We start from the raw sequence: 72,089 nt of genomic DNA, 5'->3' as shown, positions 1-72,089 counted from the left end.
TGCTGTATTCCTGATTTCTGGTCTTTTGAAAGCTCTCGACTTGATTTTCTAGCCTACTGGAGCGGCGCTCCACCTTTCTGAGTGGTGCTCCAGGCCTCTTTTGCTGATTCCGAGCTAAAAACTCACTAATATTCGTCCAAACTTGAATCGAACCAACCTCTTTCACTCGTTTCCATAGAAAATCATTAAAACCATCAAATATCTTCAAAATTCATCTCCTTGGTCTTAGAACTCGAACTTTCACAACACTTATTGAAATAACACCAAATCGTATCCAAAAGGACCAAAATGTGCCCGATATCGCTAAGGAAAACGGGTATGAAATATGCAATATCAAACAACCCCACACTAGAGTTTTTCTTGTCCTCAAGCAATTAAACTCGATAATAATATTCTACCATATGATAACATCTTCAAACATGTATGTAGAACCAAACCTATAACCAACAACTAGCGTGGGTACGATTTGGAGTAAATACCAACCATACCTCCCACTTGCATTCCCCCGAAATTACTTCTTAAACCTCAAGCTAATAATATGAACAAAGTAGCTAAATATAATCTCGAATAACGTACCAAATAAAATGAAGCAGAGAATCTCGAATAATAATGTAAGTCTTCAAAGGAACCGGGAATCAAGTGGGAGGCAAGCACCAAAGATAAAGCAAACGAACGCATGTGCCAAAAAAAACGCACGGGATACCCCGCAATTGGTCAAGCCAATGCCTCCCACAGTACCTAACATCATGAGATGTTGGTAAGAAAATAATGTGCTTAGGAGGGTACACATTACGTCCAGATATCATCGATAATCATGAGGTAATCATCTAATCCGTTAAGTCAATCATAGAGATTGAAGTTTATCAGGCTTAAAAGCCGATATCTTACCTTTCCGGAGGTTATCCACTGGGAATCTGATCAATCACTAACATTTTGTGTATCATGGTGCGCTTCTCATTTGGCTAGCAAATCTTCCTCATTGAGATAAGCTTTGACTGCTAGTTTCCCTGTTTGACGTTGAGGCCTGGTAGATTTCCAGTCGATTTTAGCAATGACTTTTCAAGATTTTTCGTCACCCTACAACTGGTCTGGACTACAACTTCTGAAACAAATCAGCAAGTGTGTCATTCGGGAGACTTGACTCCCTTTAGGATGGAATGGATACCTCCCGTGTGGTTAAATAAAGTGGTCGAGTGCAACATTGTCCTTGTTAGGAGAAACAATGAGGATCACCTGTTAAAGTTTTTGATCTAGCGCATGGTCCGGTTTCGACCACACGCTACTATCACCGTTCATACGGTTGACACTCGCCTTGGTGCAAGTGACCTACGTATGAATTTTAATGTTCATGTAGGATTTCACATTCAAAATAATGAACATGTTTCGAAAGTTCAAGACTTTCACCTCTAACAGTACCTCATCGTGAAATGATGGGTAATGAAATGGTACAGCTTAAGAGGTATACGTACCAAGTGAAACGGTCGGAAGACTTTACTTCCTTAATGAGTGGATCTGACTCACTCGGGAATGCCAATCTATTTCAATTGACACTCGGTTTAAATCCCAAAAACCTTTGGGTGCCATAGCTTTTGGCTATGGGTTGTGTTGTCTAAGCAAACACAAGCACGTAGCTATTGTTCCTAAAAAGGACAACACTGGTGAAGCTCTAGGCTCCTCTTCCCACAGTATCACACCATTAAATGATGTAATAATAAAATGATATAGTTTCAGAAGTCTGCTATACCAAGTAACCAAAAGTTTGTGATCTGGCACGTGATTCGGTCACAATTACGCTATGCAATCACCCCTCTCACGGTTTACACCCGTTTTGGTACAAGTGCCTACTATTGAGTTCCCCGAACTCGTAGGATTTCATGTCCAAGATAATGAACATGTTTCGAAAATTTTGGCTTCTTTGAAATCACGAAATATGCCATAAAATACCAAGCCAATTTTCATAATAAAGGTTTTGGCCGAATTTTCACTTGTTTTTCTACTTTTTTTTTTATTTTAAACTAACTTTTCTAATTTTTTTTCCCTAATGTTTTTCATTTTTTTTTACGACCAAAACCCGTGAAACGTCAAGTCTTTTTAAATCAAAACTAATATGATGATGATTCCATTAACAACCAACCAGAGAGATTTTACATCCCCCACCCCACACTTGAGATCAAGTAATGTCCCCATCACTTGAGATCAAAATTAGATAAAAATCGAAAGGGTTATGTGAGAAATAAAAACTTATCGAGCTTAACCACTGATCGCGGAATGCCAGTGACAGATGGCGCTGAACTGACTGCCAGCATAAGAACATCGTCCATCCCCGATCATCACGCAAATATCATCAATCATGCAATTTTGCTGAACTTAATGCCAGACTTGAAAAATTGTTTCACCAAAAAACCTAAGAAAAGAAAAACAAACGAACTACATAACAGGACAATGTGGCACCACCCGATGCCGAAACGCCCTGTCCCTCAAATAAGTTTCAAAGTACACAATCAGAGAATATAATTATTCAAGTACAGACTAAATGAAAAGGAAATAGTTTCAAACAAATACAACATGACATGCTCAACAATCAATCATTCCTCGGCCACAAGTCTCTGAACGGGTCCCAATCCACACCATAAGTATCCTGACAAGCTTGGTACGGGTCATATGATGGATCCGGCCTCGGAGGAGTAACGGACGTATAATCAGGAATGGTAGTCCGCGTCGGAATATAAGCTTCCGGATTCTGACGCATTTGTCTCTGAATTTGCCTCTGATGCATCTCCCACTGATTGTGAGCCCGAATCCCTCTCACATCAAACTCTACCCTGTCAACTCGCTCACCCAAACGACCCATCTTCGTTCCGAACTGTCCCAGTGCTGTGTTAATCGCACCATAACTGTTCTCATGCCCAACCCTCATATCCTCGTTATGCCTGCGCTGCTCCTCTAACATCCTCTGATTATGCTCAACCTGAGCATCATACGCTGACCGGCTGTCCCGATACTCCAGATGAATACTGTCCACACTGTTAACCAATGAATTCCAACTCTCTTCACCAAGTATCCACGTACCCTGTATGTTCGCAGCACTCGAGCTACCTACCTCATACGTGGATCGACTAACACCACGTCCACGACCACGTCCAGCCCCGTCTCCTGGTTGTTTTTGCTCATCATCCACCAAAACCCAACCTTGTGGACCTCTTCGGATAAACTCAGCTTTTGAAAAAAACAGAATATTAGTGGGCATCGCCTCAACCCCCAACATACTATACCTATTAGTCAGGACTGAAAACACCCGAGCAAATCTAGTCACCAAGTGCCCACCTAACAACGGGCGTTCTGTTCATTTATCTGTTCCAATCTCTTGTAACCATGATCCTAACATACAAGGGACGTCAATCCGCTCTCGCAATTTAATCCGTTGAAGAATCCAAAGATCTCTTCGCTGAATCTTATTCGAATTTCCTCTAGCCATAAACATGTGAGCAATCATCTTAAAAATCATCCGGTCCTCCGGAAGTCGAAGCATTGACTGAACACTCCTACTTGAACTAAAAGGACCCGCATCACCTTTCGCCACCGTTGGCCAATAATCACTTTCACTGAATGGTTCCTGCCCAAACACCTTCCCCTGTACCAAGAACTACTTTAAATCGTTGTCATTTAACTCGGGATATAAATCCAACGCCCGAGCTACCCCAATCTTACTCAAGCTGCGCTCCAACCCTCCTAACTTGAATGTCAAGAAATCTGCCTCAGTCGGAGAGGCTCGCGGTCTACAACTAATAGTGGAAAAGAACTCTATAGTTAATGGCTCAAAGATATCCTCATTAATTTCAAATAATCGTTCGTATGGCCTCAATTCTTCACCCGCATATGTTACCCACAAAAACCCGCGCAATCTCCTAACAATATTGTTACCCAAAGCTGTGAGTTGCGTCCAATCCAAATAATAAGTTCGTTCGATCGGACGGGCGCTATTAATCGTGAATCATTCTTCTAAATCCTCATCATTATAGATTTGTGACAACCATAGCTCCGGATTATTTGGTGGTTGTCTTGGTTGTTCGGTGTTGCCTCGCGATCTTTACACACATGAAACAAATAAAGAAACCAAAACACCAAACTCAAAAGTTAGTGTTTGTCAAAATAATAAGCACCAAAGTCCCAACACAACCAAAACATGTTACATGCTGAGTCAATTTAAAGACAATCACCAAGTTAACCGAGTAACACATGTAAACATGCCAAGAGCTCAAATCTATGCATATCAAATTATCTCTTAAAACATATCACACAAAAACCATACCAAAACATGTCAAACATGACTACTCATAACACTTTTAACTTTCTCAAATCCAATAAAGTTCATCATGTTTGCTAACTTTTTACCAATTCAAATAACTACTATCAAACTACTCATCTCATCACAAAACACAAGTTATGTCTCTTCTAGCATGGCATCATAAATAATTAGACCCAATATAGCACAAGTCACTCAAACCAACATGACCCGCCCATATGAACACAACCCCACACTAGTGCAAAAACATATCATCAACTCAAGAACAAGAACAATTTCAAACAAGTAACTCCTTTTTCACTTACAAATTCGGATCCTCAAACACACAAACCCTAGGTTCAACTATAACTTCTAAAAACATAAGATTAATCATGAATTCAAAGCATACAATGATAATCTAACAAAACCCATTATAATTAGAACACAAAACCCCAATTAAACAAACCCCACACTAATTCATCATGTAAATCAAAGATTAAGCAAGCAAATACACATAATTAGATGAAATTAGCAAGATAGAAAACAAATTCGGACCTTAGTAGCCATTCTTGCAAGATGAGGAAGTAATTAGTCAAGAAATTGAAGTTTAAGAATTTAGGGTTTTTAGATCTAGGTGTTTGTAGGTGAAGAAAAGATAAAGAGAGTGAAATAGAAATAGTTGTTTGGGTGTAAAAAGGCTGTAAACCCGTCTCCCCTTTGTGTGGTTGTAAATCTTGGTTTTTTTATATATATTAAAAAGCAACAGCCCCTGCCCGACAGTCAAATGGAACGGCGCTCCAGGTGTCGCGCGGCACTCAAGATATGGCGCGGCGCTCAAAAAGCTCGCCCGGCGCTCCAGTACGCTAAAAAATCATGTCGAGGGTTTTTAAACATCTGGTACATTAGGTACATACCATCTGAGCGGCGGTCAATGGTTTGGAGCGGCGCTCCAAGTGCCGATAATCCAGAATTTCGCATTTTTAAGCCATTTTAACCCATTTACTCAACCTAAAAACCAACAAACAACCCAAACAAAAAGCCGAGCACGATCATATTCCACATATATCAAACAAGCACAAAAACATACAAACTCTACAACAATGTGAAGTTTATTACCGAGTCATTCACAAGACTCGTCCCCAACTTCAAGTGGCATTAGGATCGGGTTCAACGTGAACCCCGTCATCAATCTCCAACGGACCATCGAAATATTTCTTCACTCGATGTTCGTTAACCTTAAAGGTAGTACCACTCATATTTTTCAACTCAATCGCACCGTATGGGTACACCTTAACAACCTCAAATGGTCCCGTCCACCGGGACTTAAGTTTTCCCGGTAAAAGCTTCAATCTAGAGTTGAACAAAAGCACTCGATCACCCTCATTAAACTCTTTCGGACCCTTTAACCTTCTATCATGCCATTGCTTGGTTTTCTATTTATAAATTAACGAATTTTCATACGCATCAAGGCGTAATTCACCAAGCTCATTCAATTGCCCCACCCTTAGGCGTCCGGCTTCCTTCAAATCTAAATTGCACTTTTTAAGTGCCCACATCGCCTTATGCTCAATCTCCAATGGAAGATGGCACGCTTTCCCATAAATCAACTGATAAGGAGTGGTACCAATTGGCGTTTTGTAGGCAGTTCGAAACGCCCACAAAGCTTCATCGAGCTTATTTGCCCACTCCTGCGGATTCGACCCCACAGTTTTCTCAAGAATTCCTTTAAGAGCTCGATTGGTATTCTCAACTTGTCCGCTCGTTTGGGGATGGTACGAAGTAGAAACTTTATGGAGAACTCCTTATCGCTTCAACACCTTCTCCATTTGGGCGTTACAAAAATGAGTACCCCTATCGCTAATCAAAGCTTTAGGAGTTCTAAATCGATAGAATAAACACTGAAGGAAAGAAATAACAACTCATGAATCGTTTGTAGCCAAAGCTTGCGCTTTGGCCCATTTAGACACGTAGTCAATGGCAACGAGTATGTAACTATAATTCTGAGATTTCGGAAATGGTCCCATAAAGTCAATCCCCCAAACGTCAAATACTTCTCAAACTTGGATGCGTTGTTGAGGCATCTTGTCCCGTTTGGTGACTTTACCGGCCCTTTGACAAGAATCGCACGATTTGCAAATCCGGTGGGCATCCTTGAAAATTGTCGGCCAAAAGAAACCGGCATCATAGACTTTACGCCCCGTGATTTGGGATCCAAAATACCCACTGGTAGGCCCACTATAGCACTAGTTCAAAATACGCATACACACTTCACCGGAAACACACCGGCGGATAACCTCATCGGGACAACAACGAAAAAGATAGGGTCCTCCCAGAAATAGTACTTAAGGTCACTGAAGAATTTCTTCCTCTTTTGATGTGACCACCCTTTTTCCAAGAATCCTCCAACAAGATAATTAGCAATGTCCACATACCATAGCTCGTCCACCTTGTCCATCGCCATGAGATATTCATCGAAAAATCATCATGGATACTCGACTCGTAAAGGACTTCGAGATTTGGATTCTCGAGTCTAGACAAGTGGTCAGCCGCTAGATTTTCAGCACCCTTCTTATCCCAGATCTCGATATCGAATTCTTACAAAGGCAAGATCCATCTAAGCAGTCGAGGTTTTGCATCCGGTTTCGAAAATAGGTACTTAAGAGCAGAATGGTCCGTAAAAACAATAGTCTTAGACAAGACTAAGTAGGACCGGAACTTATCAAACGAAAAAACCACCACCAGGAGCTCCTTTTCAGTGGTAGTATAATTCAATTGTGCTCCTTGAAAGGTCTTGCTTGCATAGTAAATGGGTCGGAAATGTTTCTCGACCCTTTGGCCCAAAACAGAGGCAACAGCAAAATCAGACGCATCGCACTTAAGCTCGAATGGAAGAGACCAATTCGGAGCAATTATGATGGGTGCATTGATGAGTTTCTCCTTAAGAAGATCGAATGCCTTTTGGCACTCGTCGGAGAAATTCCAAGGTGTGTCCTTTTCGAGGAGTTTGTTCATCGGGTTAACAATTTTAGAAAAATCCTTAATGAACCGCCGGTAAAAACCGGCGTGCCCGAGAAATCTCCGAACACCCTTAACATCGGTAGGAGGTGGAAGGTTCTTGATAGCTGTTACCTTCGCGAGATCCACCTCAATTCCGTTTTTAGAAATCTTGTGCACGAGAACTATGCCCCCTTGAACCATTAAATGGCACTTTTCCCAATTGAGCACAAGACTAGACTTCTCACACCTTTCCAACATCCGTTCTAAATTAAGAAGGCATGAATCAAAAGTGTCACCGAAGACCGAAAAGTCATCCATGAACACCTCCATGCAATCCTCTATCATATCATGGAATATGGCCATCATGCACCTTTGAAAAGTGGTCGGAGCATTGCAAAGGCCAAAGGGCATGCGTCGGTAGGAGAATGTGCCATACGTGCACGTGAAAGTAGTTTTCTCCTGGTCCTCGGGCGAGATAGGAATTTGGAAATAGCCCGAAAAACCATCAAGAAAACAATAAAAGTTGTTTCCCGCTAACCTCTCTAGCATTTGATCCATGAAAGGTAACGGGAAGTGGTCTTTGCGTGTGGCGTCATTCAATTTACGATAGTCTATACAAACACGCCACCCCGTGACAGTCCGAGTGGAAATTAACTCATTTTTATCATTAGTGGTAACAGTCATACTACCGTTCTTAGGTACACAATGTACCGGGCTAATCCACGGACTGTCAGAAATTCGGTAAATCAGACCTGCATCGAGGAGCTTAATGATCTCTTTCTTCACGACATCTTGCATGTGCGGGTTCAACCTCCTTTGTCGTTGCACCACATGTTTGGAGTTATCCTCCATTAAGATTTTGTGGGTGCAATAGGAGGGACTAATACCCTTAATGTCGTGAATTTTCCATGCAATGGCCGGTTTATGGGCCTGCAGCATGGTTACAAGCTCAGTTTTCTGACCTGTAGTAAAAGAAGAAGAAATAATTAACGGGAGCTTAGATTCCTCCTGCAAATAAGCGTATTCCAAATGATTTGGAAGTGGCTTTAATTCTAACTCAGGAGGTTCTTCAATCGAAGACTTGCTCCGGTAATCCACATCACGTTCGAGTTCTTTGAACTCCTCCTCAGTCGGCTCATAGCCATTTTCCATCAAGGTGGTCAAAATATCCACCTCCTCAACCTGCAACTCTTCATCAATTTCAACCAATGAACATTCTCCTGAACCCTGTAACTCTGGGAATTCCTGCAAAAACTCAGACTGGACAATCATAGTGTTAAGAAAATAACATGTATCATCAGTGTAGGCAGGGTATTTTAAAGCATGGTCGATTGAGAAAGTTGCATGCAAATCATCTATCCTAAGGGTTAACAGTTGGCCAAAAACATCAATGATACATCTAGCCGTATTTAAAAATGGCCGCCCCAAAATTAGTGGAATCCTCTCATCCACTTCCATATCCAACACCACGAAATCGGCCGGGAAAACCAACGACCCGGTCTTAACTAGCATATTATCTATAATTCCACGAGGGAATTTAATGGAGCGGTCAGCTAGCAGAATAGCCATACGCGTGGGTTTCAAATCCCCGGGGTCTAGCTTTAAGTAAATAGAATATGGCATTAAATTTATGCTAGCCCCCAAATCTGCCAACGTCCTCATACAATCCAAATTACCCAGTAAACAAGGGATGGTGAAACTCCCAGGATCCTCAAGCTTCTCGGGAAGCTTGTTTGCTACTACCGCTGAGCATGCGGCATTCAACCTGACTGAAGACACGTTCTCCATCTTTTTCCTGTTAGTTAGCAAGTCCTTAAGAAACCTTGCATACTTGGGCATACCTGCAATCACATCAATAAAAGGAAAATATATATTAACTTTTTTAATCAAATCCATGAACTTGGACTTTTCTGCCTCCAACTTCTCCAATCTCTACTTCCTTGGGAATGGGAGCGGTGGTTGATACTCTTTAACTACCGGTTTAGCAGCAACAGTTTCCGGTACCCTCACAACTTTCTCAATCACCTGTTTTGGCTCCTTTTCCCCCTCCGGTTCACTAACAACAATCGGCTCACTATCCTTAACCAACGACACTCGCCAATCATACTCATCGGGCTTCCTCGGTGGATCATATGCTAAACTACTGCGGGTGGTGATAACATTAACGTACCCATTCTTCGGGTTATTATCTGTGTTACTCGGTAACTCTCCCGGTTTCCTCTCATTATTCTGATTAGCAAGTGGACCAATTTGTTTCTCCAAATTCTGAATAGCTGCTTGTTAATTTCGAAACATTTGATCATTCTTTTCATTGTTTTGGATAACAGTTGTAATAAGCTGAGTTTGAGACATCACAAGCTTTTCGATCATAGCTTCAAGGTTGGACTTTTTCTCTTCGGCTTGGGGCTTTTGAAAATACCCGGGAGCTTGCTGTTGATATCCTCCACCAGATCCTGGCTGGAACCTCGAACCTTGATTACCTTGAGGATTATAGGGATTCTTGAAATTCCTATTAAACTGTGCACGTCCCTGAAACTAATTGTTGTTCTGTTGACTAATATAAGTGATCTCTTCTTTCTGGTTCATAGTCAAACCCGCATCACAATCTTTTCCTAAGTGTAATCCCCCGCAAAATTCACAACCAACCTTAATACCATGCATGTCCTTCTCCAACTTCTCCAAGTGTCTACCAAATTTGTCTAACTTAGCATTAATAAACCGATAATCATCATACGCACCAGTGGTTTCGGTTCTCTTAACTGACGTTGAAAGAGTTGACTCATGATCTTGATGCCATTCGTGAGTGTAAGCAGCTTGCTTTTCAATAATCTCTAGTGCCTCTTCTTCGGTCTTATACATTAAAGTTCCACCTGCTGCTTGATCTATACTCTGACGAGTTGGTATGCACACCTCTTATAGAAGATCTGGATCTTTTGTAAATCATTCAACCCATGTTGCGGACACGAGCGTAACATATTAGAATAATGGTCCCAAGCATCAAACAACATCTCACTGCTCTTTTGTCTGAATTGCGAAATATCTGCTTGAAGTCTAGCAGCTCGAGACGCAGGGAAAAACTTTGCTAAAAACTTATCCACCAAAACTTCCCAAGAGGTAATCGCTCCCTCTGGCTGCTTATCTAACCATTTCTTAGCTTCTCCCTTAAGAGTCCAGGGAAAAAGCCTTGTCTTGATCGAAGTATCGGCAACCTCATGCAGCTTGAACAAGTTGCAAACATCATTGAAAATACGAAGATGCTCGTTAGCATCCTCACTATCCTTGCCATGAAATTGGCAGTCAGAAGAAATCAAACTCATAATCATACCTGTAATTTGAAAAGGCTGAGTGATGTTCGGTTGAGGAATCGATTTGCCTTGGTCAGCTCGGGTGGCCTTCAACTTTTCTGCCATAGTCTAAGGACGATTTGGTTGTTCTGGTTGTTCAGCCATCTCTTCAGTCTCGAAAAGATCAAATGAAATGTAAGATTCTTCTTCTTCTCTGATTTCAGGTGGTGTATCGGGCACCACAGTCTCAGAACTACTACCCAAATTAATTATATTAGCACTCGAAGAAAAAGATGAATCCACTGTAGACTGTTGCTCTTGACTTAACGCTCTGAATAACTCTCTTTCGGGTTCGTCAAACGGTTGAAGAATTGGAGAATTAGAAGAACGCGTATGTGGCATGCACTACCTGTTATTTGCGAAATCACAATTAACAACTGATTAAACGCACTGATTCAACTGAGAATAAACGAAAAGAAATAATAAATTATAACTAAAACTAAACTAAGAACAATTAGATAACAATCTTAATTTTCGAAACAACTGTCCTCGGCAGCGGCGCCAAAAACTTGATGTGTGAAATCTATTATATAATTTATCTTGGAAAATGCCCGTTTAAAGATTACTACCCTCTAACGGGCAGTGTACCCGATCGTGCAGTAGTATAAATTTGGTAATTCCGAAATCGTTCCAAGGACAGTTTAAACGTGAGAATTAAGATTGCAACTAATAAAATAAACTAAGTTAATCTATGAAAATCGAAAGTACGAGATAATTTGTTTTGTGGCTATTTAACGATTAGCAAAATCAAGAATTGATTTAAAAGTAAAAGACAATATTTTTGTGTTTTAAAGTTTATAGAAAATAAATGCAGACTCAACTAAAAGTAAAGATATTTGAATTCAATAGATAAAAGAATGTTCGCCTAGATCTCCTATTCGCAGTGTTGGATGATTTGTTATTAAGCTCTAGTTCAATTTATCAATACATGCAACTACAGAGTCGGTTTACCTAGAGTTCTCTTTTAGCAAACACGTCATACTTGGATTTATTGGCTTAGGGTTCCCTTTCACCAAAGACCTCTTTCATTTGTGACTTAGTAATTAACTAATTATAAGATTAAGATTCAATTGGTTACGCGTTCGCTCCACACAATTCACCCCTATTTTGTTCAATCTATGTTACCCGGTTTACCCTTGGTCCAGTAAGTACCCAATTGGTTAAGATAAATCAATTGAAAACTAGTGTACTAAATTGAAACAGGGTTCTCTTTGTTTAAACAAGATCACTAATCAACCTAGTAACAATAATCAACACCTATAAGAATGGTTCTTAATCAAAACTCATAATTATCATGCATTAATCAAATCAAACATTAAAGTATCATCCAAACACATACTAATATTCAATCTAGACAAACATTTAAGTGCTTAGCCAACCATGGCTAAAACCAAAATCACAAATAGACAATTAAGAGTATTCATAATGATGATAAGAATTAAACCTAATGAAAATTGTGTTCTTGAATGATGAACGGATTGAGACGAGTTTCTTGAATGATTGATGTGTTAGAATGATCTTGGGGTTCCCCAAAAATCACCCTTTTTCATCAAAAAGCTGCTGGAATTCGTTTGGATGCAATAATGAATAATTAGGGTAAAAATTCGGGCTTTAAATAGGTAAAATCTGACCCCGGCTGAAGGTGGAGCGGCGCTCCACATATGGAGCGGCGCTCCATATGCTGTATTCTTGATTTCTGGTCTTTTGAAAGCTCTCGACTTGATTTTCCAGCCTACTGGAGCGGCGCTCCACCTTTCTGAGCGGCTCTCCAGGCTTCTTTTGCTGATTTCGAGCTAAAAACTCACTAATATTCGTCCAAACTTGAATCGAACCAACCTCTTTCACTCGTTTCCATAGAAAATCATTAAAACCATCAAATATCTTCAAAATTCATCACCTTGGTCTTAGAACTCGAACTTTCACAACACTTATCGAAATAACACCAAATCGTATCCTAAAGGACCAAAATGTGCCCGATATCGCTAAGGAAAACGCGTATGAAATATGCGATATCATATAGAGACAAAAATCATTCATATGGATTGAACACCTGGTAACTGACATTAACAAGATGCATATAAGAATATCCCCTATCATTCCGAGACATCCATCAGACATGATAAAACAACATCGAAGTACTAAAGCATCCGCTACAACGGATGGGGTTTGTTAGGCCCAATAGATCTATCTTTAGGATTCGCGTCAATTAGTAGATCGGTTTACTAATTCTTAGGCTACCAAGCAAAAGGGGCATATTCGGCTTCGATCATTCAACCATAGAATGTAGTTTCGATTACTTGTGTCCATTTCGTCAAACATTTATAAAAGCGCATGTATTCTCAGTCCCAAAAATATATATTGCAAAAGCATTTAAAAAGGGAGTAATGAAACTCATAATACTGTATTTTGTAGTAAAAATACATATGACGACATTGAACAATTGAACAATGCAGGGTTGGCCTTGGATTCACGAACCTATATCATTCATATATATATATATATATATATATATATATATATATATATATATATATATATATATATATATATATATATATATATATATATATATATATATATATATATGTATATATATATATGTATATATATATATATATATACACTAAAATATATACTTGTAATCGGATAAATATATATATTTTATTATTAGTGATGTAATTTATATCTTTACTAATTCATAAGTTCCATTATTTATTTATATATTTTCATTATATATATATATATATATATATATATATATATATATATATATATATATATATATATATATATATATATATATATATATATATATGTTAATATAGTTAAGTTGTGTACTAAGTATATTTATATTTAAAATCTTTATTTTTACACTTATGACCTTAATAACGTCATTAGAACTTTTATTTTAGTAGTCATAATTATTTTAATAATAATGATATAGATAATACTGATAGTAATAATAATGATAGTAAAATAATAATTTTAATAAAAATGATAGATTTAAAAGTAATGATACTTTTAGTAATAATAACAATAATACTATTTATTTTTATAACAATGATACTAATAATTATGTTTATGAAAAATAATAACATAATGTATTGTTTCATAATGATAATAATATTAATAATCCTAATCATAATATTTATAACAATAATATTAACGATAATAATAATACTTATAATAATAATATTAATAACAGTGGTTTTTAATAAAAATGAAAAGTTTACTAATTAATGTAATGAAAATAATACTTCTGATAATAATACTTAATACTTAATAATAACGGTCTTATCACTAATGATAATATTAATAACAATACTACTTACTAATACTACTAATGGTAATAATATTATTATTAATAATAATAATAATCACAATAATGGAAATTATAATTATGTATGCTAACTAATACTTATATTAACAATAATAATAATAACTAGTAATCCATAGCTAATAATAATAATAACTATAATAATACAAATAATAGTCATGATAATTACAATACTTGTAATAACCCTAATTAATAATAATAATAACATCATTAATAATAATAGTAACAATAATAATAATGATAATAATAATAATGATAATAATAATAATAATAATAATAAAAGTAAAAGTTATTGTGTATACCCATGAAGCCTTGTCTAAAAAGAATCGCCCGATACCGGGCTCGAACCCGAGACCTCTTGCTAACCCAAACCGTAACCAAACCGTTGCACCATTCTTCTTTTTCTGATTTAGATTGAATATTAATTATATTAAACCCAGATTATTTATTTCATCTCCTTCTTCCTTCTCACTAACCAATCGACTGGAAACAACTCAGATCATAACCGCGATTTACTATTTTCATTAAGACTAGAAATTGATTTATGAATAATCTGTGTTGATGAACCGAATTAATTAGAAAATAAAGAAACATGTTTACATCAGTAGCTGTGAAAAAATAAAAAAATAAAATAACGAAGAACACACAAATCAGTTTTTGAGATTGGGTTATTTTAAGACCTCGATTCCTTCATGAAACATTTCCCAAATCACTCCTAGAAACCTTATATATCATCAATTTAACATGAAACATAAAAATGGATTCCAATTTTACCAAAAATAAACCGGTTGACTTTTATTTTTTTTTAACTTTGACTTCGAAATTCGACATCAATTCGAGAAATTGGATTATGAAACTTTCCATATAGTTTTAGTAAAAGATTTCTAACAACACTACAATAATATATTTTGAAATTGGTTAATAAATCGATCTGTTTGAAAAATCAAAGCAAGAACAGGGTAATACCTGTGTTCTTCCCTTTTTCTGATTTAATTCGACTGAATAAAGGATGTAATGGTTCTTAATTGATAATGATGATATATAAACGAATGACTTTATCAGTTTTAGTGTGAAGTTCATTTGGGTATAGCTAGAAGATAGTTGACAAGAATTTTAATCGTACATAATGAATCAATAAAAAAAATAAAGTTTGAGGTGGACTCTAAACAGAATTTGTTATTATACTGATGGAATTCGAGTTAGTAATCAGATTAGAGGCAGAAGTACCAATAAAATACAGTTGGAAAGGATCTGCAAGTGATTCACTCTTTTAATTCGTGTTTAAATAAATAAATATTAATAATAACAATTCCATTAATATTAATAATAAATAATAATAATAAATAATAATAATAATAATAATAATAATTAATAATGATAATGTTAATAATTAATAATGATATTAATAATAGTAATAATAATATTTATAAAGCTAAAAATATTATGCTAATAATAATAGGGATAATGATATTAATAAAAATGATGATAATAAAATTTCATATTTATATCATTATATTATTAATTCGGATATATATTGTAATAATAAAGAAAGTAATAATATTATTGTAACAACTATACTTAATATATTAGTATTACAGATTATCAATTATGTAATATAACTATATAATATTTTATATAATAATGAGTATTAAACAATATCTAATAATAACGAAGGTATAACAAGTTAAATGTTTACATAATTGGGTTAATAATACTGATGTTGATATTAGTAATAATAAAAGTAATAACAATAATACTATACCAAATATATTTTTAACTTGTAATTACATTCAATTATTAATACTATATATTATATGATAATATATGTTGAATATTTATTATTTATACAATTTATCTATATTACCATATAATCATAATTATTAATAAGAATCATATATATACTTATTCATTTTATTAATACTTAATTATTCTATTTATTATTTTACATTTTATATTCTAATTAATTAAGGTATACTTTATTGAATCAAAATATTTTACATTCAAAATACTTTATATATATATATATATTATATACATATATATATATATATATATATATATATATATATATATATATATATATATATATATATATATATATATATATATATATATATATATATATATATACACATTTTTATTTATACACGGTTGTTCGTGAATCGTTGGGAATAGTCAAAGGTCAATTGAATATATGAAACAGTTCAAAATTTTTGAGACTAAACATTACAGACATTGCTTATCGTGTCGAAATCATATAAAGATTAAGTTTAAATTTGGTCAGAAATCTCTGGGTCATCACAGTACCTACCCGTTAAAGAAATTTTGTCCCGAAATTTAATTGAGGTCGTCATGGCTAACAATAAAAATGTTTTCATGACGAAAATGAGTTGATAACTAGAGTTTTATCATCATTGAGTAATATGGATAAACAATTCGATTACACGAAGAGTATAAGTGAAGCTATCACAAAAGAGTGAAATGAATAAATGCAGATTCGTCTTAACCCGTGACGTAGTCATGGTTAAATTCCAAAATTCAAGGAATTTAGAGGAAATATATATATATATATATACATATATATATGTATGTATATATATATATATATATATATATATATGTATATATATATATATATATATATATATATATATATATATATATATATATATATATATTACATTTTTATTTATAAAGGGTTGTTCGTGAATCGTCGGGAATAGTCAAAGGTCAATTGAATATATGAAACAGTTCAAAATTTTTGAGACTCAACATTACAGACATTGCTTATCGTGTCGAAATCATATAAAGATTAAGTTTAAATTTGGTCAGAAATCTCTGGGTTATCACAGTACCTACCCGTTAAAGAAATTTAGTCCCGAAATTTGATTGAGGTCGTCATGGCTAACAATAAAAATGTTTTCATGACAAAAATGAGTTGATAACTAGAGTTTTATCATCATTGAGTAATATGGATAAACAATTCGATTACACTAAGAATATAAGTGAAGCTATCACAAAAGAGTGAAATGAATAAATATGCAGATTCATCTTAACCTGTGACGTAGTCATGGTTAAATTCCAGAATTCAAGGAATTTAGAGGAAATCTTTGAAATCTAAAAGATTTGATTCTTCGGCGAATACGGAAATTAAGATCTCTATAATTAAATACGGTGATCTGCCTTGATTACTCTGTCTGATATTTTCATTATAAATTAAACTCTTCCGTTCCATTATTCTCACCATTCCTATACTTTCTTTCTTAGTTCATACATCCTAAAGATTGTGAAAATGTTTAATCCAGTTCTAATCTGTGAAGACCCGTCCTAATCCATTCGGACGAAGTCCATAACGATTATAAACGATCCACAACAGTTGATTACATCGCGAGGTATTTGACCTCTATATGATACATTTTACAAACATTGCATTCAATTTTAAAAGACAATCTTTCTTTACAATGAAAATTGACGGCATGCATACCATTTCAGAATATATCCAACTATAATTGACTTAATAATAATCTTGATAAACTCGACGACTCGAATGCAACGTCTTTTGAAATGTACCATGAATGACTCCAAGTAATGTTTCTAAAATGAGCAAATGCACAGCGGAAGATTTCTTTCGTACCTGAGAATAAACATGCTTTCAAGTGTCAACCAAAAGGTTGGTGAGTTCATTAGTTTAACATAAATAATCATTTCATAATTTTAATAGACCACAAGATTTCGTATTCCCATTTCTACTAAACATACGTCCCATGCATAGAGACAAAAATATCATTCATATGGATTGAACACCTGGTAACCGACATTCACAATATGTATATAAGAATATCCCCATCATTCCGGGATCCTCCTTCGGACATGATATAAATTTCGAAGTACTAAAGCATCCGGTACTTTGGATGGGGCTTGTTGGGCCCGATAGATCTATCTTTAGAGTTCGCGTCAATTAGGGTGTCTGTTCCCTAATTCTTAGATTACCAGACTATATAGGGGCATATTCGGTTTAATAATCCAGCCATAGAATGTAGTTTTAAGTACTTGTGTCTATTTCGTAAAACAGTTATAAAAGCAGCGCATGTATTCTCAGTCCCAAAATATATATTGCGAAAGCATTTAAAAAGGGATTAATGAACTCACCTAATGTATTTTGTAGTAAAAATACATACGACTATATTGAACAACGCAGGGTTGGCCTCGGATTCACGAACCTATATCATTTGTGTATAAATTAAAATATATAATCGTAATCGAGCAAGTTTATATATTATATTATAAATTATATATTATACTTACTTAGTTTGTGTATATCTTCAAAATGTTTAATGTATATATCTATATATTTAGTTATATTAATATATCTATATATTTATATATATGGTTAGTATTATATAAAAGATATCATTAGTTGGTTATATATAAATGTTTATATAGATAATGTTATTATGTAGGTATATAACCTATTAGTATAATTACAATATGTGTATTAAGTATATTTTAGTTATAAAACATTTACATGTATCAAAATGATAGTTTCGATAATAATAATTTATTAATAATAATAACTATCTTAATATTGATGATACTAATAATAATAATGATATTGTTAAAATTTGATACTTATGTTAATAATAATCATAATAAAACTAATAATTACAAAAATGAGATTAATACTAATATTAGTGAAAATAATAATAACTTGTATTGGTTTTTATAATAACAATAATAATAAACTTAATCATAATAATACTATTAATCCTAATTGGAGTACTACTAGAAATTCCTATATTAATAATACTAATAAATTCTAAAATTTTAAATAAAAATACTTTTATTGATTTTTAATATAAATAATAATATTAATCATAACGATATCAATGAATGTATACTAATAACAATATTAATAATTGTAACACTAGTAATGTTAATAACATTACTAATGATTAGCATAATATTAATAATTAATATTAATCAACAAATAACAATAATAATGTTAATTAGTAAGAAAAAGAATGTATACCCTCTTTAAGGAATTTCTATAAAAAGAAATGCACTAAACAAGAATCGAACTCGAGACCACCCAGTTAAACACAAACTCCCAACACCACTCATCTATTTCAATCTTTCTGAAATTAATCCCTCCAAAAAAAAATATAACTCGTTTTCCAGCAGTCATCTTCTTCATCCTATACAAATCGATCCTCATAATCAACCCTTTTCTAAAACGATTCTTGGACTGAGTATGTTACACAGAAAAAAAAAAACAAACAATCGTGATTAATTAAATTGAAAAAGAAAAGAAGAAAGAAAAAAAATAAAAAAAATGTGCAGGCTGCTCGTCGCAAAAAAAAAATAATATAGAGATTTCGATTAAAAGTGTGTATTAGCCAAAAGTTAAAATACGAAATATATTCCAAATCGATTATATAAACTTTATCAATCATTTAATTCAACAGAAACATCCTAAAAAGTTTTAATTTGATCGAAGAATACAGGGTTGACTTTTTGTGATTAAACTTTGACTCGAAAATTCGAATTGAATACTAGGAATTGAAAGCCAAGATTTTGAAGAAAGATTAGATAACGGATTCCTAACACTTTGGCATTTTTACATTTTGAAATTTGATCCGAAAATTGGTTATGGATTAAATGGGTTTACGATTAAAGAAAGAAAAAAAAATATAAACTGTGGTTTTCAATTTGATTCCACCAACAACAGAAGCTGTATGACGTTCAATTAAATGTTTCATATTACAATATCAATTGGTGAAAGGTTGTTTGTAGTGATGATTGAGTCTACAATAGCTCACAAGCAGTGAGAAGAAAAAAGTAGGAAATAAGAAGAAGAAAAAAATAGCAATAATAGATGCAGATACCACTCGTGATTATAAAGCAGATACTGATTCAATAATTAACGCGTGTAAATATATTAGTTATATATATATCTGTATGATATATTATATATTTAATATATATTAATAATTAATATAACAATAATACAATTAATAAAAATAATAATAATAAAATGATAATTTGATAATATGATAATTTTATCAAATACAATAATGATAAATATGATAATACTAATAATAAAATAGCATATTACATGTCTCAAATCAGTTATTAATAATAATAATGAAAGTATTAATAATTTTAATATATTAATTATATTCAACTTGTAATCTAATATAATACCATTTATTATTTATGTAAGATTATGTTATATGATGACATTTACTGAACAGTTAAAATTTATATATTCTATATATGTATTTAATAGAAATCATATTTAGTTTCATAATAATGTATACAGAATATTTAATATTTACATAATCCTATAATAGTATGCAATTATGTTTGCATATTAGTTACATGTAGATATGAATACATTAATGATATTTTATATACATAACCATTATATATCCATTTACTATATTATATTATTTCGTAATATAAATATATATTAAAAGTTTCAACACATAATATTCATATTTCTTATATATATGTATATTACAATATATATATATATATATATATATATATATATATATATATATATATATATATATATAATGATAGTTATGTATAGAAATCATATAGGTATATATATATATATATATATATATATATATATATATATATATATATATATATATATATATATATATATATATATATATATATATAACTCATTTTAAATTACACTTAGTTATTTTGTATCTTATTTTATATATTTAAATCAAATGTTTAAATTCCATTTTATAATTTCAAATTATTAAATATATATATATATATATATATACATATTTATTTGCAAACTATGGTTCGTGAATCGTCGGACACAGTCAAAGGGTAATTGCATATATGAATATAGATTTCAAAACTTTCGAGACTCAACATTACAGAATTTGCTTATCATATTGAATCATATAAAGATTAAGTTTAAATTTGGTCGAAAATTCCCGGGTCATCACAGTACCTACCCGTTAAAGAAATTTCGTCCCGAAATTTGAGTGAGGTGGTCATGGTTAACAATAAAAATGTTTCCATGATGAATATGAGTTGATAAAGAGAGTTTTATCACTATTGAATAATATAGATAAAACAATTTGATTACTCGAAGCGTACGAATGAAGCTATCACAAAAGATTGAAATAGGAAAAGTAAAGATTCGTCTTAACTTTCGACAGAGTCGGGGTTGAATTTAGAAAATAGGATGAGTCTTATCTTTTGACGTTGTCTTGATTGAATTCCGGAATTTAAGGGATTTAAAAGAAAATCTTGAAGATCTATAAGATCTGATTCTTCGGGATTTATGGAAATTAAGATCTCTTTAATTAAATACGGTGATCTGTCCCGATTACTACGTCAGATATTTCCTTTATAAATTTACCTTTTCCGTTCCATTTGTTTTTACCACTTCTATACTCAATTCCCAAATTCGAAAGATTTATGAAAATGCTTAACCATGTTCTGATTCTTGTTCTTATTCTAACTATCGCAATGATCGTTCTTCTTTTCCAACTCCCACCTGAAGAATCTGTTTTCTTTTACTTCGCCCCTTGGGGTTATAGTGTTCTTAATTCTCCCGTGTCTTTATGTTGCGATAAACATTGATATATCTGGTTTGTAATTTATGTGTTGTTATCGGGCTTTATATCTTCCCTTATTTTTCAATTTCCCCATTTCTGTTTCCTATGATCATTGTCATCCACAGTCAATACTCCCTCATATTTGCTGCAATTTATACTCTAATTTCTATTTCAGAGCTTTGTCCCTTCGTTTCTTCTTCTGGCGATTTGGCATCTCTTGTAATGGTCCAGAATTCGCAGATATAAGTTTCAGAATGAACATTGTTAATGTTCTAAATAAGAAGGAACGTAATAGCACGATTTGATTTGTTAAATTACCAGATTCACTGAGAATAGAACTATCAAGAATATATTTTTCTTGGTATGTTCAGAAGTTAAGCAGAATGACAGAGTTATGTAACATGGCACATGATGACGTTATGATCTGTGAACCATCACATTCCATTTAGAAACTCAGCATGGCTTACTGTAATATAATCACGTTGATCAAGTGTCATTATATTATACTAACTCATGCATCAGTTCCCAACACTACTTCAAAACATTCGTATTTTAAACTCGAAAGTTTACAGAATATAGAAACTAACAGTTTCTATTGATGTAACACTGATTGCACGAAGAGATTAATGATTTCAGATATGATTAGTTATGAAAATATCTTTAGAAATATGGAGGATATTTATAATGAAAGATACGATGATATCTTGGAATTTCTAATATCGATGGATGATGAAGAAGATTTATCCGTAAGGGTTTAGATTTGGAAGCAAGGTATTCGCTAAAGATTTCATCAGAAACAGAATCATTTGGATTCTTTGAAGTCAAACTTATTCTTTGTGATTTGTCCATGGCTTTCTTCATAGTTTCGCATAATCTGCTTTTTGGTACTAAATTTTCTATTGAATGTTTCTAATATAATGATACACAGGAAGCACGAAGAGGTATATAATTTCGGACGAGAATATTTATGAAAATATCCTCAGAAATATCGAAGATATTGATGATGTTATTTTGGAATTTCTAAGTTCGATGGTTGATGGAGAAAGATTTGCCGCAAGATTTTAACATGACTTCGGAGCAAGATATTCTCTAAAGATTTCAACGGATCCAGAATTTTCTGGATTCTTTGAATATAGGGTATGGTCCTTGTATTTGTCCTTGGTCTCCTTCATGGTTAGCTCAATCCGTTTTTCAGTTCCAACTTTTCTGAGCTTTTCTAACATACTATTCTTTATCATTAAACTTCCGACGATTAAGGTCGTTTACGGTTGTCTACAGTTTCTGCTGCTTCATTCAGCTTTTTTTAACATTCAGAGTATTAATTCGCAGACTGGGTGTTTTTCAGAATTTTAGAATGAAAGATCATAGTTCTAATAGATAAATGTTATATGTATACATATAACTGTTGATGTAGAAACGTTGCGAGATTTAAAATACTGATTTTCTGATTCCCGGTAAGGCAATTATTGTTACAAAACGAGGATGAGTATATGATAGGGTATTTATGAATAAATATAGTGATTTATCGAAGTGACTTACGCCAAAGAGTAGTGAAGTTGCTGGTACGTTTACTGTTAATGTGGTGGGATATAAACAGTTTCCCGGTAACAAAGGCGAAAAGACAACGTATGTATCAAGGTTATAATAAAGTTGTTTCAAACGAAAAGTCGAAGTTGACTTGCTGGAGCTGTGACAAAATTGGCTATTTTGAAGAAGAACTGCAAAGTTATTTTTGGGTAATAATAACACTAAAGAAATTAGCACAGTTATGTTATAAACGTTTACTCAGTTTCCGAGAGTTTTTCAAGTGCATTAATATATGCATCAATCTTTTCTCCCGTAGATGAAGTGCGGTTGGTTCATCCTATCGATCGAGGCATTTTCAAGAATCATGAAAGGTTTGAACGCAGAATGTAATCGTTAAGATACAAATAATGTTTAAGACGAAATCAAGTGGCAACTTGGAGAATTTTTTTTTTTAGTTTCATATGTTACAAATAATATTTTAATTCATTTTTAATTGTCCAATCTTATTAGTCCACAGTCGATAGTCCACAATTAACAGTACAATAATTCATATATTGTTTAATATATACTATTCAAATTAATTAATACGTATTGTGACCCGTATTCGTCTCAGACTCGATCACAACTCAAAGTATATATATTATTATAGAATTAACCTCAACCCTATATAGAGAACTCGATCATTACTGCATATAGAGTGCCTATGGTGATTCCAAATAATATATACAGATGCGTCGATATGATATGTCAAAACCTTGTATACGTGTCCCGATATTTAAAGTGCATAAAATAAATAACAGAAATTAAATGACGATAAAGAAAATTGCAAGAATATAAATTGCGATAAATAAACTGCGATAAATAAATTGCGATAATTAAATTGCGATAAATAAATTGCGATAAAATAAAAGGTAGTACAGAATAAACAGTTAGCTAGGAACAGTTAGCTAGGATCTTTTTAGCGTGGATTCTTAATAAAATTTCATATTGTTAATTAGTCTGTTTCTAATCAATTTTTATTGTGTCCATTATTTCTTCATTATGCCACTTGTTGGATTCCGATAGGTCAAAATCTAAATATGAAATTGAATGAAAATGGTTGTTCTGTGGTGAATCAGATTCGTATATCTGTGGATATAAGTAGGATGGTAATTCACCGTTGAATCAGGTTCGAAGAATGTACAGTGTAACTTATTAATGTGAAATCTAAATATTCCTCGGGTATTACCTACCCGTTAAAATATTTTCATCATTAACAGTTTGTACAAAAGAATTTTTAGTTACAATCTTTATGAAAATATATATACGTATATATTTTCTTAAGATATAATCATGGATTTAATTAGTTAATATGATATTAAACCCATTTGGTTTACCATTAGAACTAGAATACATAATCTCTAAAACATTTAGAGATTACTTAATCGTCATGAAGAACGAAGATAATCGATGTAGAACGATACGTAGAACGATGATTATACTCGAGGTACATAATGAGATGTTGAGGCATGGATTGTTGATGGTACTGGTGCTGTTACTGATGGTACTGTTGGTGCCAGTGATGTTGCTGAAGCTGGTACTTTTGTACCATATTCTCCAGATTGATTACTCGAGCGCGAAGTTCGTTGACTTCTCCTATTATTCCAAGATGATTATCGGTCGGAACGAGCAGATGAATAAGGTTTAGAATTTTAGATAGAATATAATCGTGAAGAGCTACCCTGGAAATGAGGCTGAAAATGGTGTTTCGGATAGGTCCGCCGATAAATGCTTCAGGTTCATTGTCAAGAGGTGAATTCGGTTGGTGTAAGGGATCGCCTTCTTCGCGTCTCCATTGATTAAGTCGACTACGAATGCATCAGATGAATTGGGAATGGCTGATTGATTGATTCATTCTGATGACATCGCTTCCGGAGCTTAGGTGAATATCCATGTCGGAATAACTGTCGGAATAACTATCGGAATAGCTATCGAAATCTGAGGGACTCGAACTGGTTGGGGGATTCATCCCGTACAATCAGATGAAGGATTTTCGATAAGAAATAGATTATAGGATGTAGATTAGTATCCTACAATACATAATTTACATATGCATATATAATACTAAAATCCCATAAGTTACGGAGGAATCTACAGAAAATGTCAGGCAAAGTTTACAATAACAGATACGCTAAGATATGAATTAGCAGATATGCTAAGATATGAATTTTGTCCATACACTAATCATGCAATCAATGCAGTAAAACGTGTCTAGACTAAGAATGATAAGCAAGTGATTTTTGACACGAAGTGATAAGCAAAACTTTTGACATGCAGACACGGTCAAAGTCCAGACTCACTAATGCATCCTAATAACTTATCAGTTAGACACACTATTGCAGACCTGGTTCGCTAAGACCATCGCTCTGATACCAACTGTGAAGACCCGTCCTAATCCATCCGGATGAAGTCCATAACGATTATAAACGATTCACAACAGTTGATTACATCGCGAGGTATTTGACCTCTATATGATACATTTTACAAACATTGCATTCAATTTTAAAAGACAATCTTTCTTTACAATGAAAATTGACGGCATGCATACCATTTCAGAATATATCCAACTATAATTGACTTAATAATAATCTTGATAAACTCGATGACTCGAATGCAACGTCTTTTGAAATGTACCATGAATGACTCCAAGTAATGTTTCTAAAATGAGCAAATGCACAGCGGAAGATTTCTTTCGTACCTGAGAATAAACATGCTTTCAAGTGTCAACCAAAAGGTTGGTGAGTTCATTAGTTTAACATAAATAATCATTTCATAATTTTAATAGACCACAAGATTTCGTATTCCCATTTCTACTAAACATACGTCCCATGCATAGAGACAAAAATATCATTCATATGGATTGAACACCTGGTAACCGACATTCACAATATGTATATAAGAATATCCCCATCATTCCGGGATCCTCCTTCGGACATGATATAAATTTCGAAGTACTAAAGCATCCGGTACTTTGGATGGGGCTTGTTGGACCCGATAGATCTATCTTTAGAGTTCGCGTCAATTAGGGTGTCTGTTCCCTAATTCTTAGATTACCAGACTAAATAGGGGCATATTCGGTTTAATAATCCAGTCATAGAATGTAGTTTTAAGTACTTGTGTCTATTTCGTAAAACAGTTATAAATGCAGCGCATGTATTCTCAGTCCCAAAATGTATATTGCGAAAGCATTTAAAAAGGGATTAATGAACTCACCTAATGTATTTTGTAGTAAAAATACATACGACTATATTGAACAACGCAGGGTTGGCCTCGGATTCACGAACCTATATCATTTGTGTATAAATTAAAATATATAATCGTAATCGAGCAAGTTTATATATTATATTATAAATTATATATTATACTTATTTAGTTTGTGTATATCTTCAAAATGTTTAATGTATATATCTATATATTTAGTTATATTAATATATCTATATATTTATATATATGGTTAGTATTATATAAAAGATATCATTAGTTGGTTATATATAAGTGTTTATATAGATAATGTTATTATGTAGGTATATAACCTATTAGTATAATTACAATATGTGTATTAAGTATATTTTAGTTATAAAACATTTACATGTATTAAAATGATAGTTTCGATAATAATACTTTACTAATAATAATAACTATCTTAATATTGATGATACTAATAATAATAATGATATTGTTAAAATTTGATACTTATGTTAATAATAATCATAATAAAACTAATAATTACAAAAATGAGATTAATACTAATATTAGTGAAAATAATAATAACTTGTATTGGTTTTTATAATAACAATAATAATAAACTTAATCATAATAATACTATTAATCCTAATTGGAGTACTACTAGAAATTCCTATATTAATAATACTAATAAATTCTAAAATTTTAAATAAAAATACTTTTATTGATTTTTAATATAAATAATAATATTAATCATAACGATATCAATGAATGTATACTAATAACAATATTAATAATTGTAACACTAGTAATGTTAATAACATTACTAATGATTAGCATAATATTAATAATTAATATTAATCAACAAATAATAATAATAATGTTAATTAGTAAGAAAAAGAATGTATACCCTCTTTAAGGAATTTCTATAAAAAGAAATGCACTAAACAAGAATCGAACTCGAGACCACACGGTTAAACACAAACTCCCAACACCACTCGTCTGTTTCAATCTTTCTGAAATTAATCCCTCAAAAAAAAATATAACTCGTTTTCCAGCAGTCATCTTCTTCATCCTATACAAATCGATCCTCATAATCAACCCTTTTCTAAAACGATTCTTGGACTGAGTATGTTACACAGAAAAAAAAAACAAACAATCGTGATTAATTAAATTGAAAAAGAAAAGAAGAAAGAAAAAAAAAATAAAAAAAAATGTGCAGGCTGCTAGTCGCAAAAAAAAAAATAATATAGAAATTTCGATTAAAAGTGTGTATTAGCCAAAAGTTAAAATACGAAATATATTCCAAATCGATTATATAAACTTTATCAATCATTTAATTCAACAGAAACGTCCTAAAAAGCTTTAATTTGATCGAAGAATACAGGGTTGACTTTTTGTGATTAAACTTTGACTCGAAAATTCGAATTGAATACTAGGAATTGAAAGCCAAGATTTTGAAGAAAGATTAGATAACGGATTCTTAACACTTTGGCATTTTTACATTTTGAAATTTGATCCGAAAATTGGTTATGGATTAAATGGGTTTACGATTAAAGAAAGAAAAAAAATATAAACTGTGGTTTTCAATTTGATTCCACCAACAACAGAAGCTGTATGACGTTCAATTAAATGTTTCATATTACAATATCAATTGGTGAAAGGTTGTTTGTAGTGATGATTGAGTCTACAATAGCTCACAAGCAGTGAGAAGAAAAAAGTAGGAAATAAGAAGAAGAAAAAAAATAGCAATAATAGATGCAGATAACACTCGTGATTATAAAGCAGATACTGATTCAATAATTAACACGTGTAGATATATTAGTTATATATATCTGTATAATATATTATATATTTAATATATATTAATAATTAATATAACAATAATACAATTAATAAAAATAATAATAATAAAATGATAATTTGATAATATGATAATTTTATCAAATACAATAATGATAAATATGATAATACTAATAATAAAATAGCATATTACATGTCTCAAATCAGTTATTAATAATAATAATGAAAGTATTAATAATTTTAATATATTAATTATATTCAACTTGTAATCTAATATAATACCATTTATTATTTGTGTAAGATTATGTTATATGATGACATTTACTAAACAGTTAAAATTTATATATTCTATATATGTATTTAATAGAAATCATATTTAGTTTCATAATAACGTATACAGAATATTTAATATTTACATAATCCTATAATAGTATGCAATTATGTTTGCATATTAGTTACATGTAGATATGAATACATTAATAATGTTTTATATACATAACCATTATATATCCATTTACTATATTATATTATTTCGTAATATAAATATATATTAAAAGTTTCAACACATAATATTCATATTTCTTATATATATGTATATTACAATATATATATATATATATATATATATATATATATATAATGATAGTTATGTATAGAAATCATATAGGTATATATATATATATATATATATATATATATATATATATATATATATATATATATATATATATAAACTCATTTTAAATTACACTTAGTTATTTTGTATCTTATTTTATATATTTAAATCAAATGTTTAAATTCCATTTTATAATTTCAAATTATTAAATATATATATATATATATATATATATATATATATATATATGTGTGTGTGTGTATATATATATATATATATATATATATATATATATATATATACATATTTATTTGCAAACTATGGTTCGTGAATCGTCGGACACAGTCAAAGGGTAATTGCATATATGAATATAGATTTCAAAACTTTCGAGACTCAACATTACAGAATTTGCTTATCATATCGAATCATATAAAGATTAAGTTTAAATTTGGTCGAAAATTCCCGGGTCATCACATAATCCTTGATATTTTCCTAATTAACATTTCTGTCATCTTTCTTTTCAATCTTCCACCAAAAAAATCTGTTTACTTCTACTATTACCTTGGGGTGATACTATTCTTAATTATACCGTGTCTTTATATTTCTATTCGTATTAATATCCACGGTTTGTAATTTATGTGTTGTTATCGGCTTTATATTCTCCCTTATATTTCGGAGTCCCTGCTTTCGTCTTTTATAATCATTGTCATTCACAGTTAATGCTCTCTCTTATTTGCTGCGATTTATACCCCCTTTCTATTTCGGAGCTCCATACTTCTGCTTTCTTTTCTCAAGTAATGGTCCAGAATTCGTAGGTATGGAGTTTCAACTCATCATAATATACAAGGTAGAAAGGAAAGGTAGTAGCACGATTTGATTTGTCAAATTACCAGAATATCCGGCAAAGACCGAATCATCAAGAAAATATTTTCTTGATATATTTTTGAGGTTAAATAGAATACAAGAGACGTGTAACATGGCACGTGATGACGTTATGATATGTGAATCATCACGTTCCACTAGAAACTCAGCATGACTTACTGTAATATAATCACGTTGATCAAGTGTCATTATATTATACTAACTCATGCTTCAGTCCCCAACACTTCTTCAAAACATTCATATTTTAAACTTGAAGGTTTACAGAATATAGAAACTAAACAGTTTCCTTTATGGTGTAATACAGATAACGTGAAAATATAACTGATTTCAGATAAGTATAATTATGAAAATATCTTCAGAAATATCGAAGATATTTATGACGATATTTTGGAATTTCTAAGATCGAAGGTTGATGAAGAAAATCCTTTCGCAAGGATTTAGAATAAACAAGGAGCAAGATATTCGCTGAAGAGTTCATCAGATACAAAATCATGTGAATTCGTTATGTACAGGTTTAGTCCTTATGATTTGTCCACAGTCTCCTTTATAGTTTGCTCAATCCATTTTTCAGTTCCAACTTTTCTGAGTTTTGCCAACATACTATCATTTATCATCAAACTTCTGACGGTTAAGGTTGTTTACAGTTGTTGCTGCTTCATTCAACTTTTCAAAATTCAGAGTATTGATTCACAGACTGGTTACTTTTCAGAATTTCTGAATGGAAGATCATGATTCTAAGAGATAAATGTTATATGTAGAAACGTCGCGAGATTCAAAATACTGATTGCTAATTCCCGGTAATTGGTATGACAATTCTCGTTACAAGGTGCGGATGAGTATATGATAGGGTTTTAATGAACAAATATAATGGTTCTTCGAAAATTCAAAGATTAATGAAGTTGTTGGAAAGTTTTCTGCTAATGTGGCGAGATATAAAAGGTTCCCCGGTAACGTTGACGAAAGGCAAACTTATATGTCAGGGTTATAATAAAGTTAATCCGGATGAAAGTTGAAGTTGATTTGCTAGAGCTGTGACAAATTTGGCTAATTTGAAAAGGAATTGTAAAGTTATTTTCGGTAATAACAACGCCAAAGGAGGTAGCACAGATACGTGTTAAATGTTTACTCAGGTTCCAAGAGTTTTTCAGGTGCATAACTATATGCATCAATCTTTTCTTCCGTTGATGAAGTGCGGTTGGTTCATCCTCTCGATTGAGGTGTTTACAAGAATTATGAAAGGTTTGAACGCAGATTGTAATCGTCAAGATACAAATGAGGTTTAAGATGAAATCAAGTGGCAAACTTGAAGAGATGTTTAGTTTCATATGTTATAATCAATATTTTAATTCATTTTAGTTGTCCAATGTTGGTAGGTCTGGTAGTCCATAGTTGGTAGTCCGCAGTTAGTAATTCAACAATTCATATATAGTTTAATATATAATATTCGAATTAATTAATACGTATTCGTGACTCATTGTATACATGTCTCAGACTCGATCATAACTCAAAGTATAGATATTATTATAAAATCAAACTCAACCCTGTATAACTAACTCAAGCATTACTGCATTTAAAGTGTCTATGGTTATTCCAAATAATATATATAGATGCGTCGATATGATATGTCAAAACTGTAGTGACCCGAACTTTTCCATGTTTATATATATTAATTGAGATTGATATTTACATGACTAAATATTTCCAACGTGTCAATCAAACTTGTAAAGACTTGATTAAATAAACATTGGGTTAACAACATTAATTGAGATCATTAACTTAAAGGTTTCAAAACAACACTTACATGTAACGACTAACGAAGACTTAACGACTCCATTAGAATGTATATACATGTTGTGTTTTGATATGTATTCTTACACTTTTAAAAGACTTCAAGACACATATCAAAGTACTTCTACTTAACAAAAATGCTTACAATTACATCCTCGTTCAGTTTCATCAACAATTCTACTCGTATGCACCCGTATTCGTACTCGTACAATACACAGCTTTTAGATGTATGTACTATTGGTATATGCACTCCAATGATCAGCTCTTAGCAGCCCATGTGAGTCACCTAACACATGTGGGAACCATCATTTGGCAACTAGCATGAAATATCTCATAAAATTACAAAAATATTAGTAATCATTCATGACTTATTTACATGAAAACAAAATTACATATCCTTTATATCTAATCCATATACCAACGACCAAAAACACCTACAAACACTTTCATTCTTCAATTTTCTTCATCTAATTAATCTCTATCAAGTTCCATCTTCAAGTTCTAAGTGTTCTTCATAAATTCCATAAGTATAGTTTCATAAAAATCAAGAATACTTTCAAGTTTGCAAGTCTACTTCCAAGCTTTCTAATCCATTCCAAGTAATCATCTAAGATCAAGGAACCTTTGTTATTTACAGTAGGTTATCTTTCTAATTCAAGGTAATATTCATATTCAAACTTTGATTCAATTTCTACAACTATAACAATCTTATTTCGAGTGAAAATCTTACTTGAACTGTTTTCGTGTCATGATTCTGCTTCAAGAACTTTCAAGCTATCCAAGGATCCTTTGAAGCTAGATCCATTTTTCTCATTTTTTGTAGTTTTATCCAGAAAACTTGAGGTAGTAATGATGTTCATAACATCATTCGATTCATACATATAAAGCTATCTTATTCGAAGGTTTAAACTTGTAATCATTAGAACATAGTTTAGTTAATTCTAAACTTGTTCGCAAATAAAAGTTAATCCTTCTAACTTGACTTTTAAAATCAACTAAACATATGTTCTATATCTATATGATATGCTAACTTAATGATTTAAAACCTGGAAACACGATGAACACCATAAAATCGGATATACGCCGTCGTAGTGAAACCGGGGGCTGTTTTGGTTTGGATAATTAAAAACTATGATAAACTTTGATTTAAAAGTTGTTCTTCTGGGAAAATGATTTTTCATATGAACATGAAACTATATCCAAAAATCTTGGTTAAACTCAAAGTGAAAGTATGTTTTTCAAAATGGTCATCAAGATGTCGTTCTTTCGACGGAAATGACTACCTCTTTAGTAATTGACATGTAACTTAAATTTCTGACTATAAACCTATACTTTTTCTGTTTGGATTCTTAAATTATAGTTCAATATGAAACCATAGCAATTTGATTCACTCAAAACGGATTTAAAATGAAGAAGTTATGGGTAAAACAAGATTGGATATTTTTGACCTTTTTAGCTACGGGAAATGTTTAACAAATCTATACAAATCATATCCTAGATAACTTATATTGTATTATACATGTATTCTAATATATTATTTAATCTTGGGATATCATAGACACGTATTCAAATGTTTTGACATATCATATCGACCCATGTATATATATTATTTAGAACAACCATAGACACTCTATATGCAGTAATGTTGGAGTTAGCTATACAGGGTTGAGGTTGATTCCAAAAAATATATATACTTTGAGTTGTGATCTAGCCTGCGATGTGTATACACTGGGTCGTGGATTGATTCAAGATAATATATATCGATTTATTTCTATTCATCTAACTCTGGACAACTAGTTGTAGGTTACTAACGAGGACATCTGACTTAATACACTCAAATCTTTAAAACATAATAAAAATAGTTGTAATTATATTTTGATCATACTTTGATATATATGTACATATTTGTATAGGTTCGTGAATCGACCAGTGGCCAAGTCTTACTTCCCGACGAAGTAAAAATCTGTGAAAGTGAGTTATAGTCCCACTTTTAAAATCTAATATTTTTGGGATGAGAATACATGCAGGTTTTATAAATGATTTACAAATTAGACACAAGTACATGAAACTACATTCTATGGTTGAATTATCGAAATCGAATATGCCCCTTTTTATTAAGTCTGGTAATCTAAGAATTAGGGAACAGACACCCTAATTGACGTGAATCCTAAAGATAGATGTATTGGGCTTAACAAACCCCATCCAAAGTACCGGATGCTTTAGTACTTCGAAATTTATATCATATCCGAAGGGTGTCCCGGAATGATGGGGATATTCTTATATATGCATCTTGATAATGTCGGTTACCAGGTGTTCACCATATGAATGATTTTTATCTCTATGTATGGGATGTGTATTGAAATATGAAATCTTGTGGTCTATTGTTACGATTTGATATATATAGGTTAAACCTATAACTCACCAACATTTTTGTTGACATTTAAAGCAAGTTTATTCTCAGGTGAATACTAAGAGCTTCCGCTGTTGCATACTAAAATAAGGACAAGATTTGGAGTCCATGTTTGTATGATATTGTGTAAAAACTGCATTCAAGAAACATATGTAGATGTAATATATTTCTATTGTAAATCATTATGTAATGGTCTTGTGTAAATAGTATATTTTAGATTATCATTATTTGATAATCTACGTAATGTTTTTAAAACCTTTATTGATAAAATAAATGTTATGGTTGTTTTAAAAATGAATGCAGTCTTTGAAAAACGTCTCATATAGAGGTCAAAACCTCGCAACGAAATCAATTAATATGGAACGTTTATAATCAATTTGAACGGGACATTTCAGTTGGTATCCGAGCGTTGGTCTTAGAGAACCAGAAAATTTGCATTAGTGTGTCTTATCGAGTTTGTTAGGATGTATTAGTGAGTCTGGACTTCGACCGTGTTTTCTTTAAAAATGATTGCTTAACATTTTTGTTGGAAACTATATATTATTAACATGTAAATATTATGTGGTATATTAATCTCTTAACATATTTGATATTGTGTGATAGATGTCTACCTCTAGCACAAATCCCATTGACTCACCTAAAAATAACGAAGAGTCAAATATATATTGGAAAGATTCACAAGTTCCCGAAGAACCGGAAGAAGAGGAAACGGAACCGAAAGAAGAGGAACCGGAAGCAGAGGAACCAGAAGAAGAGGAACCTGAAGAAGAAGAGGTTGTAGAGGGGGAAATAGTAGGAACCACAGAAAACCGGTCAAATAAAAGAAAATCCTCAACCAATGGACCAAAGTTAATAATGGTCAATGGTGTTTCCGCTAAGGAAGCAAAATATTGGGAAAATTACCAATTTTCCGATGAATCAGATCCTGATGAGGATTCCGATGATGTTATAGAAATTACCCAGACCCAATTTAATGAGGCAAAAGAAAATAATAAGGGAAAAGGCATCAAAATAGAGAAATCTGATTCCTACCCCGATGAACTTTATATGTACCGTCAACACCCGTATTTTCAATTTCGTGACAATAATCCGGGAACCTCTAAACCACCAGGTTTTTCTAAACCAATGTGGAAAATGACGGCTCGTATTAGAGGAACATCATATATCCCTAGAAAATTAGGAAAAAGAACCAAGTCCGAAGAAGAAGAAACTAGTGATTCAGATTAGAGGGGTGTGAGCATGTTGTGTAATAAATGTATTGTAGTGTGCTTGTACTTTTATGTTCTATGTAAAAATTACTTGTATTGTTTGTTATTACGAATCTAATCCTTGTCTATTTTACAGTATAAAAACAAAATGGACGTTAAGGGTAGACAACCGAATATTTTGGAAGACCTACCAGAGGATATGATTGAGGAAATCTTGTCTAGAGTCGGTCAGAATTCATCAGCACATTTAGTTATGGCGAAATTAACTTGTCAAACATTTGAAAGATTTTCCAGAAATGCCTTAGTTTATAAAAGGCTTTCCTTTGATAGGTGGGGTATATCACATTGGGGAGACTTTAAGTACGCCGTATTTTCTTTAAAGCGTTAAATGCGGGGAACCCAAATGCAATTTTATGCTACGGGTTAAGAACCTATTTTGACTCAACATATCCCAACATAGGATTTCGTGAATTAGAAAGAGCTTCTAACATGCAACATAAAGAAGCATGTTATGCTTACGGGTTAGAAATGTTCGCTTCTTACCAAAGTGAGAAAAAGAACATCGGATTGCAGCTTTTAAATAAAACTTTCCCACAAGTGACGGATTCAGTAGTTGGGGTGAGAAACAAGGTTTTTAGATTATTACGGGGCTGTTGGACATTACGAAACCCTCATCCTTTTGACGAAATTACAACACGCTGCCTAGCCAATGGTCATAACAGTTATTTTCCACAAGACCAAGGATGGGAAGTCATCTTAGTAAAACCAGAATGCATGACTTGTTTCTGGACTTATGAATTACGTGTCTTTATTTACTTTGCTGAAAAACTTGCGTATTAACTAGATTTATCTTCAAAACTGTCCTGTATCATAGTGTACTATATTTCATGTTATATGTAATATAGCGAAGTTGTAAGTTTAAAGAATATTTGTATGTGATATATTATTATAATCAGTTTTTCATATGGAATTGTAGTAGTTGAATTGTATATTAGCTACTAAGTATGAACTTAACGGGCAGGTAGTATCCGAATTTAAACTTATAAAATGCTAATATGAAGAAAAAGCTTTTATAAATGAATTCATATTATGCTACGAGATACTATTGACTACTCTTAATATTCTGTATGATTAACTTGTTTCATTTGACTATTTTGAAGGAAATGGCACCGACTACTCGACACACCTTGAATATGAGCGAAGAGGAATTTCGTGCCTTTCTTGCTTCAAACATAGCCGCAGTACAGACCGTGCTACATACTAACAATAACTCTGAATCTAGCAATACAGCTAACGGCGCAAGAAATAGTGTAGGATGCTCCTACAAGGAATTCACTGCCTGCAAACCTTCAGAATTTGATGGGACTGAAGGACCAATCGGATTGAAACGGTGGACCGAGAAAGTTGAATAGGTGTTTGCCATAAGTAAGTGTGCTGAAGGAGACAAAGTGAAGTACGCTACACATACCTTCACAAGTATTGCGTTAACATGGTGGAATACCTATCTAGAGCAAGTGGGACAAGATGCTGCTTACGCGCTACCGTGGTCAGCATTCAAGCACTTGATGAACGAGAAGTACCGTCCCAGAACCGAGGTCAATAAGCTCAAGTCAGAACTTAGAGGGTTACGAACACAGGGATTCGATATTACTTCGTACGAAAGATGATTCACAGAATTGTGCCTATTGTGTCTGAGAGAGTTCGAAGATGAGGAAGAGAAGATCGACACGTTTGTGAAAGGGTTACCAGAGAGAATCCAAGAAGATATAAGTTCACACGAGCCTGCCTCCATACAAAAGGCATGTAGAATGGCTCACAAATTAGTGAACCAGATTGAGGGAAGAATTAAAGAACAGACGGCCGAAGAGGCCAACGTGAAGCTAGTCAAAAGAAAGTAGGAGGAAAACGGTGATAAGAGTCACCAATACAACAACAACTATCCCAACAATCACAACTACAACAAACGGCACAACAACAACAACAACAACTACAACAATCATCCCAACAACAATAACAACCGCAACAACAACAACAATCAGAAGCAGCTATGCCAAAGGTGTGAAAAGTATCACTCGGGGTTCTGCACCAAATTTTGCAACAAGTGTAAAAGAAATGGTCATAGCGCGGCGAAGTGTGAGGTCTACGGACCAGGGGTTAACAGAACGAAAGGAACAAATGGTGTCGAAACGAGAAATGGCGGAGCAAGTAGTCTTGGAGCAAGTTATGCCAATGTAGTTTGTTATAAATGTGGAAAACCGGGCCACATTATTAGAAATTGCCCGAACCAGGAGAACACGAATGGACAAGGCAGCGGAAGAGTTTTCAATATTAATGCGGCAGAGGCACAGGAAGACCCGGAGCTTGTTACGGGTACGTTTCTTATTGACAATAAATCTGCTTACGTTTTATTTGATTCGGGTGCGGATAGAAGCTATATGAGTAGAGATTTTTGTGCTAAATTAAGTTGTCCATTGACGCCGTTGGATAGTAAATTTTTACTCGAATTAGCAAACGGTAAATTAATTTCAGTAGATTATATATGCCAGAATCGAAAAATTAAACTGGGTAGCGAAATATTTAAGATTGATTTGATACCAGTAGAGTTAGGGAGTTTTGATGTAATAGTTGGCATGGACTGGCTAAAGGAGATGAAAGCAGAGATCGTATGTTACAAAAATGCAATTCGAATTGTACGAGAAGAAGGAGAACCCTTAATGGTGTACGGAGAAAAGGGCAACACGAAGCTACATCTTATTAGTTATTTGAAGGCACAAAAACTAATAAGAAAATCTTGCTATGCTGTTCTAGCACACGTCGAAAAAGTACAAACTGAAGAAAAGAGCATCAATGATGTTCCCATCGCAAAAGAATTTCCTGATGTATTTCTGAAAGAATTACTAGGACTACCTCCACATGGATCTGTTGAATTTCAAATAGATCTTGTACCAGGAGCTGCACCAATAGCTCGTGCTCCTTACAGACTCGCACCCAGCGAGATGAAAGAACTACAAAGCCAATTGCAAGAACTATTAGAACGTGGTTTCATTCGACCAAGCACATCACCATGGGGAGCTCCTGTTTTGTTTGTCAAGAAGAAGGATGGTACATTTAGGTTGTGTATTGACTACAGAGAGTTGAATAAACTTACCATTAAAAACCGTTATCCACTGCCGAGAATTGACGACTTATTTGATCAACTACAAGGCTCATCGGTTTATTCGAAAATTGATTTACGTTCTGGATATCATCAAATGCGAGTAAAGGAGGATGATATTCCAAAAACTGCTTTTAGGACGCGTTATGGTCATTACGAGTTTATGGTTATGCCGTTCGGATTGACTAACGCACCAGCTGTTCATGGACCTTATGAACCGAGTGTTTGGGCCATATCTTGACAAGTTTGTCATTGTTTTCATCGATGACATACTTATTTACTCAAATAATGATCAAGAGCACGAAGAACATTTGAGAAAAGTGCTAGAAGTATTGAGGAAAGAAAAACTGTACGCTAAGTTTTCAAAGTGTGCATTTTGGTTGGAAGAAGTTCAATTCCTCAGTCACATAGTGAACAAAGTAGGTATCCAGGTGGACCCGACAAAGATCGAAACCGTTAAAAAGTGGGAAACCCCAAAAACTCCGAAGCATATACGTCAATTTTTAGGATTGGCTGGTTACTACAGAAGATTCATCCAAGATTTCTCCAAAATAGCAAAACCCTTGACTGCATTAACGCATAAAGGGAAGAAATTTGAATGGAAGGATGAACAAGAGAAGGCGTTTCAGTTATTGAAGAAAAAGCTAACTACGGCACGTATATTGTCATTGCCTGAAGGGAATGATGATTTTGTGATTTATTGTGACGCATCAAAGCAAGGTCTCGGTTGTATATTAATGCAACGAACGAAGGTGATTGCTTATGCATCTAGACAATTGAAGATTCACGAGCAAAATTATACGACTCACGATTTGGAATTGGGTGCTGTTGTTTTTGCATTAAAGACTTGGAGGCATTATTTATATGGAGTCAAAAGTATTATATATACCGACCACAAAAGTCTCCAACATATATTTAATCAGAAGCAACTGAATATGAGACAACGCATGTGGATTGAACTGTTAAATGATTATGATTTTGAGATTCGATACCACCCGGGGAAGGCGAATGTGGTAGCCGACGCTTTGAGTAGAAAGGACAGAGAACCTATACGGGTAAAAGCTATGAATATAATTATTCGTACTAACCTTACTACTCAAATAAAAGAGGCGCAACAGGGGGTTATAAAAGAAGGAAAGTTGAAGAATGAGATACCCAAAGGATCAGAGAAACATCTTAATATTCGGGAAGACGGAACCCGATATAGGGCTGATAGAATTTGGGTACCAAGATTTGGAGATGTGAGAGAAATGGTACTTAAGGAAGCACATAAAACCAGATATTCAATACATCCCGGAGCGGGGAAGATGTATAAAGATCTCAAGAAACACTTTTGGTGCCCGGGTATGAAAGCCAATATTGCTAAATATCTAGGAGAATGTTTGACGTGTTCTAAGGTCAATGCTGAACATCAGAAACCATCAGGTCTACTACAACAACCTGAAATCCCGGAATGGAAAAGGGAAAACATTACCATGGATTTCATTACTAAATTGCCAAGGACTGCAAGTGGTTATGATACTATTTGGGTAATAGTTGATCGTCTCACCAAGTCAGCACACTTCCTGTTAATGAGAGAATATGACAAAATAGAGAAGTTGGCGCGATTGTATTTGAAGGAGGTTGTCTCCAGACATGGAATACCCGTCTCTATTATCTCTCGTAGGGATGGTAGATTTGTTTCAAGGTTCTGGCAGACGTTGCAACAAGCATTGGGGACTCGTCTAGACATGAGTACTGCCTATTATCCATAAACTGATGGGCAGAGCAAAAGGATGATACAAACGCTTGAAGACATGCTACGAGCATGTGTTATTGATTTTGGAAACAGTTGGGATCGACACCTACCGTTAGCAGAATTTTCCTACAACAACAGTTATCATTCTAGTATTGAGATGGCGCCGTTTGAGGCACTTTATGGTAGAAAGTGCAGGTCTCCGATTTGTTGGAATGAAGTGGGGGATAGACAGATTACGGGTCCGGAGATAATACAAGAAACTACCGAGAAAATCATCCAAATTCAACAACGATTGAAAACCGACCAGAGTCGACAAAAGAGCTACGCGGACAGTAAAAGAAAAGATATAGATTTTGAAATTGGAGAAATGGTCATGCTTAAGGTTTCACCTTGGAAAGGTGTTGTTCGATTTGGTAAACGGGGGAAACTAAAACCAAGGTACATTGGACCATTCAAGATTATAGATCGTGTCGGACCAGTAGCTTACCAACTGGAGCTACCTCAACAACTCGCGACTGTACATAACACTTTCCACGTCTCGAATTTGAAAAAATGTTTTGCTAAAGAAGATCTCACTATTCTGTTGGACGAAATCCAAATCAATGAAAAACTTCAATTCATTGAAGAACCCGTCGAAATAATGGATCGGGAGGTTAAGAGACTTAAGCAAAACAAGAAACCGATTGTTAAGGTTCGATGGAATGCTCATAGAGGACTCGAGTTCACCTGGGAGTGTAAAGATTAGATGAAGAAGAAATACCCGCATCTATTTCCAGAAGATTCTTCAACACCTTCAACAGCATAAAATTTCGGGATAAAATTTATTTAACGGGTAGGTACTGTAGTGACCCGAACTTTTCCATGTTTATATATATTAATTGAGATTGATATTTACATGACTAAATGTTTCCAATGTGTTAAGCAATCAAACTTATTAAGACTTGATTAAATGAAATAAGTTTCATATAGACAATTGATCACCCAAGTTGACCGGCGATTCAAACGTTACAAAATTGTAAAAACTACATATTATGGTATATATAGACATATATATATGGTTGACTTGAGATTATGATGAGTAAGTATCTCACTAAGTATATTAACAATGTGTGATATACATAAGAAATGAGATTACTAAGTTAAGAAACTCGAAATGATATATATATATATATATATATATATATATATATATATATATATATATATATATATATATATATATATATATATATATATATATATATATATATATATATATATATATATATATATATATATATATAACGATTATCGTTATGATAACGTCTACTAAATATATATGTATCGTATTAAGATATTGATACACTATATTTAACATGATAAAATGATATTTAAATATATCATTAAGTGTGTTAACAATGAACTACATATGTAAAAACAAGACTATTAACTCAAGAATTAAGAAACGAGACTTATATGTAACGAATATTGTTGTAACGATATTTTAATGTATATATCATATTAAGAGATATTCATACATCATAAAATTATGATAATATAATAATTTAACATCTCATTTGATATAATAAACATTGGGTTAACAACATTAATTGAGATCGTTAACTTAAAGGTTTCAAAACAACACTTACATGTAACGACTAACGAAGACTTAACGACTCCATTAGAATGTATATACATGTTGTGTTTTGATATGTATTCTTACACTTTTGAAAGACTTCAAGACACATATCAAAGTACTTCTACTTAACAAAAATGCTTACAATTACATCCTCGTTCAGTTTCATCAACAATTCTACTCGTATGCACCCGTATTCGTACTCGTACAATACACAGCTTTTAGATGTATGTACTATTGGTATATACACTCCAATGATCAGCTCTTAGCAGCCCATGTGAGTCACCTAAAACATGTGAGAACCATCATTTGGCAACTAGCATGAAATATCTCATAAAATTACAAAAATATTAGTAATCATTCATGACTTATTTACATGAAAACAAAATTACATATCCTTTATATCTAATCCATATACCAACGACCAAAAACACCTACAAACACTTTCATTCTTCAATTTTCTTCATCTAATTGATCTCTCTCAAGTTCCATCTTCAAGTTCTAAGTGTTCTTCATAAATTCCATAAGTATAGATTCATAAAAATCAAGAATACTTCCAAGTTTGCAAGTCTACTTCTAAGCTTTCTAATCCATTCCAAGTAATCATCTAAGATTAAGGAACCTTTGTTATTTATAGTAGGTTATATTTCTAATTCAAGGTAATATTCATATTCAAACTTTGATTCAATTTCTACAACTATAACAATCTTATTTCGAGTGAAAATCTTACTTGAACTATTTTCGTGTCATAATTCTGCTTCAAGAACTTTCAAGCCATCCAAGGATCCTTTGAAGCTAGATCCATTTTTCTCATTTCCAGTAGTTTTATGAAGAAAACTTGAGGTAGTAATGATGTTCATAACATCATTCAATTCATACATATAAAGCTATCTTATTCGAAGATTTAAACTTGTAATCACTAGAACATAGTTTAGTTAATTCTAAACTTGTTCGCAAACAAAAGTTAATCCTTCTAACTTGACTTTTAAAATCAACTAAACACATGTTCTATATCTATATGATATGCTAACTTAATGATTTAAAACCTGGAAACACGATGAACACCATAAAATCGGATATACGCCGTCGTAGTGAAACCGGGGGCTGTTTTGGTTTGGATAATTAAAAACTATGATAAACTTTGATTTAAAAGTTGTTCTTCTGGGAAAATTATTTTTCATATGAACATGAAACTATATCCAAAAATCTTGGTTAAACTCAAAGTGAAAGTATGTTTTTCAAAATGGTCATCAAGATGTCGTTCTTTCGACGGAAATGAATACCTCTTTAGTAATTGACATGTAACTTAAATTTCTGATTATAAACCTATACTTTTTCTGTTTGGATTCATAAATTAGAGTTCAATATGAAACCATAGCAATTTGATTCACTCAAAACGGATTTAAAATGAAGAAGTTATGGGTAAAACAAGATCGGATATTTTTGACCTTTTTAGCTACGGGAAATGTTTAACAAATCTATACAAATCATATCCTAGATAACTTATATTATATTATACATGTATTCTAATATATTATTTAATCTTGGGATATCATATACACGTATGCAAATGTTTTTACATATCATATTGACCCATGTATATATATTATTTGGAACAACCATAGACACTCTATATGCAGTAATGTTGGAGTTAGCTATACAGGGTTGAGTTTGATTCCAAAAAATATATATACTTTGAGTTGTGATCTAGCCTGAGACGTGTATACACTGGGTCGTGGATTGATTCAAGATAATATATATCGATTTATTTCTGTACATCTAACTGTGGACAACTAGTTGTAGGTTACTAACGAGGACAGCTGACTTAGTACACTCAAATCTTTAAAACATAATAAAAATGGTTGTAATTATATTTTGATCATACTTTGATATATATGTACATATTTGTATAGGTTCGTGAATCGATTCGTGGCCAAATCTTATTTCCGAGGAAGGAAATATCTGTGAAAGTGAGTTATAGTCCCACTTTTAAAATCTAATATTTTTGGGATAAGAATACATGCAGGTTTTATAAATGATTTACAAAATAGACACAAGTATGTGAAACTACATTCTATGGTTGAATTATTGAAATCGAATATGCCCCTTTTTATTAAGTCTGGTAATCTAAGAATTAGGGAACAGACACCCTAATTGACGCGAATCCTAAAGATAGATCTATTGGGCCTAACAAACCCCATCCAAAGTACCGGATGCTTTAGTACTTCGAAATTTATATCATATCCGAAGGGAGTCCCGGAATGATGGGGATATTCTTATATATGCATCTTGTTAATGTCGGTTACCAGGTGTTCACCGTATGAATGATTTTTATCTCTATGTATGGGATGTGTATTGAAATATGAAATCTTGTGGTCTATTATTACGATTTGATATATATAGGTTAAACCTATAACTCACCAACATTTTTGTTGACATTTAAAGTATGTTTATTCTCAGGTGAATACTAAGAGCTTCCGCTGTTGCATACTAAAATAAGGACAAGATTTGGAGTCCATGTTTGTATGATATTGTGCAAAAACTGCATTCAAGAAACATATGTCGATGTAATATATTTCTATTGTAAATCATTATGTAATGGTCGTGTGTAAATAGTATATTTTAGATTATCATTATTTGATAATCTACGTAATGTTTTTAAAACCTTTATTGATAAAATAAAGGTTATGGTTGTTTTAAAAATGAATGCAGTCTTTGAAAAACGTCTCATATAGAGGTCAAAACCACGCAACGAAATCAATTAATATGGAACGTTTATAATCAATATGAACGGGACATTTCAAAAACCTTGTATACGTGTCCCGATATTTAAAATGCGTAAATAACAGTATTTAAATGACGATAAATAAAGTGCGTAAAATAAATAACAGAAATTAAATGACAATAAATAAAATTGCGAGAATTAAAATTGCGAGAAATAAATTGCGATAAATAAATGTAATAAGGATTTAACAGTTAGCTAGGAACAGTTAGCTAGGATTTTGTTAGCGTGGATTCTTAATAAAATTTCTCATAATTAATTTGTTTGTTTCTAACAAATTTTATTTTGTCAAATGTTTTCTTCATTATGCCACTTGTTGGATTCTGATAGGTCAAAATCCAAATATAAAATTGAATCAAAATGGTTATTCTGTGGTGAACCGATTCGTATCTCTGTGGATGTAAATAGGATAGTAACTGACTGTTGAATCAGGTTGGAAGATTGTACAGTATAACATGTTAATATGAAAACTAAATATTTCCTCGGGTATTACCTACCCGTTAAAATATTTTCACCATTAACGGTTTGTACAAAAGAATTTTTAATTACAATCTTTATGAAAATATACTTACATATATATTTTCTTCAGATGTAATCATGGATTTAATGAGTTAATACGATATTAATCTCATTTACTTTTTCGGTTGGAACTAGATTAAATAATCTCTTAGACTTTAGAGATTACATAATCGCTGCAGAATGTTTCTCCAATGAAGTTATGAATCAATACTTCATCGTTGATTCTTATTAGTACTCCTTGGTATCTATGGTGCGTACGACGTTGATGCTCGAGATACAGATTGTGATGTCGTGATGTGAGATACGAATGTTGTTATTGGTGAGACTGGTACTGTTGGTGTTGATAATGGTGGTACTATTGATGTCGGTGATATTGCTGATACTGGTAAATTTTGCACCATATTCTCCAAATTGATTACTCGAACGCGAAGCTCGTTGACTTCTTCCATTACTCCAGGATGATTGTCGGTTCGGAACAAGCGAATGAATAAGGTTTTGAATTTGAGATAGTATATAATCATGACGAGATATTTGGGAAATGAGGGTTAAAATGGTGTTTCGGACTGGTTCGCCGGTAAGTGCTTCAAGTTCTTCGCCAAGAGAGCAATGTGGTGGATGGAAGGGATCACCTTCTTTTTGTCTCTAATGATTAAGTTGACTACGAACCCATCAGATGAATTGGGGATGGCTGATTGGTTGATTCATTCTGGTGACGCTGCTTTTAGACTTTAGATGAAACTCCATATCGGAATAGCTGTCGGAATCCGAGAAATTCGAACTGGTTCAGGGATTCATCTCGTACGATCAGATGAAGGATTTTTTGATAAGAAATAGATTATAGGATGTAGATTAGTACCCTGCAATACATAATTTACATATGCATATATAATACTAAAATCCCATAAGTTACGGAGGAATCTACGGAAGCTGTCAGGTAAAGGTAACAATAACAGATACGCTAAGATATGAATTTATCTATACACTGTCTATGCAATAGAGGCAGTAAGACGTGTCTAGACTTTAAGGATGATAAGCAAATAATTTTTTGACACTAAATGATAAGCAAAACTTTTGACATGCAGACACGGTCGAAGTCCAGACGCACTAATGTATCTAAACAACTATCAGTTAGACACACTAATGCAAGACCTGGTTCGCTAAGACCGCCGCTCTGATACCAACTTTCATGACCCGTCCTAAACTATCTGGATAAATACATTACATTTGATTACATCGCGAGGTACTTGACCCCTATATGATACATTTTACAAACATTGCATTCGTTTTTAAAAGACAAACTTTCATTACATCGAAAGTTGACGGCATGCATACCATTTCATAATATATCCAACTATAATTGACTTAATAATAATCTTGATGAACTCAATGACTCGAATGCAACGTCTTTTGAAATATGTCATGAATGACTCCAAGTAATATCTCTAAAATGAGCAAATGCACAGCGGAAGATTTCTTTCATACCTGAGAATAAACATGCTTTAAAGTGTCAACCAAAAGGTTGGTGAGTTCATTAGTTTATCATAATCGATCATTTCTATAATTTTAATAGACCACAAGATTTTCATTTCTCATAAATATACGTCCAATGCATAGAGACAAAAATCATTCATATGGATTAAACACCTGGTAACCGACATTAACAAGATGCATATAAGAATATCCCATATCATTCCGGGACATCCATCGGACATGATAAAACAACATCGAAGTACTAAAGCATCCGCTACAACGGATGAGGTTTGTTAGGCCCAATAGATCTATCTTTAGGATTCGCGTCAATTAGTAGATCGGTTTACTAATTCTTAGGCTACCAAGCAAAAGGGCCATATTCGACTTCGATCATTCAACCATAGAATGTAGTTTCTATTACTTGTGTCTATTTCGTCAAATATTTATAAAAGCGCATGTATTCTCAGTCCCAAAAATATATATTGCAAAAACATTTAAATGGGGAGTAATGAAACTCACAATACTGTATTTTGTAGTAAAAATACATATGACGACATTGAACAACTGAACAATGCAGGGTTGGCCTTGGATTCACGAACCTATATCATTCATATATATATTAAAATATATACTTGTAATCGGATAAATATATATATTTTAGTATTAGTGATGTAATTTATATCTTTACTAATTCATAAGTTTTATTATTTATTTATATATTTTCATTTTATATATATATGTGTGTGTGTGTGTGTGTGTTAATATAGTTAAGTTGTGTACTAAGTATATTTATATTTAAAATCTTTATTTTTACACTTATGACCTTAATAACGTCATTAGAACTTTTATTTTAGTAGTCATAATTATTTTAATAATAATGATATAGATAATACTGATAGTAATAATAATGATAGTAAAATAATAATTTTAATAAAAATGATAGATTTAAAAGTAATGATACTTTTAGTAATAATAACAATAATACTATTTATTTTTATAAATGATACTAATAATTATGTTTATGAAAAATAATAACATAATGTATTGTTTCATAATGATAATAATATTAATAATCCTAATCATAATATTTATAACAATAATATTAACGATAATAATGATACTTATAATAATAATATTAATAACAGTGGTTTTTAATAAAAATGAAAAGTTTACTAATTAATGTAATGAAAATAATACTTCTGATAATAATACTTAATACTTAATAATAACGGTCTTATCACTAATGATAATATTAATAACAATACTACTTACTAATACTACTAATGGTAATAATATTATTATTAATAATAATAATAATCACAATAATGGAAATTATAATTATGTATGCTAACTAATACTTATATTAACAATAATAATAATAACTAGTAATCCATAGCTAATAATAATAATAACTATAATAATACTAATAATAGTCATGATAATTACAATACTTGTAATAATCCAAATTAATAATAATAATAACATCATTAATAATAATAGTAACAATAATAATAATAATAATAAAAGTAAAAGTGATTGTGTATACCCTTGAAGCCTTGTCTAAAAAGAATTGCCCGATACCGGGCTCGAACCCGAGACCTCTTGCTAACCCAAACCGTAACCAAACCGTTGCACCATTCTTCTTTTTCTAATTTATATTGAATATTAATTATATTAAACCCGGATTATTTATTTCATCTCCTTCTTCCTTCTCACTAACCAATCGACTGGAAACAACTCAGATCATAACCGCGATTTACTATTTGCATTAAGACTAGAAATTGATTTATGAATAATCTGTGTTGATGAACCGAATTAATTAGAAAAGAAAGAAACACGTTTACAGCAGTAGCTGTGAAAAAATAAAAAAATAAAATAACGAAGAATACACAAATCAGTTTTTGAGATTGGGTTATTTTAAGACCTCGATTCCTTCATGAAACATTTCCCAAATCACTCCTAGAAACCTTATATATCATCAATTTAACATGAAACATAAAAATGGATTCCAATTTTACCAAAAACAAACCGGTTGACTTTTAATTTTTTTAACTTTGACTTCAAAATTAAACATCAATTCAAGAAATTGGATTATGAAACTTTCCATATAGTTTTAGTAAAAGATTTCTAACAACACTGCAATAATGTATTTTGAAATTGGTTAATAAATCGATCTGTTTGAAAAATCAAAGCAAGAACAGGGTAATACCTGTGTTCTTCCCTTTTTCTGATTTAATTCGACTGAATAAAGGATGTAATGGTTCTTAATTGATAATGACGATATATAAACGAATAACTTTATCAGTTTTAGTGTGAAGTTCGTTTGGTTATAGCTAGAAGATAGTTGACAAGAATTTTAATCGTACATAATAAATCAATAAAAAAAATAAAGTTTGATGTGGACTCTAAACAGAATTTGTTATTATACTGATGGAATTCGAGTTAGTAATCAGATTAGAGGCAGAAGTACCAATAAAATACAGTTGAAAAGGATCTGCAAGTGATTCACTCTTTTAATTCGTGTTTAAATAAATAAATATTAATAATAACAATTCCATTAATATTAATAATAAATAAATAATAATAATAATAATATTAATAATTATTAATAATGATAATGTTAATAATTAATAATGATATTAATAATAGTAATAATAATACTTATAAAGCTAAAAATATTATGCTAATAATAATAGGGATAATGATATTAATAAAAATGATGATAATAAAATTTCATATTTATATCATTATATTATTAATTCGGATATATATTGTAATAATAAAGAAAGTAATAATATTATTGTAACAACTATACTTAATATATTAGTACTACATATTATCAATTATGTAATATAACTATATAATATTTTATATAATAATGAGTATTAAACAATATCTAATAATAATGAAGGTATAACAAGTTAAATGTTTACATAATTGGGTTAATAATACTGATGTTGATATTAGTAATAATAAAAGTAATAACAATAATACTATAACAAATATATTTTTAACTTGTAATTACATTCAATTATTAATACTATATATTATATGATAATATATGCTGAATATTTATTATTTATACAATTTATCTATATTACCATATAATCATAATTATTAATAAGAATCATATATATACTTATTCATTTTATTAATACTTAATTATTCTGTTTATTATTTTACATTTTATATTCTAATTAATTAAGGTATACTTTATTGAATCAAAATATTTTATATTCTTATATTTATACATATATATATATATATACATATAAATATATACATATATATATACATATATACATATATATACATATATATATATATATATACATATATATATATATACATATATATATATATATACACATATATATATATATATATATATATATATATATATATATATATATATATATATATATATATATATATATATATATATATATATATATATATATATATATATATATATATATATATATATTTACATTTTTATTTATACAGGGTTGTTCGTGAATCGTCGGGAATAGTCAAAGGTCAATTGAATATATGAAACAGTTCAAAAATTTTGAGACTCAACATTATAGACATTGCTTATCGTGTCGAAATCATATAAAGATTAAGTTTAAATTTGGCCGAAAATCTCCGGGTCATCACAAATCTCAATTTGACACATAAATATTATAAATAATACTTACAACTAATTATAACATAAAAGTAATATAAAAATTATTAGTCATTGGGAAGTCAACTAATAAACGTTAAAAGATTGACGAAAAAGTAAAATAACGGAATAATTAAGGTCCTTACAGTTCGACTTAGAAGAATGGGGGGGCACCATGACACATAAGTTGATTTATCAGATCCCAAGATGGATGATCTTCATAAAGATCAACCTACCGTGTCTGATTGCGATCAGCATGGCAATGCGATAACAAGTTGAGGAGTTCAAACTCATGAAATCTGATGATACTTGGAAGGACTAGGCATTTCCAAGAACTTAATCGGTTATTAATGTCTTAGTTAGATGATAAACTAAGAGTCAGACCAACAAACTTAGGGTTGTCTGCATTACTGCTCCTCAACGAATAATGTGTGCACCCGACATCCTTACACAACTTTCATGCAATTCATAAAAAGACTTTGCTATAACGTTCATAGTATTACATACTCGATAAATGTACTATATCAACCCATGTGGTACATTATACCATATATATAAGATCCATCTGTATAGATGAAGTTATACCGGACGAGCCACATGCAGGGAAATTTGAATGTGTGGTTCTGGCCGGGCTTTCCTGAGGTATCTATGACGATAGAAGGAAAATTCTATGAACATTTGATATACAAATTGCAAAAGTAGGTCACCCGAACAAAATCTGGTGTGAATCATGATAATGGTGGTTGCATAGCATGGTGACAAACCAGATCATCTACCAGACTAAATGCTTCAAGGATTGACTTCACTATTCTCCTAAAGAAGAATAGTATATGCGTCCGACAACTTTACCCAAGTATATGCAAGTCACTAAGACATTGCCAAAACGCTCAGAGTGAAACTCTAATAAAAAGTTACTTTGATAACTTGAGCAGAAATCGTATCATTATATAGGTCACTTCAATTTTATTCATGTGTTAACATATTTTTGTGTGTTCAAGGATACCTTACTTCAGTCCAAGATACGGGTGATAACAGGGGTGGATTTATCATAAGATGAGTGGTTGCACAGGACACCAGTGAAATACGCAATGTAGTGGAGAAAATATTAGATTTTTAACTAGTGACACCAGTGAAAACTGGTGGATCTAGCTTAGGGCAACCAGATCAGGTGCCTCTGACGTTTAAATATTTATTTTTATGAAATTTTATGGAAGAAATTGGTTAAAGATATATGAGTTTAAAGGTTTAGATGATGAAAAATGTTGCAAATTTAGTATAATTGAGGGATTTAATCTACACTTGTAAATGGGTTAGGAGGTACGGTGTGTACACCCATTAAGTGATAGATTACCCGGACCCGAAAGTGGTTTTCCATTATCACAAATTTGAGTGATTACGGAAATATTATTCCTGCACTAGGTGAAACATCTCCATCGTGGAAATAAAACAAACAACTTTATGAAAAGGATTTAATCGATTTCCTTGATTTGGTTGTTGGAAATAAAACAAACAACTTTATGAAAAGGATTTGTTTTAGATTTGAAAAGGAAATTGAATTTTATGAAAAGGATTTAATCGATTTCCTTGATTTGGTTGTTGGAAATAAAACAAACAACTTTATGAAAAGGATTTGTTTTAGATTTGAAAAGGAAATTAGTTAGTGAAACATCTCCATCGTGGAATAATACTTGTTTTTGGGTGCCTATAAATAAGGACTATCATTCATGAGAAAAAATAGATAAAAAACACCTTAATACTCTTATGCAAAAGAGTTCTTGTTTACTGCCAATAACAATAACTAATCTCTGTCTTATCCCAAAGTGATATTCGTGTAACCTAGGCAATAAGGGTCGAATAATTACTTTCGGAAAGTGATACCACGATTCAGTGATTTATCCGGCTATCGATTATTTTACCCTACACGAAATTTCAATAAAACCTCCAACAATCGAAAGTAATTATTTGTTATAATCGATGGCGGCTATGATGAAACACATGATGACGAATTTCTCTAAACTTAATAAGTTTGAGGGAATTGATTTTAGGAGATGGCAAAAGAAGATGCACTTCTTTCTGAGCAGCATGAGTGTGGTGTACGTACTCAGCACACCAATTCCTGAAGATCATGGTGATGATGCCACTATTGAACAAATTCGGAAAAGGTTCAAGTGGGAGAACGATGACTACATCGCTAGAGGTTTAATCCTCAATGGTATGGCTGATTCCCTTTTTGATATTTACCTAAATGTTGAATCTGCTAAAGAACTATGAGACTGTTTAGAAACCAAGTATATGTCTGAGGATGCTTCTAGTAAAAAGTTCTTTGTGAGTAATTTTAATAATTACAAGATGGTCGATTCTAGACCGGTCTTGGAACAATACAATGAGCTCATTCGTATACTTGGTCAATTCACACAATATAAGATGAACATGGATGAGTCTATTCAAGTCTCAAGCATAATTGATAAACTACCTCCATCTTGGAAAGAATTTAAACATTCTTTGAAATATAAGAAGGAGGAGTTAACTCTTGTTGAGTTGGGTAGTCATCTGCGTATTGAGGAATCCCTCAGGTTGCAGGATAATGACAAGCCAAAGAGCAACGAAGTTGCTGGTATGTCTGTTGTCAATATGGTGGAACATAAAAAGTTCACTAGTAATAATGACAAAAAGAGAAAATGTAAACATCAAGGTAATAACAAAGTTGATCCTAATAAGAAGTCTAAATTGACTTGTTGAAAGTGTGGTAAATCTGGACACTTGAAGAGGGATTGCAAGGTTATTTTTGGCACTAACAATGCTAAGGGATCTAGCACAAATGGTTCGGGCAATGGTTCAAATAACCAAGCCCCGAAAGGTCAGAATATATTTAATAATTCAATTAAGAATTATTATGTTTCGTATATATCTAAGATTTGTTTTGTGCAGGATGATGATGTTGCGTGGTGGGATGACTCTGGAGCTACTATTCATGTATGTAAGGATAGATGTTGGTTCAAGACTTACGAGTCGGTGACTGATGGATCAATTCTTCATATGGGAAATGAGTCAACAGCCTCTATTCATGGACGTGGTCGTGTGGATTTAAGTTTTAGTTCTGGAAAGATTGTTTCTTTGTTTAATGTTTTGCATGTACCACAAATTAGGAAAAATTTGGTTTCAAGTAGTATGTTGAATAATTGTGGTTACAAGCAAGTTATTGAATCTCACAAGTTTGTTCTATCTAAAAATGGTTTATTTGTTGGATTTGGTTATTTGAGTAATGGAATGTTTAGACTAAACATTGAACATGTAAGTGTTGATATTGCTTGTATGTCTACTATTAGCATAAATAATTCTATTCTTTGGCATGCTAGACTAGGACATGTATACTTTAAAAGAATGCAAGATATGTCTAAAGATGGATTAATACCGGCCTTTTATATGAACAATGAAAAGTGTAAAACGTGTATGTTGACAAAGATCACTAAGAAACCTTTTCAAAATATACATAGTGATACTGAGATTTTGGAATTAATACATAGTGATTTATGTGATTTGCATGCAACTCCTACTTTAGGGAACAAGAAATATTTTGTGACTTTTATTGATGATGCTTCTAGGTTTTGCTATGTTTATTTGTTACATACTAAGAATGAAGCATTAGATAAATTTAAAATATTTAAAACTGAAGTAGAATTACAACAAAAGGCATTGATTAAAAGACTTAGAACGGATAGGGGAGGTGAATACATTGACCAATTGTATTTTCAATCTGTTGGTATTATCCATGAGACCACAGCTCCTTATACTCCACAACAAAATGGTATATCTGAGAGGAAGAATAGGGTCCTCAAAGAGATGGTTAATTCCATGTTATCCTATTCGGGTTTAAGTAAGGGATTTTGGGGAGAAGCTATATTAACAGGTTGTTATTTGCTTAATAGAGTTCCTAACAAAAGGAACAAGATTACACCTTATGAACTTTGGAATAAAAGAAAAGCTAACTTGAACTATCTTCGGGTATGGGGTTGTAGGGCTGTTGTAAGACTGCCTGATCCCAAGAAGAAAAGTTTAGGTGAAAGAGGTATAGATTGCATATTTATTGGATATGTTGAACATTCCAAGGCGTATAGGTTCTATGTTATAGAGCCTAATGAGTTTGTCTCAATTAATTCTGTGATTAAATCAAGGGATGCAATCTTTGATGAAAATCGATTTTCATCTATACCTAGACCAAAGGATATGATTCCAAGTAACAATAGAATCAATAAGGATTGTAATGATGAAGTCTCTGAAAAGGCTGTTGATCAGTCACTTGAGATTCGAAAAAGCAAAAGAAAAGGGAAACCTAAATCATTTGGACCTGATTTTCAGTTATACTTAATTGAAGGTTCTAGGGATGATGTTTCTACCCAATATTCGTATTGTTTCAATGTTGATGATGATCCTAAAACATATGATGAAGCAATGAGGTCTCGAGATGTTGCATTCTTGAAAGAGGCAATTAATGATGAGATGGATTCTATCATGGGCAATAACACTTGGGTGTTAGCTGATCTACCTCCTGGTTTCAAACCTTTGGGTTGTAAATGGATCTTCAAAAAGAAGATGAAGGTAGATGGAACTATTGAAAAGTTCAAGGCAAGGTTAATCATTCAAGGCTTTAGACAAAAGTCTGGAATTAACTATTTTGATACTTATGCTCCCGTGGCACGTATCACTACCATTAGACTGTTGATTGCTTTGGCTACAATTCACAATCTGGTTATTCACCAGATGGATGTGAAGACAGCATTCTTGAATGGTGAATTGGATGAGGAGGTTTATATGAACCAACCTCAAGGCTTTGTCATGCCAGGTAACGAAGGCAAGGTGTGCAAACTTCTGAAGTCCTTATTGTGATGACCCGGAAATTTCCGACCAAATTTAAACTTTAATCTTTATATGTTTCCAACAAGATAAGCAAAGTCTGTAATGTTGGGTTACAAAATTTTGAAACTATTTCATGATAACATTTAACCTTTGACCATTTCCGATGATTCACGAATAATTATGTGTAAACAAAAATATATATAAATATAAATATATGTATAGGAAGAAATATAACTATAAGTATATATATTTGAAATAATAAAATACAAGTAAACATTAGAACTACGTATGTAAAAATATACAAGATGATAAGGTTGTTAAAATGAGTATATATATTATATAATATTACATAATTAATAAATTTAATTACAAGTTGAAAATATAATCGTTATAGCAATATTATCATTACTTTCATTATTATTATTAATATTAATATCACTACTAGTATTACTAATATTATTATTATTGTTATATGTAAAAGGCTATGATTATAAAAAAATAAGGATGATAAATACAAATATTATTATAAGCATGATTAAAACTAAAATTTTAATTATTATTATAATTATTAATAAGATGATTACTAAAAATTATTAATTTTATTTAAAAATTATTATTACGTTTATCATTATTACTCGTATCATGATTTATGTTAATATTAGTATTATTACATATTATATCATTAATAATATTAGAATCTCTTTTATTAGTATTTGTATTATTAAAAATCAGTATTTTTTATATATAATTAATTAGAATTATTATTATTACTTATATTTATTAAAACTAATTATATAAATAAGAATTTTACATATATTGTCCAAATTTCAGTTGTAAATCACTTTCAATCTTTATTTCCTTGTCTCTAAATTGGTACAATCAGATTCTAAACTCAGATAACAAAACAAAATCTGTTAGGAGTCAAGATCAAGCTTTATTATTTTTTCTTCATTTTTGTTTCCTGCCTAGTCATGTCGACACCACAATTGCATTAGATAACAAACGATAAATTCAAGTTGTGAAGGGAATTCAATCAACTCTCTCTCATCCTCTCTCACTTCTATTTTTTCCATTTTTGGAACAACTCGCGTAAACCCATGTAACCACTATCGAGAGCCTGCTGCAGTTTTGTTCAAGGTTCCTATTGAAACGATAGTGATGAAATGATGTATATTGAGAAGAAGAAATGATCACGATTATGGGTCTGTGATTATGTTAATGACGTGATGATGAATCCTTGATCATGAATAAATGAACGATGATGGTTATGGGTACGAACAGTAGATGACGATTGATTATGATAATGATGATTCACGGTGATGGAAGAAACCGTAAGGTATGGTTATGATGATGATTGATGACGAAGAAGAATGAAGTTGATGATGTTAGTATGACGATGATAGGTAACGGGTTTCGTTCTTGAATTCTTTTGATCAATTTAAGAACGATGATAAACTTGACTATGCTTATAATTATAATTATGATTATGATTATGTTATTTCATACCATCTTAAACTATCTCAAAAGAAGAAGGCTGATACTCTTGAACTCCGGTTACCAAAAAGAAAGAAAAAAAAAACCCATTAGTTTCTTTTCGGTTTACTGCCATTCGCTGACTACTACTACTCTGTGTTGACCGAACTACACGCCAACCCAACCATCACAATTACCACCGCCACTCTAGGACAATCAAACAACCACTATTCGACCACCATAAAAACATTTTGTTTGCAGCTATTGTTACTGTTACTCACCTTTTATACTTTCTATTTTCTGTAATATTCGAAATCCACCCTTACAACTCACCACCCATGAGAACCTAGCAACCGCCACTTTTAGCTTTTGTTGCTAACCGAAACTACTGCTATTCTTGCTATCGTCAACTCATTAAACCACCACCTTCAACCTTGAACATACACCATAAACGAATCATTGTCACGCTAATATTTTTTTTTCTCGAGAAACAACCCACAAACCACAATTCTTGAACACTTCACGAAATGAAATGGGATAAGTACATAATTACAGCTGGTTCACATTGGATGCAGTTAGTGATATATATAGTTTTTTTATTAATCAAGTGGAACAATGTATTCAGTCATGGCCGACACTTTATATATACTCAAACCCCACTTGACGTTTTGATATTGATGATGATATTAAACTAACGAAAAGTAATAATAAAGATAAAGATGTTGGCTGCATTCTTTTTGAGTGGGCCGTGATTCTTGGCCAAGAACCAACGAATCTTTTCTATTTGAGCCGTAAAGAATTAGTAACTTGAGCTGTACTTCGGAGTTCTTGTTAGTAAGAGAAACGAGTGATAATTGATGATGATGACGATGATTAGATTAAATGATACGGTAACAAGAATAATTATATTGATGATGAATGACGATGATTACAATTGATGAAGATGATCGTGAATATGACAGGCGATGATAAAGATCGATGATAATAAGAATGATAAGGATGATTGTTAAGCGATAATGATCATGAAGAAAAAGATGTCGAGTTGATGATGATATCGAGTGTGAATGATGATGATGGATGACACGATTATGATATGATATCATGATGATGATGATGATCGAGAAATTAGTAAGATGATGATGATTAATGGATTCTAATTCGATTTCCTGATGATGAAAAAGAAAATATAAACAGAAATATATACGGTTCATATTTAATTCATTAGGTATTAAAACAGAAAAACAAGGATGGTGGGATGGTTTGAAGGTGTTATGAGGGAACTAGAGGTCACGGGTTCGAACCCCGTTTGGTGCATTTATTTTTAGAACAAGCTCTTGAGGTAGTTATTACAAAAACTTTATTTATTATTATCATTTCATTATTATTATTATTATTATTATTATTTATTATTGTTATTGTTATTGTTATTATTATTATTATTATTATTATTATTATTATTATTATTAATAGTATTAGGGTTACTATTATTATAATTATCATTATTGTTATTATTACTTTTATTAACATCAATATAATTATTAACAAGTAGTATTATTAAGTATATTTAGTATTAAGAAATTTTACCAAAAATTAGTATTTTTATTGTAAAAAGAATACAACCTTTTTATTTAATTTTTTTTATATATAGTATTATTATTATTATTTTTATTAACATAACTATATTAGTACTTTTTTAATAAATAATAATTATCTACCTAAAATAAATAAAGTAAATATATCATTAGGGAAACTTATAAATTATTAAATGTAATAATTATATCACTAAGAATAATACACAAATTTATTCAATTTCAATTATAGGTGTTAATATATAAATAAATGATATAGGTTTGTGAATCCGAGGTCAACCCTGCATTGTTCATTTCGTCGTATGAATATTTTTACTACAAAATATTGTAGGGTGAGTTCATTTGATTCCCTTTTACTCTTTACATTTTTTGGGACTGAGAATACATGCGCTGTTTTTACAACTGTTTATTTAATGCTGTTGAAATATATTTTGAACTGCGAATACATGAAATGCTTTTATGAATGTTTGACGAGATAGACACAAGCAAAACATTCCTCGAATGAATTATTATGCAGACAGAAGTTCTGCAGATTATTATTGAATTATGTGGATATGATAATTGCCACCGTTGAATTATGTGGACAAGATAATTGCCACCGTTGAATTATGTGGACATGATAATTGCCACCATTGAATTATGTGGACATGATAATTGCCACCAATTGATATGAATGTTATGTATCGAGAGAATAATTTTTATACACAGGTTATGTGTATTAGTTTTTGTGCACGAGATATGTGTACGGTTACAAAGATTTGTTAAGATGATTTCGAACACGAGAAAGGTATACTGTATTTAAAAGATATCGCATGTACATTACAGGTGGGTATAGGATTCAGGCCCATTTGTACCATGCAGCATTTAAATCTTGTGGTCTATCAAAATCACTGAAATTTTATTGTTTACAATAAACCTATGAACTCACCAACCTTTTGGTTGACACTTTTCAAACATGTTTATTCTCAGGTCTGAAAGAAATCTTCCGCTGTGCATTTACTCATTCTAGAGACATTACATGAAGTCGTTCATGGCATATAGAGGTCCGTTCATCGCAATGGTACCATATGTTATTGTATTCGTTCGGAAGATTTTGGACGGGGTATGACATGTGGTATCAGAGAGGTGGTCTTAGCGAACCAGGTCTGCATTAGTGTGTCTAACAGGTAGTTGTTAGGATGCATTAGTGAGTCTGAACTTCGACCTAGTAGTTGTTAGGTTATATTAATAAGTCCGGACTTGAACCTGGTCTGCATGTCAAAAGTTTTGCTTATCATTTTTGTCAAAAATTTTCTGCTTATCATCTTAAGTCTAAACGCATTTTACTGCATTGATTGCATGAATATTGTATAGACAAAATTCATATCTTAGCGTATCCCCTAATTCATATCTTAGCGTATCTGTTACTGTTGACTTTATCTGACACGTTTCCTTAATTCCCTTCGTAATCTACGGGATCTTCTGTACTATGTATAGGTATTCTATGTAATTAGAATATCATCCGATATCCAAAAATCATTTCATATAAAAAAAATCCTTTATTCAATCGTACGCAATGGAACTCACCACTAGTTCAAGTCCCTCGAATTCTGATATGGATTCCCACTCCAGCTCTGAAAGCAGCGTCACCAGAATGAATCAATCAATCAGCCATCCTCCATTCATCTGATGATTTCGTAGTCTACTCAATCATTCGAGACAAGAAGAAGGCGATCCTTTTCACCAACCGAATTCACCTCTTGACGAAGAACCTGAAGCACTTATCGGTGAACCTATTAGAAACACTATTTTCACCCTCATTTTCCGAATATCTCGCTATGATTATATATCATCTCAAATTCAAAACCTTATTCACTCGCCCGTTCCTACCGACAATCATCCCGAAGTAATAAGTCAACGAGTTTCGTACTTGAGTTGTAGCTTTGAAAAATATGGTGCAAAATGTACCAGCTTCAGCAACATCACCGGCATCAACAGTATCACCAACAACAACATCCGCATCCCAAGCCTCAATTTCACAATCTGTCCCACGAACATCAACAACATACGCACCATGGATACCAAGGAGTACCAACAGCAATTAACGATGAAGTATTGAACCATAACTTCATTAATATTCTGCGAAGAATATGTGGATCCTAATAATTAACAATGAAGTATTGATCCATAACTTCATTAATATTCTGTGAAGAATATGTGGATCCTAATAGTTTTAGGATTACTTATTCTAGCTCAAATCGAAAATCATATGAGTTTAATATCATATTAACTCATTAAATCCATGATTACATATGTAGAAAATATATATGTATATATATTTTCATAAAGACTGTGATTAAAAATTCTTTCGTACAAACTGTTAATGATGAAAATATTTTAACGGGTAGGTAATACCCGAGGAATATTTAAGATTTCACATTAATAAGTTACACTGTACATTTTTCAAATCTGATTCAACAGTCATTTCCTATCCTACTTACATCCACAGATATATGAATCCGTTCACCACAGAATAACCATTTTCATTCAAATTTCATATTTGGATTTTGACCTATCAGAATCCAACAAGTGGCATAATGAAGAAAACATTTGACGGAATAAAATTTGTTAGAAACAAACAAATTAACTACGAGAAATTTTGTTAAGAATCCACGCTAACAAAATCCTAGCTAACTGTTCTCAGCTAACTGTGGACTAATCAACTGAGGACTACCAACAGTGGACAAATAAAATGAATTAAAATATTGATTATAACATATGAAACTAAACAATTCTTCAAGTTTGCCACTTGATTTTCATCTTAAACCTCATTTGTATCTTGACGATTACAATCTGTGTTTAAACCTTTCATCATTCATGAAAACACCTCAATCGGGAGGATGAATCAACCGCACTTCATCTACGTAAGAGAAGATTTACGCATAAAGTTATGCACCTGAAAAATTCTCGGAATCTATATAAATGTTTAACACGTATCTGTGCTAGCTTCTTGGCATTGTTATTCCAAAAATCACAACGCAATTTCTTTTCAAATTAGCCAATTTTGTGATAGCTCTAGCAAATCAACTTCATTTGTTTAATACGAATCAACCTTACTATAACAATTATTCCTTCATCATTGTTACCGGGAAACCATTTATATCTTACCACATTAACAGTAAATTTACCAACAACTCCGTTGACCTTTGACTTTCCGAAAAATCAATATATTCAGTGAAACCCTATCATATACTCATCCACATCTTATAACGAGAATTGCCATACCAATTATCGAAAATCCGCAATCAATATTTCGAATCTCGCAACGTTTCTACATCAACAGTTATATGTATACATATAACCTTTAGAATTATGATCTTCCATTCTGAAATTCTGAAAAGCACTCTAGCCTACGAATCAGCTCTTTGAGTTTTGAAAAAGCTGAATACAGCAGCAAAAACTGTACACGACCTTAACCGTCGAAAGTTTGATGATAAAGAATGGAGTATTGGAAACACTCAATAGAAAATTTAGTACCGAAAAGTGGATTATGCGAAACTATGTAGGAAGCCGTGGACAAATCACAAAGAATAAGTTTGGCTTCAAAGAATCCAAATAATTCAATGCCTGCTGAAGTCTTTAGCGAATATCTTGCTCCTTACTCTAAACCCTTGCGGACAATAGTCTCCATCATCCTCTGATCTTAGATATTCAAAGATATTATCGTATCTTTCATTATAAATATCCATAATTTTTTCTGAATATATTTTCATAACTAATCTTATCTGAAATCATTTATCTCTTGAACTATCAATGTTACATCATATGAGAAACTATTAGTTTCCATATTCTGTAAATTTCGAGTTTAAAATATGAATGTTTTTGAAGTAGTGTTGGGAACTGATGCATGAGTTAGTATAATATAATGACACTTGATCAACATGATTATATTACAGTAATTCATGCTGAGTTTCTAATGGAACGTGATGATTCTCAGTACCATCATCATGTGCTATTTACACGACTATTACATTCTACCCAATTTCCAAACATATTAAGAACATATCTTCTTGATAGTTCTATTTTTTTGGGATATTCTGGTAATTTGACAAAGCAAGATCGTACCATTACGATTTTGTTTTTCTTAGAACATTAACTATGTTCACCCAAAACTCCATATCTACGAAATTCTGGACCGTTATTCGCTTGACTTAAAGTCGGGAAGAGAGAAAAAAAGTATGGAACTCTGAAATATAAAAGAAATGAAGGGAGTGGATTTATAGTAAAATATCCGACAGAGCAATCAAAACAGATGATCGCACTTAAAGCGGATCCTAATTTCCTTGATTACCGAAGAATCAAATCTTATTACGAAGATTTTCTCCAAATCCCTTGAACTCCGGAAATCAACCATATCTACGTCAAAGGATATGATGAAATAATATTTTCTCATTTCACTCTTTTGTGATAGCTTCACTTATACTCTTCGTGTAATCGAATTGTTTCATCCATATTACTCAATGAAGATAGAACTATAATTTCTAGCTCGTATGCGTCATGAAAACATACTTATTGTCAGCCATGACCATCCCAATCAAATTTCGGAATGAAATTTCTTTTAACGGGTAGGTACTGTGATGACCCGGAAATTTTTGACCAAATTTAAACTTTAATCTTTATATGTTTCCAACAAGATAAGCAAAGTCTGTAATGTTGGGTTACAAAATTTTGAAACTATTTCATGATAACATTTGACCTTTGACCATTTCCGATGATTCACGAATAATTATGTGTAAACAAAAATATATATAAATATAAATATATGTATAGGAAGAAATATAACTATAAGTATATATATTTGAAATAATAAAATACAAGTAAACATTAGAACTACGTATGTAAAAATATACAAGATGATAAGGTTGTTAAAATGAGTATATATATTATACAATATTACATAATTAATAAATTTAGTTACAAGTTGAAAATATAATCGTTATAGCAATATTATCATTACTTTCATTATTATTATTAATATTAATATCACTACTAGTATTACTAATATTATTATTATTGTTATATGTAAAAGGCTATGATTATAAAAAAAATAAAGATGATAAATACAAATATTATTATAAGCATGATTAAAACTAAAATTTTAATTATTATTATAATTATTAATAAGATGATTACTAAAAATTATTAATTTTATTTAAAAATTATTATTACGTTTATCATTATTACTCGTATCATGATTTATGTTAATATTAGTATTATTACATATTATATCATTAACAATATTAGAATCTCTTTTATTAGTATTTGTATTATTAAAAATCAGTATTTTATATATATAATTAATTGGAATTATTATTATTACTTATATTTATTAAAACTAATTATATAAATAAGAATTTTACATATATTGTCCAAATTTCAGTTGTAAATCACTTTCAATCTTTATTTCCATGTCTCTAAATTGGTACAATCAGATTCTAAACTCAGATAACAAAACAAAATCTGTTAGGAGTCAAGATCAAGCTTTATTATTTTTTTCTTCATTTTTGTTTCCTGCCTAGTCATGTCGACACCACAATTGCATTAGATAACAAACGATAAATTCAAGTTGTGAAGGGAATTCAATCAACTCTCTCTCATCCTCTCTCACTTCTATTTTTTCCATTTTTGGAACAACTCGCGTAAACCCATGTAACCACTATCGAGAGCCTGCTGCAGTTTTGTTCAAGGTTCCTATTGAAACGATAGTGATGAAATGATGTATATTGAGAAGAAGAAATGATCACGATTATGGGTCTGTGATTATGTTAATGACGTGATGATGAATCCTTGATCATGAATAAACGAACGATGATGGTTATGGGTACGAACAGTAGATGACGATTGATTATGATAATGATGATTCACGGTGATGGAAGAAACCGTGAGGTATGGTTATGATGATGATTGATGATGAAGAAGAATGACGTTGATGATGTTAGTAAGACGATGATAGGTAACGGGTTTCGTTCTTGAATTCTTTTGATCAATTTAAGAACGATGATAAACTTGACTATGCTTATAATTATAATTATGATTATGATTATGTTATTTCATACCATCGTAAACTATCTCAAAAGAAGAAGGCTGATACTCTTGAACTCCGGTTACCAAAAAGAAAGTAAAAAAAACCCATTAGTTTCTTTTCGGTTTACTGCCATTCGCTGACTACTACTACTCTGTGTTGATCGAACTACACGCCAACCCAACCATCATAATTACCACCGCCACTCTAGGACAATCAAACAACCACTATTCGACCACCATAAAAACATTTTGTTTGCAGCTATTGTTACTGTTACTCACCTTTTATACTTTCTATTTTCTGTAATATTCGAAAACCACCCTTACAACTCACCACCCATGAGAACCTAGCAACCGCTGAAATGTCCCGTTCTTATTGATTAAAAACGTTCCATATTAATTGATTTCGTTGCGAGGTTTTGACCTCTATATGAGACGTTTTTCAAAGACTGCATTCATTTTTAAAACAAACCATAACCTTTATTTCATAAATAAAGGTTTAAAAAGCTTTACGTAGATTATCAAATAATGATAATCTAAAATATCCTGTTTACACACGACCATTACATAATGGTTTACAATACAAATATGTTACATCGAAATCAGTTTCTTGAATGCAGTTTTTACACAATATCATACAAACATGGACTCCAAATCTTGTCCTTATTTTAGTATGCAACAGCGGAAGCTCTTAATATTCACCTGAGAATAAACATGCTTTAAACGTCAACAAAAATGTTGGTGAGTTATAGGTTTAACCTATATATATCAAATCGTAACAATAGACCACAAGATTTCATATTTCAATACACATCCCATACATAGAGATAAAAATCATTCATATGGTGAACACCTGGTAACCGACAATAACAAGATGCATATATAAGAATATCCCCATCATTCCGGGACACCCTTCGGATATGATATAAATTTCGAAGTACTAAAGCATCCGGTACTTTGGATGGGGTTTGTTAGGCCCAATAGATCTATCTTTAGGATTCGCGTCAATTAGGGTGTCTGTTCCCTAATTCTTAGATTACCAGACTTAATAAAAAGGGGCATATTCGATTTCGATAATTCAACCATAGAATGTAGTTTCACGTACTTGTGTCTATTTTGTAAATCATTTATAAAACCTGCATGTATTCTCATCCCAAAAATATTAGATTTTAAAAGTGGGACTATAACTCACTTTCACAGATTTTTACTTCGTCGGGAAGTAAGACTTGGCCACTGTTGATTCACGAACCTATAACAATATATACATATATATTAAAGTATGTTCAAAATATATTTACAACACTTTTAATATATTTTGATGTTTTAAGTTTATTAAGTCAGATGTCCTCGTTAGTAACCTATAACTAGTTGTCCACAGTTAGATGTACAGAAATAAATCGATAAATATTATCTTGAATCAATCCACGACCCAGTGTATACGTATCTCAGTATTGATCACAACTCAAACTATATATATTTTGAAATCAACCTCAACCCTGTATAGCTAACTCCAACATTCACATATAGAGTGTCTATGGTTGTTCCGAAATATATATAGATGTGTCGACATGATAGGTCGAAACATTGTATACGTGTCTATGGTATCTCAAGATTACATAATATACAATACAAGTTGATTAAGTTATGGTTGGAATAGATTTGTTACCAATTTTCACGTAGCTAAAATGAGAAAAATTATCCAATCTTGTTTTACCCATAACTTCTTCATTTTAAATCTGTTTTGAGTGAATCAAATTGCTATGGTTTCATATTGAACTCTATTTTATGAATCTAAACAGAAAAAGTATAGGTTTATAGTCAGAAAAATAAGTTACAAGTCATTTTTGTAAAGGTAGTCATTTCAGTCGAAAGAACGACGTCTAGATGACCATTTTAGAAAACATACTTCCACTTTGAGTTTAACCATAATTTTTGGATATAGTTTCATGTTCATAATAAAAATCATTTTCTCAGAATAACAACTTTTAAATCAAAGTTTATCATAGTTTTTAATTAACTAACCCAAAACAGCCCGCGGTGTTACTACGACGGCGTAAATCCGGTTTTACGGTATTTTTCGTGTTTCCAGGTTTTAAATCATTAAGTTAGCATATCATATAGATATAGAACATGTGTTTAGTTGATTTTAAAAGTCAAGTTAGAAGGATTAACTTTTGTTTGCGAACAAGTTTAGAATTAACTAAACTATGTTCTAGTTATTACAAGTTTAAACCTTCGAATAAGATAGCTTTATATGTATGAATCGAATGATGTTATGAACATCATTACTACCTTAATTTCCTTGGATAAACCTACTGGAAAAGAGAAAAATGGATCTAGCTTCAATGGATCCTTGGATGGCTCGAAGTTCTTGAAGCAGAATCATGACACGAAAACAAGTTCAAGTAAGATCATCACTTGAAATAAGATTGTTATAGTTATAGAAATTGAACCAAAGTTTGAATATGATTATTACCTTGTATTAGAATGATAACCTACTGTAAGAAACAAAGATTTCTTGAGGTTGGATGATCACCTTACAAGATTGGAAGTGAGCTAGCAAACTTGAAAGTATTCTTGATTTTATGAAACTAGAACTTTTGGAATTTATGAAGAACACTTAGAACTTGAAGATAGAACTTGAGAGAGATCAATTAGATGAAGAAAATTGAAGAATGAAAGTGTTTGTAGGTGTTTTTGGTCATTGGTGTATGGATTAGATATAAAGGATATGTAATTTTGTTTTCATGTAAATAAGTCATGAATGATTACTCATATTTTTGTAATTTTATGAGATATTTCATGCTAGTTTCCAAATGATGGTTCCCACATGTGTTAGGTGACTCACATGGGCTGCTAAGAGCTGATCATTGGAGTGTATATACCAATAGTACATACATCTAAAAGCTGTGTATTGTACGAGTACGAATACGGGTGCATACGAGTAGAATTGTTGATGAAACTGAACGAGGATGTAATTGTAAGCATTTTTGTTAAGTAGAAGTATTTTGATAAGTGTATTGAAGTCTTTCAAAAGTGTATAAATACATATTAAAACACTACATGTATATACATTTTAACTGAGTCGTTAAGTCATCGTTAGTCGTTACATGTAAGTGTTGTTTTGAAACCTTTAGGTTAACGATCTTGTTAAATGTTGTTAACCCAATGTTTATAATATCAAATGAGATTTTAAATTATTATATTATCATGATATTATCATGTATGAATATCTCTTAATATGATATATATACATTAAATGTCTTTACAACGATAATCGTTACATATATGTCTCGTTTAAAAATCATTAAGTTAGTAGTCTTGTTTTTACATATGTAGTTCATTGTTAATATACTTTATGATATGTTTTCTTATCATCGTATCATGTTAACTATATATATATATCCATATATATGTCATCATATAGTTTTTACAAGTTTTAACGTTCGTGAATCACCGATCAACTTGGGTGGTCAATTGTCTATATGAAACATATTTCAATTAATCAAGTCTTAACAAGTTTGATTGCTTAACATGTTGGAAACATTTAATCATGTAAATATCAATCTCAATTAATATATATAAACATGGAAAAGTTCGGGTCACTACAGTACCTACCCGTTAAATAAATTTCGTCCCGAAATTTTAAGCTGTTGAAGGTGTTGACGAATCTTCTGGAAATAGATGCGGGTATTTCTTCTTCATCTGATCTTCACGCTCCCAGGTGAACTCGGGTCCTCTACGAGCATTCCATCGAACCTTAACAATTGGTATCTTGTTTTTCTTAAGTCTTTTAACCTCACGATCCATTATTTCGACGGGTTCTTCGATGAATTGAAGTTTTTCGTTGATTTGGATTTCATCTAACGGAATAGTGAGATCTTCTTTAGCAAAACATTTCTTTAAATTCGAGACGTGGAAAGTGTTATGTACAGCCGCGAGTTGTTGAGGTAACTCTAGTCGGTAAGCTACTGGTCCGACACGATCAATAATCTTGAATGGTCCAATATACCTTGGATTTAATTTCCCTCGTTTACCAAATCGAACAACGCCTTTCCAAGGTGCAACTTTAAGCATGACCATCTCTCCAATTTCAAATTCTATATCTTTTCTTTTAATGTCAGCGTAGCTCTTTTGTCGACTTTGGGCGGTTTTCAACCGTTGTTGAATTTGGATGATCTTCTCGGTAGTTTCTTGTATAATCTCCGGACCCGTAATCTGTCTATCCCCCACTTCACTCCAACAAATCGGAGACCTGCACTTTCTACCATAAAGTGCTTCAAACGGCACCATCTCAATGCTTGAATGGTAGCTGTTGTTGTAGGAAAATTCTGCTAATGGTAGATGTCGATCCCAACTGTTTCCGAAATCAATAACACATGCTCGTAGCATGTCTTCAAGCGTTTGTATCGTCCTTTCGCTCTGCCCATCAGTTTGTGGATGATAGGCAGTACTCATGTCTAGACGAGTTCCTAATGCTTGCTGTAATTTCTGCCAGAATCTTGAAATAAATCTGCCATCCCTATCAGAGATAATAGAGATTGGTATTCCATGTCTGGAGATGACTTCCTTCAAATACAGTCGTGCTAACTTCTCCATCTTGTCATCTTCTCTTATTGGCAAGAAGTGTGCTGATTTGGTGAGACGGTCAACTATTACCCAAATAGTATCAAAACCACTTGCAGTCCTTGGCAATTTAGTGATGAAATCCATGGTAATGTTTTCCCATTTCCATTCCGGGATTTCGGGTTGTTGAAGTAGACCTGATGGTTTCTGATGCTCAGCTTTGACCTTAGAACACGTCAAACATTCTCCTACGTATTTAGCAACATCGGCTTTCATACCTGGCCACCAAAAATGTTTCTTGAGATCCTTGTACATCTTCCCCGTTCCAGGATGTATTGAGTATCTGGTTTTATGAGCTTCTCTAAGTACCATTTCTCTCATATCTCCAAATTTTGGTACCCAAATCCTTTCAGCCCTATACCGGGTTTCGTCTTCCCGAATATTAAGATGCTTCTCCGATCCTTTGGGTATTTCATCCTTTAAATTTCCCTCTTTTAAAACTCCTTGTTGCGCCTCCTTTATTTGAGTAGTAATGTTATTATGAATCATTATATTCATAGATTTTACTCGAATGGGTTCTCTGTCCTTCCTGCTCAAGGCATCGGCTACCACATTTGCCTTCCCCGGGTGGTAACGAATCTCAAAGTCGTAATCATTCAATAATTCAATCCACCTACGCTGCCTCATATTCAGTTGTTTCTGATTAAATATGTGTTGAAGACTTTTGTGGTCGGTATATATAATACTTTTGACCCCATATAAGTAGTGCCTCCAAGTCTTTAATGCAAAAACAACCGCGCCTAATTCCAAATCATGCGTCGTATAATTTTGTTCGTGAATCTTCAATTGTCTAGACGCATAAGCAATCACCTTCGTTCGTTGCATTAATACACAACCGAGACCTTGCTTTGATGCATCACAATAAATCACAAAATCATCATTCCCTTCAGGCAATGACAATATAGGTGCCGTAGTTAGCTTTTTCTTCAATAACTGAAACGCTTTCTCTTGTTCATCATTCCATTCAAATTTCTTCCCTTTATGCGTTAATGCAGTCAAGGGTTTTGCTATTCTGGAAAAGTCTTGGATGAACCTTCTGTAGTAACCAGCTAGTCCTAAAAACTGGCGTATGTGTTTCGGAGTTTTCGGGGTTTCCCACTTTTCAACAGTTTCTATCTTTGCCGGATCCACCTTAATACCTTCTTTGTTCACTATATGACCGAGGAATTGAACTTCTTCCAACCAAAATGCACACTTTGAAAACTTAGCGTACAATTCTTCCTTCCTCAATACTTCTAACACCTTTCTCAAATGTTCACCGTGTTCTTGGTCATTCTTTGAGTAAATAAGTATGTCATCAATGAAAACAATGACAAACTTGTCAAGGTATGGTCCACACACTCGGTTCATAAGGTCCATGAACACAGCTGGTGCATTAGTTAAACCAAACGGCATGACCATAAACTCGTAATGACCGTAACGTGTTCTGAAAGCAGTCTTTGGAATATCATCTTCTTTCACTCGCATTTGATGATACCCGGAACGTAAGTCAATCTTTGAATAAACAGACGAGCCTTGTAGTTGATCAAATAAGTCGTCGATTCTCGGTAGTGGGTAGCGGTTCTTGATGGTAAGTTTGTTCAACTCTCGGTAGTCGATACACAACCTGAATGTACCATCTTTCTTCTTGACAAACAAAACAGGAGCTCCCCACGGTGATGTGCTTGGTCGAATGAAACCAAGCTCTAAAAGTTCTTGTAATTGGCTTTGCAGTTCTTTCATCTCGCTGGGTGCGAGTCTGTAAGGAGCACGAGCTATTGGTGCAGCTCCTGGTACAAGATCTATTTGAAATTCAACGGATCGATGTGGGGGTAATCCCGGTAATTCTTTCGGAAATACATCGGGAAATTCTTTTGCAATGGGAACATGATTGATGCTCTTTTCTTCAGTTTGTACTTTCTCGACGTGTGCTAGAACAGCATAGCAACCTTTTCTTATTAGTTTTTGTGCCTTCAAATTACTAATAAGATGTAGCTTCGTGTTGCCCTTTTCTCCGTACACCATTAAGGGTTTTCCTTTTTCTCGTATAATGCGAATTGCATTTTTGTAACAAACGATCTCCGCTTTCACTTCTTTCAACCAATCCATACCGATTATCACATCAAAACTCCCTAACTCTACTGGTATCAAATCAATCTTAAATGTTTCGCTAACCAGTTTAATTTCTCGATTCCGACATATATTATCTGCTGAAATTAATTTACCATTTGCTAATTCGAGTAAAAATTTACTATCCAAAGGCGTCAATGGACAACTTAATTTAGCACAAAAATCTCTACTCATATAGCTTCTATCCGCACCCGAATCAAATAAAACGTAAGCAGATTTATTGTCAATAAGAAACGTACCCGTAACAAGCTCCGGGTCTTCCTGTGCCTCTACCGCATTAATATTGAAAACCCTTCCACGGCCTTGTCCATTCGTGTTCTCCTGGTTCGGGCAATTTCTAATAATGTGGCCTGGTTTTCCACATTTATAACAAACTACATTGGCATAACTTGCTCCGACACTACTTGCTCCGCCATTACTCGTTCCGACACCATTTGTTCCTTTAATTCTATTAACCCCTGGTCCGTAGACCTCACACTTCGCCGCGCTATGACCATTTCTTTTACACTTGTTGCAAAATTTGGTGCAGAACCCCGAGTGATTCTTTTCACACCTTTGGCATAGCTGCTTCTGATTGTTGTTGTTGTTGCGGTTATTATTGTTGTTGGGATGATTGTTGTAGTTGCTGTTGTTGTTGTTGTTGTTGGGCCGTTTGTTGTAGTTGCGATTGATGTTGCGATTGTTGGGATAATTGTTGCGATTATTGTTGTAATTGCTGTTGTTGTTGTATTGGTGATTCTTATCACCGTTTTCCTCCCACTTTCTTTTGACTTGCTTCACATTGGCCTCTTCAGCAGTCTGTTCTTTAATTCTTTCTTCAATCTGGTTCACTAGTTTGTGAGCCATTCTACATGCCTGTTGTATGGAGGCGGGCTCGTGTGAACTTATATCTTCTTGGATTCTTTCCGGTAATCCTTTCACAAACGCGTCGATCTTCTCTTCCTCATCTTCGAATGCTCCCGGACACAATAGGCACAATTCTGTGAATCGTCTTTCGTACGTGGTAATATCAAATCCTTGGGTTCGTAACCCTCTAAGTTCTGTCTTGAGCTTATTGACCTCGGTTCTGGGACGGTACTTCTCGTTCATCAAGTGCTTGAATGCTGACCACGGTAGTGCGTACGCATCATCTTGTCCCACTTGCTCTAGATAGGTATTCCACCATGTTAACACAGAACCTGTGAAGGTATGCGTAGCGTACTTCACTTTGTCCTCTTCAGTACACTTACTTATGGCAAACACCGATTCAACCTTCTCGGTCCACCGTTTCAATCCGATCGGTCCTTCGGTTCCATCAAATCCCAAAGGTTTGCAGGCAGTGAATTCTTTGTAGGTGCATCCTACACGATTTCCTGTACTGCTAGATCCAAGGTTATTGTTGGTATGTAGCGCAGCCTGTACTGCGGCTATGTTTGA

Source organism: Rutidosis leptorrhynchoides, chromosome 7 (genome assembly GCF_046630445.1).
Source record: "Rutidosis leptorrhynchoides isolate AG116_Rl617_1_P2 chromosome 7, CSIRO_AGI_Rlap_v1, whole genome shotgun sequence".
In the NCBI taxonomy this organism is placed as follows: Eukaryota; Viridiplantae; Streptophyta; class Magnoliopsida; order Asterales; family Asteraceae; genus Rutidosis; species Rutidosis leptorrhynchoides.
The sequence above is the reverse complement of the archived record's forward strand: the minus strand, read 5'-3'. Positions refer to the sequence as shown.